The 72089-nt window shown below is 39.0% G+C and overlaps 1 long non-coding RNA gene across 1 annotated transcript; it reads right to left on the bottom strand.

Moving 5' to 3' along the window:
- Window positions 1-15545: 15545 nt before the first annotated feature.
- On the bottom strand, window positions 15546-69445 carry LOC144455166 (uncharacterized). Its single transcript, XR_013483876.1, has 3 exons — window positions 69370-69445; window positions 24614-24876; window positions 15546-23447 (listed from the first exon to the last, which is right to left on the bottom strand). It is a non-coding gene; the product is annotated as an uncharacterized LOC144455166 (long non-coding RNA).
- Between the last annotated feature and the right edge of the window lie 2644 nt (window positions 69446-72089).

Here is a 72089-nt window from a genome sequence, read left to right as displayed (position 1 = left end):
TCTCTGAAAACAGCTATACAAACACCCAAAGCTTGGGACAGTACATTCCCCCACATTGGAAGGAGACTTTTACCTTAGCAAAGAGTTTAAAACTCAAGTAGTTGGCTGGGATCATGAGCAAACCTCGCAAAAAGAGTCAGACTATATTATCTTACTTTGGTGACAAAGAAAATCAAAACATACAACCAGAAGAAGACAACAAAGTCAAAGCTCCCACATCCAAAGCCTCCAAGAAAAATATGAATCTATTCCAGGCCTTGGAAGAGCTCTTAAGGGATTTTGAGAAGCAAGTAAGAGAAGTAGATGAAAAACTGGGAAGGGAAATGAAAGTATGCAAGAAAATCATGAAAAACAAGTCAACAGCTTGCTAAAGGAGACCCAAAAAAACTGAAGAAAATAACACCTTAAAAAATAGCCTAACCCAAATGGCAAAAGAGGTCCAAAAAGCCAATGAGGAGAAAAATGCCCTAAAAAGCAAAGTTGGCCAAATGGAAAAGGAAGTCCAAAAGCTTACTGAAGAAAATACTTCCTTAAAAATTAGAATAGAGCAATTGGAAGCTAGTGACTTTATGAGAAATCACGACACAGTAGAACAAATCCAAAAGAATGAAAAATTAGAAAACAATGTGAAATATCTCATTGGAAGAACAACTGACCTGGAAAATAGATCTAGGAGAGAGAATTTAAAAATTATTGGACTATCTGAAAGCCATGATCAAAAAAAGAGCCTAGACATCATCTTTCAAGAAATTATCAAGGAAAACTGCCCTGATATTTTAGAACCAGAGGGCAAAATAGAAATTGAAAGAATCCACTGATCTCCCCCTGAAAGAGATCCCCAAAGGAAAACTCCTAGGAATATTGTAGCCAAATTCCAGAGTTCCCAGGTCAAGGAGAAAATATTGCAAGCAGCCAGAAAGAAACAATTCAAGTATGGTGGAAACACAATCAGGATAACACAAGATTTAGCAGCTTCTACATTAAGGGACCTCAGGGCATGGAATATAATATTCCGGAGGGCAAAGGAGATAGGATTACAACCAAGAATCACCTACCCAGCAAAACTGAGTGTAATCCTTTAGGGGAAAAAAAATTGTCATTCGGTGAAATAGAGGACTTTCAAGCATTCTTGATGAAAAGACCAGAGCTGAATAGAAAATTTGACTTTCAAATACAAGACTCAAGTGGAACATGAAGAGGTAAACAGGAAAGAGAAATCATAAGAGACTTATTAAGGCTGAACTGTTTACATTCCTGCATGGAAAGATGATATTTTTAACTCATGAGACCTTTGTCAGTATTAGGGTAGTGGGAGGGGGGAAAATTATATGTATGTATGTATGTATGTGATAGATAGATAGATAGATAGATAGACAGATAGATAGATAGCATAGGGTGAGTTGAAGATAAAGGGGTGATATCTGGACAATAAAATTAAGGAGTGAGAGAGGATTATACTAGAAGAAGGAGAAAGGAAGAGGTAGAATGGGGTACATTATCTCACACAAAACAGACAAGAAAAGGTTCTTACAGTAGAGGGGAAACCGGGGAAGGTGAGAGGAAATTAGGGAATCTTATTCTTATAGGATTTGGCTTAAGGAGGGAATAACATACACACTCAATTGTGTACGGAAATCTGTCTTACCCTACAGGAAAATAGGGGAGGAAGGGGACAAGAGAGCAGGGGATGATAGAGAGGAGCAGATTGGGAAAAGGGGTAATCAGAAGGAAGTACTTCTGAGGAGGCAGGGTCAAAAGAAAGAATAGAATAAATGGGGGGCAGGATAGGATTAAGGGAAATAGAGTTAGTTTGTCACAACATGTTTACTATGGAAGTGTTTTGCATAACTGCACATGTATGACCTGTATTGACTTGCTTGCTTTTTTAATGAGGGTGGGTGGGGTGGGAGGAAGGGAGAAAATTTGGAACCCAAAGTTTTAAAAACACATGTTTAAAAAAAATGTTTCCACATGCAACTGGGAAATAAGAAATACAGGAAATGAGGTACAGAAATCTATCCTGCCCTACAGGAAAATAGAAGGGGAAGGGGATAAAAGAAGCAGGCGAAGAGATAGAAGGGAGGGCATACTAGAGGAAGGGGTATTCAGAATGCATGCCATCTTGGGGTGGGGGAGGGGCAAGATGGGGTGAAAATTTGGAATTCAAAATCTTGTGGAAGTAAATGTTGAAAACTAAAAATAAATAAATTTATATTTAAAAAAAAGAATACAAGTCATTCCCCAATTGATAAATGGTCAAAGGATATGAACAGGCAGTTTTCAGATGAAGAAATTAAAACTGTCTATAGTCATATGAAAAAAATGCTCTAAATCATTATTGATGAGAGAAATGCAAATCAAAACAACTCTGATGTACCACATCACACCTATCAGATTGGCTAACATGATAAAGCAGGAAAATGATAAATGTTGGAGAAGGTGTGGATAAATTGGAACATTAATGCATTGTTGGTGGAGTTGTGAATTAATCCAACCATTTTGGAGAGTGATTTGGAACTATGCTCAAAGGGCTATAAAAATGTGCATACCCTTTGACCCAGCAATACTACTTCTAGAGCTGTATCCTAAAGAGATCATAAAACTGGGAAAAGGACACACATGTACAAAAATATTTATAGCAGTTCTTTCTGTGGTGGCAAAGAATTGGAAATTGAGGGGATGCCCATCAATTGGGGAATGGCTGCACAAGTTGTGGTATATGAATGTAATGGAAGTATTCCATTGTGCTATAAGAAATGATGAGCAAAGAGACTTCAGAAAACCCTAGAAAGAGTTGTATGAGTTGATGCTAAGTGAAATGAGCAGAACCAGGAGAACATTGTACACAGTAACAGCCATGTTGTGTGATGATTAACTTTGAAAGACAGCTCTTCTCAGCAATGCAAGGATCTAAGATATCTCCAAAAGTCTCATGATGGAAAATGCTATCCACATCCAAATAAAGAATTATGGAGTTTGAATGCAGATCAAAGCATACTATTTGCTCTTTTTTCTTCTGTTTTGTTTCTTCTTTCTTGTGGTTCCTCTTATGGTTCTAATTCTTCTTTACAACATGACTAATGTGAAAATATGTTTAATGGGAATGTATATGTAGAACTTATATCAGATTTCATCTCATCTTGGGGAGAGGTGGGGGGAGAGGAGAAAATTTAAAACTCAAAAGCTTTTGGAAGTGATTGTTGAAAACTAAAAATAAATAAATTAATTTAATAAAAAGAAAAGAAAAGACCATAAAATCTGGAAATTAAGATGGATCATTTGATACCTTTAGAGAGAGCAATTCCAGCTAAATAATGAGGTTGGAAGTCAGACTGCTAAAGGTTAAGAAGAGAGTGAAAATAAAGGAAGTGAAGGGACTAAATGGCCTTAAAGAGTTTAACCACAAAAAAAGAAGAAAGATATGGAATGATAGCTAGCAAAGTTGGATGGATCAAATGAAGGTTATTTGAGATGGAAGGGACAGAACATGCTTGTAGAAGTGAGGAAACAGCGAGCACAGGGAGAGATGGTAGACTACTGAAAGAGTATGGATCATAAAGGGGGAAATCTGCTGGAGAAGATGGAATGTAGTGTGAACATTTATGCATGTAGAGGGGTTTGCATTGATAAGGAGAAGGGCTACCTCTATGTGAAATAGAAGTGAAGGAAGAGATAGTGGGAGAAAGCATATGGGGGGGATGAGATGAGGAGCAGAGAACTCTTGGCAAATGGCCTCCCTTTGCTTGTTTTGAGCCAATGAATTTCTGACCTAAAGAATGAGTAAGAAGGTTCCTTTCCTAATTTTCCATGGAAATCATTGCTAAAACCAACTCTGCCAAGGAGAACCCAATCCTTTTATTTAGACACAACTTCCTTTTGTCTTCTGACTTCATTCATGAGACAAGAATATTGTTTAGTATATCAATAGCAAAATTATGGTTTTTAAGCATTCTTCAAATGATCTGATTCTTACACAAGTAGTAAATTGTGAACTTTTATTCTTCAGGAGCGTTATCTTAAAACCCTACTCCATGCAGGCTAGACTTCTTGAAACTCTCAAGACTTGCTTGGCTCAAGGTGGTAAAGGTTTGATTCATTGATTCGGCTTCCTGGTGCCCAAAGTACAAAAGCCAGAACATGAATAGTCAGTCACCTGGGTCCTTCCTCAGGCTTCTGACTATGGACCATCATAGGCAACACAGAGTCAGGGAAGCTGAGCCAAACTGAATAGATGCTGTATCCTTACTCAATATCTTTTCCATTCTCCAAAAATTCTTCTGCTGTGATTAAGTAAACCTCCTTTTGTTAACTGTCAGATATTACACACATGTCCCATTCCATTCCAGTATCAAAGCTAAATTATCAGACTAGCCTGAGTCAGGCTTATACCATCCAACATCCTTTTTACTATGATATAATAATGAATTGACACTGGGAAGAGGGTGAAAATCTTATGGCCTCTGAATTAACCTTGCGTGACAGACGTACATATGCTGATGAGAAGGGGAAATCCTGCTTCCTCCAGCATCACGCCATGCTAATAGGAAAGTTGATTTGATTTGCTTTGATTGCATCCGAGGCTTTTGAGCTGAAGTTAGAATGGGTCACAAAGTTCGTTTCCTAGTTTGAGAAACACTTTTGGATCTGGCCTCAAACTCATGTTAGATTTTCATCCTCTTGCCAGGTTTCTTTGGTAGGTGATCACAGAACCCAAGCACTAAGCTCAGGGAGCGATTTTGCTTGCAGTGAACTCTGACCCCCGATGGATGACAAAGGCAAACAATTTCAATGGAAAAACACTATTGTTTTCAGCTTCTGGTATAATTCATTGGTGCCTCTAATATGCTTCTTAGACTTTTAAGTATTCATCAATCATCCTTTTACACAGTAACAGCAATATTGTAATGATAACCAACTGTGAAAGATGTAGCTACTCTGATCAATAGAATGATCCAAGACAATTCCAAAGGAATCATGATGGAAAAAAATGCTATCTACCTCCAGAGAGAGAACTAATGAACTCTGAGTCTAAATTAAAGTACAATTTTTTCATATTTTTCTGACTTCTTTTCTGCAACACAGTTAATATGGACATGGGAACAGCTAGGTGGCATAGTAGATAGAGTGCCAGGCCTGGAGTCAGGAAGAGCTGAGTTCAAATTCAGCCTCAGACACTTACTAGCTGTGTAACCCTAAGCAAGTTACCTAACTCTGTTTGCCTCAATTTCCTCGTCTGTAAAATAAGTTGGCGAAGAAAATGGCAGTAGCTTTGCTAGTGTCTTTGGTAAGTATCTTTGCTAAGAAAACCCCAAATAAGGTCATAAAGAGTCAGATATGACTGAAATGATTGAACAACTACAACAACAAAAAATATGGAAATATGTTTTGCATGATTTCACATGTACAATTGATAATATATTGCTTGGGGGGCAGCTAGGTAACACAGTGGATAGAGCACTGGCCCTGGAGTCAGGAGGATGTGAGTTCAAATACAGCCTCAGACACATAATACTCACTAGCTGTGTGACTCTGGGCAAGTCACTTTACCCCAATTGCCTCACCAAAAATAATAATAATGATAATAATAATGATAATATGTCACTTGCCTTCTCAATAGATGGGGGAGAAACTAAAGGGAAAGAGAATTTGAAACTCAATTTTTTAAAATGTTAAAAATACATTTGAAAAGAAAAAGAAAAACAATTACTCACCATGTATTATAGATCTTTAGCACCAGAAAGGATTTGGGATGTCCTAAAGAGATTCAAAGCCAAAATGTTGTGACTCTATGTACGTATTTGTATGTGTGGAAGAACAGAGCTTCTTACTGATAATATGAATTTACATTTGCAAATTGCTAGCTAGAATCAAAGCCAAACCAATGAATTGGTGCTGCTAATTAGTTGTATGACTTTGGCTAAGTCATCCAATCTTTCTCATAGGGATACCTTACAGATGTAGTCTTATCTCATTTTAGAGACACTAAGACCCAAAGACGTGAAATTTTTTTCATCTGCAAAATGGAGTTAGCTTTTGTAGTGGCAACAAACTACTGTCTAAGGGAGTGTCCACCAACTGGGAAATGGCTGAACAAAAGACGGTACTGAAAGGCAAAGGAAAACTACAGTGCCTTAGAAATCAAATCTGGGGGCAGCTAGGTGGCGCAGTGGATAGAGCACCGGCCCTGAAGTCAGGAGGACCTGAGTTCAAATCCAGCCTCAGACCAAACACTTGACACGTACTAGCTGTGTGACCCTGGGCAAGTCACTTAACCCCAATTGCCTAAAAGCAAAAAAAAAAAAAAGAAAGAAATCAAATCTGGCAAAACTTATGTGACTTGATGCATAATGAAGTGAGTAGAAACAGGAGAACAATGTATAACAGTAGCCACAGTGTAAAGACAAACTTTAAAAGTACTTGAAAATCTGATCGTTATAATGGCCAACCCTGATTCCAGGAGAATAGTGAATGAATCATGTTACCTACCTTCTGACCCAGAGGTGATGGACTCAAGATACAAAATGAGATACACATTTTTGGATATGGCCAACATTGGGTTTTGTTTTGCTTGGTTGTGCATGTTTGTTATAAGGGTTTCCTTTTTCTTGCCTTTTTGTTTGTTTGTTTGTTTTTTAATGGGTCTGGGAGAAAGAGAAACTAAATGTCTGTTCATTTAAAAATTAAAGTGAAAGGGTAAGACTAGGATCAGGGGTGGAGAACCTGCAGCTTCAAGGCCACATAGAGCCTTCTAGGTCCTTGGGTGTGGCCTCTTTAAGGAGTCCAAGTTTTACAGAACAAATCCTTTTATTAAGGGAATTTGTTCAGTGAAGTTTGGATTCTGTCCAAGGCCACACTTGATGATGTAGAGGGCCACATGTGGCCTCAAGGCCACCGGTTCCCCACCCGTGGACTAGGTAATATTCCAGATCTGAAATGCTTTGCCTCTGTAATGGTCATTGGCCACCTTCACTCATAGCTCCAGGTCAACTGGGCTCTAAGTGATCTCAGAAGCCCAATAGGCTGTGACAGTTGTTCTTTTGGCCTTGTTAGAAATTGAATAATTCAGGTTGTTCGTTCCCTGCTCCTGCACTTAAAGTTAATTAAGTGGATAGTGGGTTCCATGGATTTTAGCTTCCTACTTAATTTCTTGAGTTTGAGCCAGATAAGATCAGATCAGTTTTTGCTTAATCAATCTGTGTCTAGAAAGGCAGCATATTAAAATACACCAGACAAAATAGGCTTGGTAATCCTATGGGAACTTAAGGACAGTCTGGGACTCCTCTGAGGACTTTCTTCCCCTATATAAGGCAAAAGATGCACAATAGAGTAGAAACCATAATTACAGTGCCCATCTTTTCTGATCCCCAAATTGGGGCACATGGATAAAAGGCTTTCTTTCCAATTGGTACCCCCCAAATCAGAATTCACTGCCTCAGTTTTTTTTCTATTGTGCATAGATTTTATGATTATTTAAGACAAACATTTATTAAGCACTTGCTATGTGCAAAGCCTTGTGTTAGGAGTGTTGTATATACAGCAATGGTAACATTGTGCAATGACCAACTTTGATAAACTTAGCTCTTCTCAGCAAAGCAAGGATATAAGACAATTCCAAAAGACTCATGATAGAAAATGCTATACACATTCAGAGAAAGAACTATGAAGTCTGAATGCAGATTGAAACATACTATTTGCTCTCTTTTTTTCTTTCTTGTGGTTTCCCCCTTTTGTTCTGATTCTTTTTTCACAACATGACTAATATGGAAATATGTTTAATATAATTGTACACTGTATGGTCTATATCAGATTGCATGTCATCTTGGGGAGGAGGGAGGGAGAAATTTAGAACTCAAAATCTTATAAAAGTGAATGTGGAAAACTAAAAATCAATAAATAAATAACATTCATTATAAAAGCTGGTTGTGAGCACTCATACCATACCACAATGTGCCATCCGTCTGTAGGGTGCACCTATGCCCCATGCTTCAAGCATATGCTCCATATCAAATATATGCATATTTTCATGAGTATCTCAATGTTAAGATTGTAATGTTTTTCCATCTTTTTAGACTATGATGTTTTTGTGATACATACAGTTTTATTATGATACTGAATGAATAATGAATCCAATCATCATTTGTTGAAATATTGGATTTTAGGGGATATATTTGATAATGGGGGGTGCAATAGAATAAAATTGAAGTTAGAATTATCCTATTAAATCTGGTACATATGACTGCTATAACCATATGATTAAACATCTTTGCTTAATGTAATTTGAAGTTGGTTTCTTATTAAAACTGGTTTTACAGTTGATCAGACTTTGACTGTTCTACGTAATTGCAGGCAAAAGTTCCCACTCAGTGATGCTGGTAGATGTTGGTGAATTTTGTTTTACTAGGTGCCTTCTATAATGACCCAGCTAGGCCATAGCAGGAGACAAAAGGGATATTCTTTCAGAAGTAGTGTTAGCAGATTAACACCCTGCCCCTTTAATGACTTTTTTCTTTTGTCTATCCCAAAGGTAAATTTCTCACAGCTTGTATGGCATTAGAGAGGACATACCACAACTAAATGGGCATTTTTTAGCTCAGTATGTTCAGCAGCCTCCATGCAGGAACTCTTCATATCGGTCTGAATGGCAGACAATACTAATTAAGCTATCTCAATTACAGTATATTAGCTGGGAAGGTCATCCACATAAGCAAAACAGGATTCTGAAATCTTTCAGATCATTTTACAATGACTCAATACATGGACATTATTTTTACTTGCCCCGTGATCATTTCTGCATTATTACCTTAAATTTAAAAAGAAGAAAAGAAAGATTACAAAGCAGTCAAGGATGCAGCTTCAAATTCTATTCCTTCCTGCATCTTCAAAGTCATTCCTGCTTTGCATGCTTGCAGACAGAAGGAAGTTCAACACGAAACTTCTTACAGTAGGGGGAGTAGGCTGCCCAAAGATGTATCGGTGTCGTTATCCATGCTATCCATACCTGGTAGGAGTTTGGTTCACCTTTCTTTATCAAGGCACAAGATTTTTTTTCTTTTGATTGAATTAATGTCATTAGGAACCAGAAGTCCTACCACATAAGGAGGAAAACTAAATGTCATTAAAGTTTTAAGTGATAGAAATGCCCTATTCTGTAGCTACACATTGCACTGTTGAAATCCACCCCCTCCTCTCTTCTTCCAACCCTGGAAACCACAAAATAAAATCCTTATGTTTCCATACATTTTTGCTGAGTCATTTTAAAAGAAGGAAGTATATTGCTGTCTTCTGATTATGCTAGCCTATATGTGCCTGGGGTAGGTAGTTAGATGAGTGAATAGAGTACCTGGAGTCATGAAGACTCATCTTTCAAAGTTCAAATCTAGCCACAGACACTTACTTAGCTAAGTGACCCTGAGCAAGTCACTTAACCCTGTTTGCCTCATTTTCCTCAACTGTGGAATGAGCTGGAGAAGGAAATGACAGAATCCTCCAGTATCTCTGCCAAGAAAACCCCAAATGGGGTCATAACAAGTTGAACAAGACTGAAAACAACTGAACAATACCATGTGTGCCTGATATACACAGTGTCTCTAACTCAGGATTTAGGGGAGTCTTGTGCTGTGGCTTAACCTGGTTGGGACTAACTCATCATCTCATACAACCTGAAAGGCAATAGTTTACTTTTTCACATGAATATAATTGTAAGTCACTTAACCTTTTTCAGCCACACTTGCCCCATGGAAATCATGATAGTTGCCCTACTTGCCTTGTGGGTTTGTTGTGAGGATTAAATGGAAAAAAAATATATATATATATATATGAGAGCCCTTTGTAAACCCGGGGCAGCTAGGTGGTGAAGTGGATAGAACATTGGCCTTGCAGTCAGGAAGACTCATCTTTCTGAATTCAAATCTGGCCTCAGACACTTATTAGCTATGTAACCCTGGACATGTCACTTCACCCTGTTTGCCTCAGTTTCCTCATCTATAAAATGAACTGGAGAAGGAAATGGCAAACCACTCCAAGAAAACCAAGAAAACCCCAGATGGAGTCACGAAGAGGGCATAACTGAAATGACTAACCAATCAGTTTTGTAAACTGTGCACAAATATGAGGGCTCTTTTTTCCTTCCTAAAATATTTTGGCAGGGAAAATCAGTTAAAAAACCTCCCAGTAATTCTTTAAAAAAAAAAAAAGACTCATTGTTGCTAAGTAATTGTTTATGCCTAAAACTGGAGTAAAACAATCTTGATTGTGCCGTCATTGGAGAATGTGTCCATTTTTCCTAGGTTGCTTGTGTGCAGCTAGATTGCACGGTGAATAGAGCACTGGTCCTGGAGTCAGGAAAACCTGAGTTCAAGTCCAGCCTCAGACACTTATTATCCGTGTGACTCTAGGCAAGTCACTTAGCCTGTCTGCCTCAGTTTCCTCATTTGTAAACTAAGGATAATAACAGCACCTACCTCCCAGGGTTCTTGTGAGGATCCGATGGAATAATGTTTGTAAAATGCTTTCAAGCACACCATATAAAAAGCTAGCTATTATAAGTTAGTCTTTACCTCAGTAAGAGGCATAGATGAAAAAAATCTCATTTTATCCTAGCTGTCATGAGTTTACACCTCCCACTTTTCATAGCATTAGACATTATTTTTCATTCAAAGACAAAAAAGAGCTTTACAAAGAAATATTATCCTGATTAGAATTACAGAATCTAAAAGTCTAAAGGAACTTCAAAGACCACCATCTGGTCAAATTTACATCTGACCAAGAATTTCACTCGTGGCATCACTGAGTCCTGCAGCTTCCTCTTAAGGAACCCAAATGAGGGAGGAAGACAGCACCTCCTGAGCCATCCACCTCCCTCTTTTGAACAGGTTTAGTTGCTGGGAAGGTTGTTTCTTTGAGTCAATCTTAAACGTCTCTGCAGCAATTTGTTCAGTTATTTCCTATCCGATGGACACCCCCTACTTTCCAATTCTTTGCTACCGTCAAAAGAGTTGCTATAAATATTTTGGGAAGGATGGATCATTTTCCTTTTTCATTCATCTCCTTAGGGATTGAGGACTAGTAGTTGTATCACTGGCTTAAACAAAGGGAATCCACAGAATAATACCTTTCGGAGAATGATTCTACATTGCCTTTCAGAATGGCGGCACCAATTGGCAACTCCACCAACACGTGCCTGGTTCCCCAAAGCCACTCCATCACCATCATCATCATTATAACAAAAAAACCAACAGCAATAGTAATTTACATAGCACTTTAAGGTTTCATTTCTTCAACTTCTAAAGTTTGTTCCAATATTTCTTGTGGGCTCTTGGAGTCATTGGGCTCTGTTTGATCCAGTCTAATTTTCGGGGACACTGCTACTTGCATAAAGCTTTCCACTTCTATTTGTTTTCCATACATTTTTTTCTGCAGAGATCTTATTCCAATTCTAGTTTCAAAAATCTTTCTTCTTAATATCTTCTAACCACTCTTGTCGTCCTTGAGGCCAAGCCGTTGTTTTTGTTTTTGCTTGCTTGGTTTCTTACCTCAGAGACTCTACTTTTACTTGTTGTGAAGTTACCCTCTTATTCTGAGTCGTACATCTTTGGCTTCTCTTAACTCATAGCATTTCACCATTATTTGGGGTATTTTATTCTGTTTACTCATATTTTCATCTCAGTCTGTGGAACTTGGAACTTAGGGTCAAGTCTAGGATCTTTCCCCTCTGGAATTCTTGAATGAGTCATGTAGGTCTTATTTGGTCTTATCCCTTCTAGTCTAGATGCCACTGCCATCCTAGATAGGGTGGCTGGCAAGAGGCACCATGGTCTGCATCAATCCCTAGCTTTCATCTCCGTCCCTGGTGGGCCATTCCTGGGGTTGGCTTTGCTCACCTCTGTCTTCTCAAACAATCCCAGCTGGGAGTCCTTTCCATTCCCTGCTGTATCCCTGACAGGTATTATCCATATGTTCAAGATCATGTTGGTCTCAGGCCTCCTGCCTGGGCATAGGCTCCTGGGTGATGAGCTGTGCTTCATCTTATCTTGTAGCTCTCATTGCTCCAAGGAGTAAACACTCAGCACCTATGGTACCCTATGGGGACTGGCTCTGTCCACTCTTCCTGTTCTGCCAGGTCACAACTGGGATCTGGCTTCAGATTCAAAATGCCGGAGATTGTATTTGCCTGTGATTCTCCTCAGGACATCCTTGTTCAGAGAAGCTACCAACTTCAAGCCAGTTTCCTGGAGTTATATTGACTTCCCTGGAATGACCCTTCTCTCATCATACCCAGGCCATTTGCTGGAAGTTTTGCTGGTGTCCCTGACCTCCCTAGCATCTTTCTTCTAGGCTTTCCTTGCTTCAGGCCCATTTCCCAGTCTTGATCTGGCTTCCCCGGCATAGCTGTTGTCCCAGCCTCTGACAGCTTTTGACCATTTGTTTTTGTGCAGTTTTGGACTAGATAGAAGAGCTCACTTCTGTTTTTCTTTGACATCTTTCTATCTGAGGCCTTCTTCAGATATTTTTTGGGTTTTATGGGGTGGAGAGGAGCTGTGCTTCTTTACAGCGTTTCATGGAACCACCTTAACTGGAAGTCTTTAATATTCTATTTTAAAAGGTTTATTTCTCTTTTGTATCATCCTTCAGTTTCTTGCTGTTTTTTCCACGATCTCTAGAGAGTCCTTAGAATTATCTTTCTCATTAAGGATTTTTGGTTCATTTTCCTTCATAGCACAATATTTGCTCCATTGAATATTTGATATGGTTTTTGTTGACTTTCTAAATTTTCCTTTGGTCTTCATGAACGTCCTTATTGGTTTATCTGCTAGGGAGCCAGGTTTTTACCCAGGCTTTCTTTCATAGACTTTTTTATTTTAATCTTTTAGCTTCCCCTCCTACATCCCAGTAGCTTGTTTCTGGCTTCATTTCTCACTTTCCTTACTCTTCCCCCTTCTGCTGACACACAGTACCCTGAAGTTGGGTGTATACAACCTCCCTGAGGCTGGAGAGTATGGGAGTCCAGCTAGCTTCCTGTCCAAAGTAAACTCCCTGGGAAAACATTGACCTCAGATGAGTTTCGCTTCCTCTTTCCTGAAAGCACAGAATCCTCTAGAATATCACTTCTCTAACTAACTCTTCCCTTCCCTTTCTGCTCCTCTTCCATTCTTTCTCTTGGCTAGGGGGAATAATTTATTGTCTTCCACCTCTTGTGGGGTGTGTATGTTGGGTCAGGGGTTTCAAACTGACTCACTACCATGAGGGAACCGGCTAGGGGGCCCCCACACCCAGACCTGGGAACTCAAACTCTGAGAGATTGCTTTTCTAGAGGGTGTTTGGCAAACATGGTGTGGCATGGCATTGTGGGGGAAGTGGGGCTACAAATGTTAGTTAGTTCTAAATATTTTAGTTCTCTTTTAATATTTCATGAGACATTTACCTTATAGTATGTCTTTGCCTTCTAGACTTGTGGATTCAGCTTGAATTCCTCAAGATTTAAGGCAAATTTTTTCTTTTGAGGCTGACGTGCTGGAACACTGAGCAGACTAGTTGGAATGCTAACATCATTGCTCCCTATGCTCATAGTGACTCTATAAAGGACTCCAAAGCATCCTGATTCTCTTGCTTCTTTTAAAGATTTTTTTTTGAGGTTAACTTCAAGAATAACTTCAAGATCAGTGAGGAGATACGCTCTTTCTGTTTTTTGACTCATAAGAAAAACTGTGCTGATACTGGTCTCTATGCCTCCAGATCCTCCCTTCTCCAATCCACCCTTCACATAGCTGTCAAAAATGATTTTCTCAAGGCACAGGACTGATCTACCTCTCAAAAAATAAAACCTTCATAACCTCATTCCTAAGGCTAAAACTTGGTCTTGCCTTCAAAAGTTTCCACAATTAGGCTCCAAATGACCTTTTCAGACTGAGTTTCTTTCCTCATTCACCTTCAAGAACTCTGCGTCTCAGCCAGACTGGTATACTACCTGAATGAAGGTTTGGTTTTTTGAGAAGAAGATCAATCCTGTGCCTTGAGAAAATCATTTTTGACAGCTCTGTCAAAGGAAGAATCTAGGTAACCTAGTGTAAGGGAAAGAACTCTGGCTCTGGCATTTGAGAACCTGGGTTCAAACTCCACTTTGATGTTTACCACTTGTGGGACAATATAACAACAACAATGACGATAATAATAATAATAACATTCATATGGTGCCTACTGTGTGCCAGGCACTGTGTTAAGCCCTTTACAAATCTTATCTCATTTGATCCTTATGACAACCCTGGGAGATAGGTACCATTATTACCCCTATTTTACAAATGAGAAAACTGAGGCAAACAGCAATTAGGTAACTTGACTAGAACAGGGTCACACAGCTAGTAAGTATTTGAGGCTAGATTTGAACTCAGGTCCTCCTGACTTCAGGTGTATTGCTCTATCTTCCAATTGCAAACTTATTTATTATAATATACTCACCCTTCTAACCTCTGCCTCCTGGTTACCCTACCCATCTTCAAGACTCAGCTGAAGTTCCACGTTCTGCACGGTTCCTTTGCAGAAGGTCCTCCCTTCCCTTTGAGATTACCTTTACTTCCATTGTATGTATTTTACATGCATGAAATTGTTTGCATGCTGTCTTATCCATTAGACTGTGAGCTTCTTGAGGGCAGGGACCATATTTTTTACTTTCTTTGTATCCCCAGTGCTTGGCACCATTCCTTAAGACTGATATGCATTGGCTGTCCCCCATGCCTGGAATGTGCTCATTGCTCATTTCGGCCATCCAGAAGTTACATCCCTTCAGTGCTATGCTCAGATGCCACCTTCCCTGAGCATCCCACTTCTCTCTTCTTTCAATTTCCCCAGAATACTTAGTCCAATTTCTCCCTGGTCCCCTTCATTCTCTACTTTGGATTTGTATTTGTCTATGAACACGCTACATCTTCTCAAAATTATAAGATTCTTAAGTGTAGAGACTTTTACCCTATTATTTCTTCAGCACATAGCACAGTGCTTTGCACATAGTAGGTGCTTAGTAAATATTGAATCATTATTTTGAAATGACTAAAGCTTTAGAAAACTATGGTCATTGGCATATAGCAACATTGTAAATCAGTACAAATATTTTGGAAAGCAATTTGGAATTATACAAACAAAGAGACTAAAGCATCTTGAAGTGGTAGGGAACCTGTGGTCTCGAGGCCATGTGTGGCCCTCTAGGTCCTGAAATGTGGCCTCTTGAATCCAGTCAAAGAGCCACACTTGAGGACCTAGAGGGCCACAAAAGGCTGCACTTCAGGACCTAGGGGCCATGTGAGGCCTTGAGGCAGCAAGTTTCCCACCCTTGGATACCCTTTGACTCAGTGTTTCTACCACTAGGCGTATACCCCATGGAGGTCATTGATAAGAAAGTCCTCATTATACACCAAAGCATTTGTAGCTTAACTTTTGTGGGAGCAAAGAACTGGAAACAAAGTGGACATTGTTTAATTGGGGAAAGGCTAAACAAACTATAGTAGGTGAAATGTAATGAATATTATTGTGCTATATCAAATAATGACTATGATAAATACAGAGAAACATGGAAAGATTTATAGGATCTGATTCAGAGTGAAGTAAGCAGAACCAAGAAAATAATATACACAATGACTACAGCAACGTAAATGAAAAGAACAACCACAAACAATCAAAGGTGAATTTTACAAAATTACAAAAAACAAGTGTGGCTCAAAAGAAAAGAGGTGAGAAGACATGGAATATACCCAAATTATATAGTCAACTCCTTTGCAGAGGTGGGAGGTCAACCCATGTGGAATATATTTGCAGACTTTTTTGATGTATTGATGGGTTTTGCTGATTTTTTCCCCTCTTTCTTTCCTTTAAAGATATTATTTATTATATGGTATGCTTCTCTGTGAGAAGGTAGGAAGAAGAATAATGGAAGAAGTTTGGTGAAGTTGCAAAAAGGACATCAATAAAAATGTATAAAAATAGCAGCAATTTATATTATGATTGACCAGGAAATAAGAGCTTAGGCTTATAATTACATTTTTATGACTGACTCTTTTTTCTTTTTACTTTGGAAAAAATAATTTCATATCTGTGTGCTTCCTGGTTGTTCCTCACACAAGACACTCCATCTCCAGACTCCAGGCATTTTTACTGGCTGTTCCCAGTGCCTGGAATTCTCTGACTTCTCATCTCTGCCTTCAGGCTTCCCCGACTTCCTTCAAGTTTCAGCTAACAGCCCATTTTCTACTAGAAGCCTTTCCTTAACCTCCTTAATGATAGTGCCTTCCTTCTGTGATTATTTTCAATTTGTGCTGTATACATCTTGCTTATACATAATGATGTGCATGTTGTCTGCCTCATTAAATTGTTAGTTCCTTAAGAAGAGGGTCTGTATTTTGTGTTTGCATTCCTAGCACTTAGTACAGTTCCTGGCACATAGTAGACATTTGATAAATGATTGTTGATTGACTAGCTGCTTCCCAGGGATGATTGGAGAACTTACAGGAAAAGTTCTACACCACCCTTTGAAGCCTCTAACAAAAGGCTTTGGGTAAATATGCAGCAATTACTGCTAACATTGTTATTACTGTTTTCTTCTTTGCTATAAAACTTTCTAGTGTCTTCACCATTTAATTACCTTCTCTATAGTACTTAGTTTAGCAACCTGGGAGTCCGTCCATCTGTGTTCTAGTTCTTCATGGCACCTTCAGACAAAGGCTTTGGAGAAACAATGTTAAAAATGAAATAGTAATAATACGCTCACAAAAACCTCCAGCATAATTTTACCTACTCCAGAGCTCCCCTAGTAACAACATGGTGCCAGGGAGATTTTGTGTAACAAATTTGGTTATTAGAACATAACGACGTGGTGACAAACTCTCGGACTTCCAGAGGCATTTCTCCATCAAGCATTCCTTCTGACTAAGAACCAGAAAGAATAGTAATAAGAAGGCATAGCTTCAATCTCTTTAATTGTTTTTATGATTTGTTCTTTGACTCAGTCATTATTTAGGAGTTCACTTTTAAGTCTCCACTTGGGTTTGTGTTTTTTATTTGTAGTTCTGAAACCAATGACTATTTTAATTCATTATGGTCTGTGAATTATATATTAGCAATTTCTGCCCCTTTACATTTGTTTGCAAAATCTCTGTGCCCTAGCACATGGTCAATGTTTCAAGAGTTTCCAAGTTGTGTTGAGAAATATGTATGTTCTTTTGCAGTCCCATTTAGAAGATGCTAGAGGTTTTTAACTCCCATTTCTCTAGCAATTTGTTCAGTTCCACATTTTTCTCTTTTGTTTATCTTTCTGTTAGACTTATCCAATCCTGACAGAAGGATATTGAAGTCACTATTGTGTTACTGTCTATGTCTTCTTGTAGCTAAGTTAATGTTTCCTTTATGAAATTAGAAGCTAAGCCATTTGGAGCATATACATTTACTACTGATATACAGTTCAATTCAATAAACATTTGTTAAGAACCTACTATGTAAATATTATATAATTTAATTAAATATTATAAAATTATAACCATCATGGTCAAAAGGGGAAGCTGGTGTCAACCTACTGTGTTTCAGATTCCTGGGTCAAAGCACAAGCCAAAAATACTTTGATATCCACAAAGTAAACTGGGTCCTCTGTGTCATGGGCACCTCTGACCCATTAGCTTTAAATTTTACTACCCCTTAATCTCTTTGTCAACTAGTAGCTAGCCTATAGACCAATAAATCTACCAGGGAAGCCAACGTTTAAGTCTGCAATTTCTCTAGACTGAAGGAATCATTTTGTATTCCAGATATCTTCTATTCTTAAGATACTTGGTTTGTAACTCTTCCCTGATGAGAATATTCTTGGAAAATATGTATATAAAGCAAAGTCTTACAAATTGTTACATTTCCAATAAACCAGAAGAATTCATTATTTTTGGGGAAAAAAATCTTTTCATAAAGTGTCTATGACTCATTTTTATCAGCTTTATAAATTTTCAGTTGATCGGTGCTATAAATCCATGTTTTCCTACATCTGGTGTCCTTGAAAGGGGATATGCCAATATTACATTGAACTCTTTATGTTCTGCTTATGATCTGAAGTAAACCCAGTCTTTCTGCTTCTAAAAACAAAAAAAAGAACCTACTATGTGCCAGATGCTGTGCTAAGCACTGGAGACACAAATAAGAAAAAGAGAGTTCCTGCCTTCAAGAAGTTTACAATCTAACAGGAAAAGAAAACACACAAAAGAAAGCTGAAAAGCAATGGGAGTGGGGGTGGGAGTGGTACCAGGTGCTACATTCAACAGGGACATGATGGGCTGTAGAATGGAAACCAAGAAGGGCTGTAGATGGAAAATGGAGAGTTGATATTGGTTTGCTGTCTATAGTTCTTTTCAGCATAATGTGATTTTCTTGATAAGCCCTTTTTACCTTTTGGGTATTTGTTTTTACTTTGTCAGATAGCATGATTATAACTCCTGTTATTTCTGGCATTCATTTGATGCATAGTAAATTTTTTTCCATCCCTTAAGTTTTCTTTTGTATATGTCTTTGTTTTCTTTAATGTGTTTCTTATAAGCAACAAATTAAAAGGTTTTGTTTTCTTGTCCAATCTGTCACTTTTTTTCATTTTATTGGTCTGTTTAATCCATTCACATTTAAAGTTATGAGAGTTATGTTTATATTTTTCTCCATTTGTCACTACTATTTTTTTCAAGTTCTGATTTTTACCTGTCTTCTGCTATAGACAAAGTACTATGTTCCTTCAGTTATTTTAGCTTGACCATTTTTTTAAAAAGATTATTCATATTTCCACTGGCTCTCTTTGCCTCATCCCCAATCCCCATCTCTCATCTGTTACCCTTTTCCATTTGGGATTTTGCTTATTAATTCCTTTTTCTCTCCTGATTTTATCTGATTATTTAATTCTTTCCCCAATTTTCCCTCTCAGTTAAGCAGATTTCCCCTTCCTTTCCTTCAACTAATCCTACTCATTAGTTGTTGAAGTTTCACTTTTACATCCCTTTCCAGAGTTTCTCTCACTCTCTTCACTACCTATCCTCTTTTTCTGTCTACTCTACACCATCGATCTCTGTTTCATGATCCCTATAATTATCTGCTTTCTCTGTTTTCTCCATATTCCTCATGGAAATCAAAATTTTTAGGATATCTATTCCAGACTCTCCCCTCTAATTGGATTCTGCCATTGCCTTGTTTAGCTTCCCTCATGGATTCCTCTTTTCCATTATGTCTCACTTCCAAAACAATGTCAATTCCTTTAGATGACAGAGAGGGCACTGGTAGGATCCTACAACCATCATCACATCTCTGATTATGAAATATTCCTGATTATAACTGAACTTGCCTGAGTTGGATGCTGATCTCTTTCTCTTGGGCTTAGTGAAGCAGCACGCAGCCCCTTCCACACACAGGGTGCCCCATCCCAGTGTCCTGTCCTGCTCCCTCTGTTCCTCAGTCCTCTGGCAATTCAGAGATCTGCCACCCTGGTGCTATAGGGTTAATTTCTGGAGTTTGGGTCTTTGAGACTCTGGGAGGAGGGAAGTATGTGGGATTGAATTCTATTTCAAGCTCAGACATGTGTCCTGCCTACTCTCCTGCAGAGGTCTTTTGCAGCACAGAATGCTGCTGCAGCAGCACTAGCTGTCATTCCTGAACAAATTTCCATAAACTGGAACCTGGAAATCCATGGCATTAGGAAGATGGAAGGGGGACCAGGGTGTAGGGTTGGCTTTTGTTGCAAGATCATGTATTGGGTCCTTGAGTCAGCTAGTGCAGCCTTGATAACAGCAGCATGGTAGGCAAAAGCAGGGGGGTTCTAAGTGAGGTCAAGGGTATCAGTATCAGTCCATGATTTCTTTTTTTTTTAGCTTTTTAGCTTTTTTTCTTCTTTTCTTTTTTCCATTTAATACCATTTTCCCCAATTGTATGTAAAAATAGTTTTCAACATTTACTTTTATAAGATTTTGAGTTCCAAATTTGTCTCCCTCTCTCCCTCTCCTCCCCCCTCCCCAAGGCAGCAAGCAATCTGATATAGGTTATATGTGTACAATTATATTAATCATGATTCCTTTCAACCTTATGTGTTCCAGGTATCTTAGACCATTGAGAAAGCTGAAATTGTTTTCTCTTTGGCAGATAATTTCTGTTTTGGAGAGGTTTTAGAAGTCATAGGGATCAGAGAAAATGTCTAATCCTCCATGTTTTGGATCATGTGACCCAGAAGTCCACTTCAACCTCTTTAAAAATCCATTACCTTCAAGCAGCAGCATCATTACAATCTTCAGAAAAAAACCAAGGTTTTAATTCAGTTGACTGATCTTGACTATTCATCTTAGTTGTACCCTTACAATCTTAAATACATTTGTTGATAACAACTGACTTCCCCCTACCTAGTTTCCTCTCTCTTTTTTCTCTTCACTCTCCTTCTCCCTTGTTCTCTCCTCCCTTTTCTTCTCATACCATTCAACCTTTCTCTTCTTTCTCACCAATTGCACTTGGTTCTCCTCCTCTCATCCCAAATCAGGGCCACCCAGTGACCAAAGTCCCTTTGGCTGCTTGGGAGACTAGACAGAAGGGAGTTCAAAACCTGCCTTGAACAAAGTAAATGGAGAAAGAGACAGACAGCCAGACAGAGATGTGCAACTAATATCAATGTGCACTGAATTTTTTCAACTGGACATTGGTTTAGGGAAAGCTTACAGATTAAACTTTCACTACCAATACAGATAAGATTTATTCTACAATTTATAGTCTTAGACAGCTGTTTGGGGCATTAAGAAATTAAGTGACATATCCAGGGTCAAACTGTCTATGTCTGACAAAGGCTGGACTAGAACTCAGTTCTTTTTACCTGAGAATCCAACACTTTATCCACTATGTTAAAATACCTTTCACAGAATACAATACATCAAATCCTAAAATATTAGATCTGGAAGCAACCCAGAGTATCACTTCAGTCCAATTTTATCACTTTATAAATGAGGAAAATCAGGCCCACAAAACTAAGGTTACAGAGCTTCTGTTAAAAATAGCCATCTCTTGATTTGAGGCCAGTGTTTTATTTTGTTGGGTTTTTGTTTTGTTTTTACTACACATAGAGAATAGAATTAACAAAAAGGAATACTACACTAGATCTGAAGGCTGGAATTTTTTTTAAAAAAGTAGAATAAACATGAATGAATTAAAGAGCCAGAAAAACTAGAAGGGTTACATTTTTAAGAGTAATTTTAATTTAGGCAGTATAAACATGGTCTTGATAGTATTAAATTTCTCTGGCAAGTGAGCACTGTATGAATCATTGTTCATTGTCTATTAACTGAAGGAATTTAAGTGGTGAGGGATACAAAAAAGGAGAAATATATGGAAGGTTTGGTTTATGTAGATAAGTTAAGAAAAAACAAATTCTACTTCACTTGGCAATGCAAAGGCAGTTGAGACCACCATTGACCAGGATGTACCTAGCTTGGCTACACTCAGCAGAGTGTGTCTTGAGGTGACAAGAAGGAAAGCAAGGATGGGTCCTGGAAATGTTAGGCTCTAAGTACACAGTGGATGGGAAATTATGGGATCCTTCTACCCCAAGAGTTATTAACCTAGGGTCTGTGACTTTTAAATACATACGTACATACATACATATATAGAAAACTGTATTTCAGGTCAGCTGGGTGTCACAGTGGCTGGAGCACTGGCCCTGGAGTCAGGAGGATCTGAGTTCAAATCTGGCCTCAGACACTTGATGCCTACTAGCTATGTGACCCTGGGCAAGTCACTTAACCCCATTGCCCAGCCAAAAAAAAAAAAACAACTGTATTTCAATATACTTCATTTCCTGTTATGCATTTAAAAACATTATCTTCAGAAGGGGTCCATCGACTTCATCAGTCTTCCAAAGGAATACAGGAAACAAGAAGGATTAAGAATGCTAAGGTTCAGGGGGCAGCTAGGTGGTGAAGTGGATAGAGCACTGGCCTTGGATTCAGGAGGACCTGAGTTCAAAGCCAGCCTCAGACACATAACACTTACTAGCTGTGTGACCCTAGGCAAGTCCATTGCATAGCCAAAAAAAAAGAATGCTAAGTTTCTTCCTTCTTCTTCCTCCCAAAATTGCATGCCATCTTACACAGAGAGATGGAGGGAAGCAAGCCTAGGATTTTTCCATTACAAATAGTAGTACTAATTATGGTAGCCTTTATAATAGGACACAAATGTTACCTCCATTCTATTTCTCTCTGAGGAAGAATAGGGCAGTGAGCAAGATGATAGCACTTCTTCCATTATCTCGCTCCATGTAGACCCTCTTCATCTATTTCTCTCATCATGACACATAGGGCTGTTTGTGATTGATCGGCAAGGGGGTAAGGTGTTGGAGTAGAAAGACATATATGATTTCCGATCTATGAGGATTGAAGGTTGAAGGAGGAACTGAGAACGTAATTGATCTTGAAGAGAGCTGTCTTCAAACACTTAAAGGTGGAAAGAGATTAGCATGTGCTCGGCCCCAGAAAACAGGGAGAGGATTAAAGAGTGGAAATTACAAGGAGTCAGATATTGACTCAACATAAGGGAAACTCCCAACAGATGGAGCTGTCCAAAATTGTAATGAGATGCCTCTGGGGTCTCTCTGTCACTGGAGGACTATGGGAAGAGGCTGAGTAATCACTCCCTAAGTGTATTATAGCCAAGGTCCATGATATGGGTAAAAGTTGGAAGAAATAACTTCTGAGATCCCTTCTAAGCCTTGAGTCAAATGGCATGACATGATGCCTTTCTCCTTCTGGCTCCCATCCAAGGGCATGCAGGAGAGCTAGCTTGAAGTGGCTCATGACAATTGATAGTTAAATTTTCAGTGTGAGTATTTATACCTCAGAAATTGGCAAACACTATGAATCAGGGCCTGAATTATTGTTTTGTTGATTGTTTAGACTCAAGAGTGATGGAGAAAGTTTTAACGATGCAGATTAATCTTAAAAGTATGGCCTGAAAGGGGAAGCTAGGGCTTACAGTGGATAGAGCACCAGCCCTAGAGCCAGCAGGCCTGAGTTCAAATCTGGCCTCAGACACTTAACTAGGTTTGTGACCCTGGGCAAGTCATTTAACTCTCTTTGCCTCATCTGTACAATGAGAAGGAAATGGTGATTGCCTTAATAAAAAAAAGTGTGTGATGAGCACATTTTTTCTTTCCAGAGAGCTGATTGTTAAACATTTACCAGCTCACCTTTGCACCCACCCAGTCATTTGAGTCTTCTTGCCTAACTGCATCATCTTGAAGCATTGTAGAGATAAATGTAATGAATGATCTATGAATATCTGCAAAGAGTCAGGCAGCAGTGAATGAAGGAATCAGTAGATTGAGACCAGTACTTGACCTCTCCTCTTTGGCAAACCATAAGATTTCTTTGTCTTCGTCCTTTCACTTTTACACTGAACTTTATACCCGTGGCAAAAAGTGTTACCTAAATATTTTTGAAGAAAAAGAAAAAATTACAGGTTACTCAATTCACCTGATGATTGCTTAAATTTATTCTCTTCATAGAAAGCAGAAAGCTAAGACACCAGCCACATATTCCCTTTCTTTCTTCTGTCCTATGCAGTGATGAAATTTGAGTTAAAAATTAGAGAAAATTCAATTCAGCTCTATGGCATAATTTCTTACCTTGGGGTTTTAAAATGTAAGCAACTATAAGCTGGGATTAATTTTCATAAATTTAGTCTAAATTTTAAATTCATTTTTAACAATTAAAAATTAATTTAGTATAGATTTTATTAGACTAAATTCCACATAGGGGGAAGATTTGCATAGCTGCAGATCTGTGACTAGAAATGCCAGTGCTGGAGACACCTCAAGATCCCAGGTTCTATAGGGGATAGAAGGGAACAAAAGGATGTCCCCATGGGCAAATGCCCTGAAGCACTGTTTCTGGGGGAGTTGCCAGAGGAGGGAGAAAAGTGAGGTCAACAAGTATTCATTAGGTTCCTACTATGTGCCAAGCCAGGGAAAATTTCCCCAAGATGCAGGAATGCCTCCATATCCTACCTGGGACATCATACCTCATTATCAACAATAATGCAAGATTTTCCCTGTGAAAGGTATGGTCCAAGTCCCCAGGCCCAGTATTATGATACAGAATGCAGAGAATAGTCTACACTAATCAGGTGCCAGGAATCCACCCCCCAGTCCACACTTCCACGGCATGCCTGAAGGTTAAGGAGGAGAGAAAATCAGTGGGGAAAGGTAATCTCTAGGAGATAAGGATCGCAGCAATGTGATGCTTGGGGTGGTGGGCCAGGATAGGGCAAGGGAGAAGGGCAGTCATGTAGCGCGGAGTCAGTGAAAGAATGGGAATCAAGTGACAGCAGCTTGGAGGACCACTATATGCAACCTATTTTTCCCTCACCCCTCGCTATGTCAGCACCCTAGGGCAATGCTCCAGGCTCCCCATCCTAGTTATGACTGTGCCTAGCAAAAAGGTGGGTTATCCAAGGAGCCATTCACCTCAGCTATGAACAAACATAGATTAGGTTCACTGCCTCAGAGCCATTCAAAGGGAAAAATTTCACATCACTTATGTTTTTTACAACCATAACTTGTGGAAGGTTATGTCAACAAGAGGGAAGATACCTGATCTTCTTTTTCCTGGAAATACATCTAGATTTTTTTTTCTGTTGTTTTCCAGTCATCACTGTCCAACAGCCGAGGCAATGAGATAGACCGCTTCTTTACTTCAGTAGCTGGGGTGTATGGAGTGTTCAAAGAAGACTAGCACTTCTGGAGCGGGGGCTTGCGGAGTCCTTTTCAGGACTGCCCGTCCACCTTTGGTGTCTACCTGGCACTCAACTCTCACTGCGGCTCCAAGAAGCTGTAGCATGCACAGCAGTCACACCCTGGTTAAAAAAAAAAAACCAACAGGGTGGCAGACACACTAAAGTAGGTTGAGTGTAAACAATGGGCCTCACCCACTGAGGAGTTAGGGGGACGTCTACCCCAAGCATGTGAAGATTTCCCCCAGCAGAACAGGCAGATGAGAACATTTTGTTCCAATGAAGGTAGCCAAAGCAGGCACTGTGAAGCTTGAGCTTGGTCAGACATCAAAGACACTAAGGTCATCCATTGCATCCCTGGCCACCACTGACCCTCTCAACTTTTGTCTTGCCACTGGACTTCAGTGACTGAGGAAGGGAGAGTGAAGCTGATGATGGTTTTGTGCAACTCTGCCTCACTTAAATCCAATTCACACACAAGTCAAGACCTCGCCCCATGATCATTGGTCCTCTTTGAAAATGAAGGACAAAGAACTTCAGTAGTCACTGAGAGGTTGAGTCCAATTAGGTTAGTTTTAACAATTTCTGTTATTATTAGCCCCGAAGTGGTAAGAAATGGACAAATAAGTATCAGAGGCATTTTTTCAGAATGAATTATAGGGCTTTCTTGGTAACAAGTTAAAGCTTACCAACTTTAAAAATACCCACTGGGGAGGGGAAAAAAATTAAGAAACCTTAATTTCCTCTACTTTGCCATACACAAGTATTGGCTCTTTCTGCTAATCTTTTGTTTTCTCAGATTTCAGGTTTTATAACATTATTATTTAGCTTAGGGCCCATTAAAAAAGATTTAGATTTTTTGATTTGATATATTTATCCATCTATTATTGGTTTCCACAAATTTACATATTGAACTCCAAACAGTCAAAAATGAAAGTCGTTGTTTTTAAATGGTGGAGTTAGAACTCTTAATTTTGGCCCTCACTTGTGATTTTATTGGTAAAAGGAACTCCCAGGGAGGAACCTCCTATCAATGTAGATGAGCAGCTGTTCTTCAAAGGATACTCTGGGAAAGTTGCCTGAGGCAAGGAAAGGCTAAGCTTCTCAATGAGGATCTTACAGCCAGCATGTGTTAGAAGGTGGACTTGAACCCAGGTCTTACTGATTCCAAGTCCAACTTTTTATTTGCTACACCACCAAGGTAAGACATTACCAAAATGAAATTCACACTATATATATGTTATGTTTAAAAAAAAAACCCTCCTGAAAATTGAAGGTGACTCTGATTTATATTCCTGATATTTTAGCACTTGAATTTTCTCCACCTCTGCTAACAGTTACTAAGTTTCAAATAAACCTGGGAGGCCAGAAGAATGGTGGTGTCTTTGACAGAAATGGGGAAGTTTGGAAGAAGGGAGGATTTTGGTGGAAACATAATGAGTTTTGTTTCAGACGTGTTGGGGTTGATATTCAATTTGAAATGTCCAAAAGGCAGCTGGTGACGCCGGACAAACTCAGAGGAGATACTGGAGCTGGATTTGGAGATCAATGAGGCGTTGGTATTGGGGATGGGGAATCAAACCTATCAGAGCAGATGAGGTCAGCAAGACAGACTATAGAGGCAATCCAGGAGAAAGTCTTAGGGTACACCCACGATTGTTGTTTGATCATTTCAGGCATGTCTGACTCTCTGTTACCTATTTGGGGTTTTCTTGGAAAAAAATACTGGAGTGGTCTGCCATTTCCTTCTCCAGCTCATTTATAGATAAGGAAACTGAGGCAAACAGGATTAAATGACTGGTTCACAGTCACATAACTAGTAAGTGTTGGAAGTCAGATTTTAACTTGGGAAGATGAGTCTTCTTGACTTCTAGATCCAGCACTCTATCCATTGCAGCACCTAGCTAACCACACTTATGAGGTATAATATGGATGATGAATTGCAGAGAGACTGAGGAGTGGTTAAACAGGTAGGAAGAGAACCATGAGAGCAAGTGGCTATGACTGAACCAAATTCACCGAGGTGGAAAGGAAAAGGTTGCAATGATGGGCAATATTCAGGGCTCCAAGCCATGCCTTTGAATCATCCTGTTAATCACGTCTGGTTGAGGGGCTGGTTATGGTTCCTATAGCCAGGCAGAGTTGAATGGAGATGGCCTAGAAGGAAGTCTAGGGAGCAGGCAGTGAACATCATCCTTTAAAGATCCAAATTGTGCTAATTAACTATCTGCGCGACCTTGGGCAAACCATCACTTAACATCTCTGGTCTTCAATTCATCATGTGTATGATGAGGGTGTTGGACCAGATGGCTCCCAAGGGCCTTTCCTGCTCTAAAATTCTGATTTTTCTGTCCTAATTTTTCTGTCTTTATGACGCCAAACAACAACTCACTTCTTGCTAGATATTTTGGTTTTATATACATATAGCCACAAAAAAATTCATTTTTACAAAATTTGGTTTTTATTTTATATTTATTATAAATATAATATAAACACATATTATAATGCCATGATATGTTATATAAGATGAAATTATATAATATAGCATTGTATAGTATATAGTATAATCACATAATTAATACATGATGTATAATTATATACTATATAATGTATATACTACATAATATATAACAAAACAATATAAATATATTAAATGTGGCATAAATATTATATTTATTAATTCTTTTAATGAATTAATACATTAGTAAAATACTATAAAATATATTTATATTTATTTTACAAAGTGTGTTTTCAATTTAAGAGAAAGGCAGTATATTGTAGTGGATAGAGAACTGCCCTTGGGGTCAGAAAGGTCCAAATTCAGGGGCTGCCTCTGCCACGTAACAGCTCTGTTCCTCCACATACTCTCCAATCCAGTGGCACTGGCCTCCTTGCTGTGCCTTGGGCACAAAGCTCCATCTCTCAACTGTGCGGATTTTCCCCGACTGTCCCCCATGCCCGGAATCCTCTCCCTCTTCACTGTCCCCTCTCTGGCTTCCCTGGATTCCTTCCAGTCTTATCTAAAATCTGACCTTCTACAGGAAGCCTTCCTGCTCCTTCCATGTCAGTGCCCTCCCTTTGTTAATTGTCTCTAATATCTCCTGTCACTAGCAGGCTTGTCCATAGTCATTTCCACGTTGTCTTTCCCATGTGAGCTCCTTGAGAGAAGGGGCAGCCTTTTACCTTTCTTTGAACTTCCAGTGCTTAGGACAGTGCCTGGCACATAGTAGGGGCTTAATAAATGCTTGTTGAGAACTTTGTGATTCTGGACAAGTCTAAGGATACGAGGTACAGAGCAGGTGCTGTTCTGCACTGGGGGAGGGAGTTTTGTTAAGGGGAGCTCTCCTATTTCAATGAAATCACCAGACCAGTCTCTATCCCTATTATCTTACACAGGAAAGAAAACACATAAGCTTGTCGGGATTAGTTCATTAGCTTAAGCATCTAAAACTAATTAGCTTAATTAGTTATAGTGCCATTTTTGTCCTTTAGCCTAGAGGTGTACCTTGAGGAAAGGGGACCCAGATGAGGGACATTTTGACGGACAGTGGGTCCTGAACTTGGCCACAAGCCTCTGAATGGAAGACTAGTCGGAGGCCTTGAATTATTCTCTGTATATTTGTAGTCTGCTTCCCTTTGTTTTTCCTGTACTCACTTACTGTTTATGCAGACAGTGAAATTCCTGCCCAGGCTCTCAGAATAAACAGTCCCTCTTTTCCACCTCCTCGTGTGTGGTTTGGCAGCCTTGCCCGACTGATCTCCAATTGGCACTTTCTTGCCCTGGCTGGTCCTTTTAGTTTCTATTTTGTCTTCCTGTCTGGTAGGTGGGAGTGGTGGGAAAATGAAACAGGGAAAGCAAAGAAAAATAAGAGTGTAAAAATGGATTTGACTGTGGATAAAGGGGAGAAAGCTACTATTTAATTTAAAAGGATTAAACACTTGATCTGTTAGGATGGAGATAATAAAGACAAAAGAGAGAGATTACCCTCCGGGCCCCTCCTGGCAGGTTTACCTCTTGGTGAAAGTTCTGCCTTCCACAATAAATCAAGCAATGACCAAGTATTGATTAATTACTTACTGTGCCAGGTACTAGGGAGATGAGTACAAAGAAGCAAATAATTTGTTCTCACAATGAGTTTACATTGTAATGGGGAAAACAAGTACATATGTAAATATACAAAACATAAATATAAGGTGAATAAATATAAGGTATCCTCAGAGACTTAGTACAATTGAAGGCTTTGGGGACATCCTGTACAAATATATGCAGTCATTCAATACAAGGTAGTTGGGAAGGATGCAGACTTGGGGAGATTAAGAAAGGCTTCAGGCTAAAGATGGTGTTTGAACTACATCTTTTTTTATTTTTAATTTATGGAATAAATCAAGCATTTCCATAATGTAATATAATCAAAAAGATGATTGCACACAAAACTTCAAATCTATGATGTTCAACTATTTTCCTTTAAACATGGAATGAAGTTATCATGCAAATTTTTTCCCTTTTTTTTTCTTCCCACCCCTGGTGGAATTGTGAACTGATCCGACCATTTTTGCAGAGCAATCTGGAATTACAAACTACATCTTAAAGGAAGAGAAGTATGCTCTAAGATGGAGGTAAGGAGAGAGTGCACTCCAGGCATGTGGGACAGACAGTGGGGTGGGAAGGGAAATAGGTAATAGATAGTTCTGTGTGAGACACAGAGAGATGTCCACTTTTACTGGACCTCAGAACTCAGGGAAGGATTGATGTCCAATGAGATTTGAAAGATAGGGTAGAACCAAGTTGTGGAGGGGTTTTAAAACTAAACAGAGTTTATATCCTATGCTAGAGACCATAGAAAGCCATAGATTTGAATGAGTTGGAGAAGTCACATGGTCATTTCTAAGCTTAAGGAAAAATTATTTTGGTGGCAGGGTTTAGTGTGGACTGGAATAGGGAGAGATTTGAAATAGGGAGACCTGGTTAGGAGATTGTTGCAATAATCAAGGTGAAAGATGAGGGCCTCAATTAAGATGGTAGCTGCATAAGTATATGATGAAGGAGGACAGTTATCAATCATTTCAAGAAGCTATCACTGCACCTAATTCACTGATACAGAAAGGAAAAAGTGAAATTGTTGACTATATGAGAGCAATATTCAGGTCTCCAAGACTTCCTCCCCCTTTCTCACCTTGCCAATTTCATGTAGGTTTTTTTTTCCTGTACCTGTCTTATGAATTGACCACTGATTATTTTATAAGGTTATTTATTGGATGAATTTTTTTATCACATCAACTATTGAAGACTGAATACTAAGTTGAAGGATTTGAATCCTAAAGAGTATTCACAATGACAAAAATCACAAATTGCTATACTACTGAGTATGCTATGTGTGATTATGTCATATCCCATTATTAAGATGTAAATTCCATGAGAAGTGAGGGTTATATCTGTCTAAGTTTAGTATCTGCAGCAAGGTGGCACAGTGGATAGAGTGCTGCTGCCTGGAGTGAGGAAGATTCTTCCTGAGTTCAAATCTGGCCTCAGACACTTACTAGCTGAGTGACCCTAGGCAAGTCACTTAACCCTCTTTGCCTCAGTTCCTCATCTGTAAAATGAGCTGAAGAAGGAAATGGCAAACCGCTTCAGTATCGGCCAAGAAAACCCCAAAGGGGGTTTATGAAGAGTGACTGGACAACAAACAAAAGAGCTTAGTATCTCACTCAGCTTTAGGACTCTACACGAAGTAGACACTAGTTAATCAACAAAGCATTGAGTATACAAATTCTGGGCAGCTAGGTGGTGCAACAGATAGAATGCTGGGCTTGGAGTCAGGAAGACCTGAATTCAAATCCAGCCCCAGGCACTTACTGTGTGACCCTAAGTCATTTCACCCTGCTTGCCTCAGTTTCCTCACTGGTAAAATGAGCTGGAGAAGGAAATGGCAAACCACTCTATGTCTTTGCCAAGAAAACCCCAAAATGGGGCCATAAAGAGTCAGACACGATCAAAACAACTCAACAACAACAAATACAAATTACACATTGGTACAATAGGTAGCCTAGAGCAAGGTCATTAAGGGTTTTAAATGTCAAGAAGAGAAGTTTGTGTTTGATCCTAGAGGCAGAAAAGACACAATTCATCAAGCAGGGGAATGGCATGGTCAGACAGGTATATCACTTTGGTAAATGTGTGAAGGTTGGATTGGAGAAAGAAGGGACTAGAAGCAGAGAGGCCAACCAGAAAGCTATTTCAGTAGTCCAAGCAAAAGGGAATGGAAGTCATCATGTGATTGAAGAAAAGGGGATGAAGAGAAGCGCTGCTGTGGAGGCAGAATGGGTAAGAGGGAAGATGGGTGCCCACACAACCAGTCAATATAGTAGGAATCAGATCTCAAACTAACAGTCTGATTTTATTAAGTAGGCAGGGGAATTTCCCTGGTACAAGGAATAAAGCCAAATCATCGAAGAGACCGGTCAGTTAAATTGAATTCATTCAAGTTAGAAGATAAAACAGGAAGAGAGGGATGCACATGACAGCAGGAGGGATACAGGAACCCAGATTCACAGGATGGAATTCAGAAAGGAAAGAAAAACTCAGAATGTCAAGGATCTGGTCTGAAAAAAATCACTCAAACTGAGTTTCCTCCTCCCCCTCTACTATCTTTCCCGCTACTCGGGAACATACGTATGCACATTCCCAACACACGCATCAGTGACTCTGTATGGGAGCTAAGTCCAGGGAGAGATCAGGGAGATGAGTGAGCATTCCAGTGGCTCCCTTCTTTTTGTTAACAAAGGAGTTAAGCCAAATTCCAGGAAGAGAGATTCCTGTCATACTGGCTGCTTTTATAGGCACCCACCTTCCTTCTTAATGTTCTCAATTCAACGCAGTTACATTCTGAGTGAAGAGAATTGTGCTGGATTGGGGAGGAAGGAGATGCAGAGATAAATGTGACAGAGTCCTCAACCTTCTGGACTTACAGTATAATCACATCTCCCCAGACGTGCCTCACGGCCCTGGAGTCAGTCACTCAAGACCTCCTCATTGCAGCGCTGTTCCTGGTCCTCCAGTGTTTGCTCTCCGTCCCTTCTACCCTCTCCCTCTACCATTGGCTGTGGCTGTTCCAGGGATGCCCCTCCTCCTTGTGCTTTCTCCTGTGCTGACCTGCTCTCCGTGGCTCTCAGGGGTCTTTAGTTACATGCCGGCTCACCACCCCACCCCCATTCTTTAGTAGGGAAGGAGTGAGCTAGCCAATTTAAAAGACAAAGCAACTCTGCAGAGGATTAAGGAAGAAAACACTGGGGATTACTCCCCTTTAGTGGCAGTCATGCCATCATCCTGTTATAGGCAGCTAGTTAGCATAATGGTTAGAACCCTGGACCTGGAGTCAGGAAAATCTGAGTTCAAATCTTGCCTCAGACAATAGTGGTCTGCTTTTATTTCCTCTACTGTAAAATGGGGATAATATTGGCACCTATCTCCCAGGGTAGTTGTGAAGATCAAATGAGATAATTATTTGCAAAGCTCTTTCCCAACACTATATAAATGCTAGCTATGATTATTAACTTCAGTCACTATCTATTCCTTGCCTCTCATTTCAGAGGAAATATTCCACCTTCTTTACAAATCTAATCACTTTTTTGTTCACTATGTTATTTTTAAATAATATCTTATTTTTCCTAATTATATGTAAATGCAATTTTAACATTCTTTTAAAAAAAATTTGATGTTCCTAATTTTCTCCCTCCCCCCTCCCTGAGACAGTAAGCAATCTGATATAGATTATACAAGTGCAATCATGCAAAGTCTATTTCCACATTAGTCATGTTGTGAAAGAAGACACAAACCAAATCTAATCACTCTTGATTCCATCCCTTCTCACTCCCTTTAGAACTTTATTCCATCAATTATCTCCTATCTCTTACATCTTTAATTTCTCTCTCTTCATTAGATCTTTCCCAGGATACACACATACTTAGGTCTCCCTATCCTAAAACAAACAAACAAACAAAACCTTCCCTTGATCCTGCTATAGCTTAGAGCTGCCATCCTATCTCTCCTCCTGTCATTGAAAAACTTCTGAAAAGTTTCTCTAACATCAACTTCTCACCACTCATTCACTCAACCTCTTGGGATCTGATTTCTGCATTTACTCAGTGAACAAGAATTATTTATTAGGCCACACGCTCTGCTAAGCACCAAAGATACAGAGGAAATCTAAAACATAGTCCCTGCCTTCAAAAAGCTTACCTTCTGGTAGGAGAGACAATATATAAAGAAACTGGCACATCCAGAATAGATGGAAGTTATCCATTGCTTTAATGAAACTGTTCTCTTGAAGGTCCATAATGAACTCCTAAATGGAAAATAATATTGTTTTTCCAGTCTTTACGTTCCTCATGCTCTTTACCATATTTGAAAGTGAGGACCACCTCATTCCATTGAAACTTTCTCCTCTACAGTTTTCTGTCATTGTACTTTTAGAACCCTTATCTCTTTGAATGTTCTTTCAATAGCCTTCACTTCTTCTCTCCTTCGATGTGACCCCTTAAAGTTCTGTATTCAATCCTTTCCTCTTCTTTCTTGTTATCTCATTGATTCCATGGGTTCAAGCATCAACTCTCTGCTGATGACTTCTGCTTCTAAATTTTTAGCTCTGAATGCATATCTAATCCTCTCCTTACTTTTTAAATGCCTGCTAGATATATTGGCATGCTTCTTTCACCAGCGGCTCAAACTCAAAATGTCCTAAACCAAATTTACCGTCTTTCCTTGCAAACCAGTTTTGCCTCTTTTCCCCCTATTTCTGTTATTGATACCACCATCTTCTCAGGCTCAAATTCTCCAAATATCCTAATTCTTCTTTGATGTCTCTCTTTCCACCACTCCATGAAATCCAGTCCACATTGCAAGTCCTCTTGAACCTACCTTCATGGGTCTCTTACATCCTTCCTTTTATTTCAATTCCACTATCATTCTAGTTCAGCCTTTCATCACACCTTGAATACACGATTTTAAGAGGCTCCTAACTATTCTTGCCAATACAATTCATCCTACATATTGAAGCCAGAGTTACATGTTCAAATCACAGCTTTGGTTTCATTGTTCCTCTGTCCAAATTCCTTCTATGATTTCCAATTATTGACAATAAAGTCCAAATTGCTTATGATGGTTTCCGTGGTCCTCTATAATATGGCATCAATCTACCATCACACATTTCTCTTCCACTGCTTCCCTTTATTAATGTGATGGTGGCTTTCCTGTATGTACCCAGATCACCTTGCTTTTAGGAGATGGCATTCTACATTTGCATATCATGTGGGTTGCAGTAACCTCTTTCAATTGGTTGTGTAATCAGAACAAGTTGCATCGTTAAAACTGTTAGAGTGGGACAATCTTCCTCTCTCCAGAGAGGGCGAAGTTCATTTTCACCTACAGTATAGGCTCACTGAAATGACTGAGTGGAAGAGGACTACGTAACCTCCTCTCAGTCTGAGACACTAGCTGTGTGACACTGAACAAGTTATTTAATTGTTATCTGCCTCAGTTTTCTCAACTCAAAAATGGGGATGATAATAGCACCTACCTCTCAGGATTGTTATAAGGAACAAATGAGATAAGTTTCTAAGGCACTTAGCCCAGTGCTTGGCACATAGCAGGTATTTAATAAATACCTACTTGTTCCCTTTCCCCTTTCCCCCAAAAAAACTTCATTTTGTTCATCTCTGCATCCTTCATAATGCCTTGTACACAGAGTGGGTATTCAATAAATGCTTGCTGAATTTGATTAAATTTTATCAGTGGTTGAAATTGAGGACTTTGGGGAATACCAAAGGAATTAATCTCTGGGTTTCTTTTGGGGGAGCGTTAAGAAGATGGGGCTTAGAAATATCTCAGTACTAAAGGGGGAGGGTAATGGAAATTTTTTTTCTGCCTATAGCATTAGCACTGTTCTTAATCAGCAGGTTTTCAACAGAATCATAATGGCATGCTGTGTGATTTTTCTCCTCTACTTGTTCTTATTATAAGTGGTAGCAAAGAGATGGAAAGAATAGCAATTTCAAGATGAAAAAAACTCAGTCCATTGACTTTTATAGGAGAAGCCACACTTCAATTTGATTCTGAAATGTGCAATTAACTTCCTAGTCTCATCTAAAAACAATCACCTTTTCAGCAGAGTGATCACGGGGTCCCTTGTTGAGATCATTCTGCTGTGTGTGGAGTTCCCATTTATAACTCTTTTCTCATGATGACTTTTAAAAATGGCATATGCCAAAGTTATTTTGAATTGACATTTTCAAAAAACTGTTGATATTACATAGGTTAACTTAAAGACACAGAATGTTAAAATGCACTCTTTGTGTTAGCACAAATTGTGTGTGTGTGTCTCTGTCTGTTTAATCTCCGCCTAGTGATTGCCTTCCAAGTAAAAAATGTTCCCATCAACCTTGTCCTATTGACCAGTCCCTTACTGGGTAGCTTCTGTATTGAAATCAGCTCTACCTATACTCTTTTTTTTGTTTAATTTAATAGTATTTTATTTTTTCCAATTACATGTAAAGACAATTTTCAACATTCATTTTTTGAAAGATTTTGAGCTCCGACTCTTTCACCCTCTCTCCCTCCACTGCCTCCTCCCCAAGATGGCAAGCAATCTGATATAGTCTACCTATACTCTTAAAAAAATTATGGTTTTTTTTCAATCAACAATAATTCACCTCTCCCTCTCCCTAAACTCCTCTCCCCCACTGGAAACAAAGGAAAAGCAAATCCTTTGTTACAAACATGTAGAGCCAAACAAAACAAATTTCTGCATTGGTTGTGTTCAAAAAATATGAGCTGTCATTCTGCATTGAGTCTTCCTGTCTGTCAGGGGGTAGGTCGCATATTTCACTCTTGGTCCTCTGGAATCATTACACCTACACTCTTAACATGTGAGCAAAATAGCTTTGGTTCTGAGCAAGGGCTGCCAAATGCCAGCCCACTGAAGACTTTATAAACCAAGAAAATGGTCTTTCAAGTCAACAATACTTTGGGCTATCCATCAGGGAAATATAGCACCAGCAATTGGTTTTGAAGTGTCTGGTTGACCCATTCTTTTGGAAGGTGTAATTTGACTTTGCTTTTATTTCAAAGCATCAGAGGGTCAGGGTGAAGTCCTAAATATAAGGTAACTCTCCTCACTTATCCTGAATGTTCAGGAATTCTTTATCTCCTTTGCATATTTCTTCAATTCAATACAGATTTATTAAGTGTCGACTGCATTTAGGACATGCTGGGTGCTGGGAATGGAATGTTGTTTAGCTTAGCTAAGTTACGCTCTGCCTGCCCTCGAGGAGCTGTTAGATTGGTACAGGGATAAGACACACAGACATGTCATTGTTTTAAAAAATATGTTCTTATTGACGTCTTTTTGGTTTTTTTTTAATATCACCGTAATTTCCTCCATTATCCTTCTCCCTTCCCACACCCAAGGGTATAGATAACACATTTGTCTTATGTTCCATGTAACAAATAGTATCTTTTTTTTTGATGAGGCAATTGGGGTTAAGTGACTTGCCTAGGGTCACATAGCTAGTAAGTGTCAATGAATTTGAACTCAGGCCCTCCTGACTCCAAGGCCAGTGCTCTATCCACTGTGCCACCTAGCTGCTCCAATAGCATCTTTTCAAAGAAGAAAAAGAGAGAGAGAGAAGGAGGGGGAAAATCAGCATAACTGAACAATACACCAAAAAAGCCTGAAAATATGTGCAATGTACAACATTTACGGAGTTCTTGGATGTTTTCTCATGTATCTTCTCTTTGGTCATGCTTTTTCTTTGAATTTTACAAGATTTGCTTTTAATTTTTGTATACGGTCATTCTTTCCATTTACATCATTGCAGTTCTGTTTACATTGTTTTCTTGGGTCTGCTTTTCATTCAGCATCAGGTAGATCATCTTTCCATTTTTCTCTGTATTCATCATGCTCATAATTTCTTATGACATTGTAATATTCCATTGCATTCATGTCCCATGACTTGTTTAGCTACTCCGAAGTTGATGGGCATCTCCGTGGTCTGCAAATCTTCATTAACACAAAGGTGTGGCATGTCAGTATATAAATAGATATCAATAGAGATGTTTCCTTCATATAATATCCTCCTCTAGATATACGACAGCAATAGAATCTCCGGCTTAAATGGAATGGATATTTTAGTGGATATTTATTTGCATAATTCCAAATAACTTCCCAAAATGTTTGTACTGATTCATAGCTCCACCAATAATGCAATAGTGCAACTATCTTCCCTCAACCCCTCCAGCATTGATGATTGCCACCTTTTTCCTCTTTGTCAGTTTGCAGGGTGTGAGGTGAAACTTGAGCATTGTTTCCACTTGCATTTCTCTTATTATTAGTGACTTTGAGCCTTCCTCCATGTGGCTGACAGTTTAAAATTCTTCTTTTGAGAATTATTTGTTCATATCCTTTGACCACTTATCTGTTGAGGAATGGCTTTTGATCATATAGAGCTGTTATTTGCATATTAACATATATGAGTATATGTATGTATTTGTGTGTATAGACACATAAACATGTATATTACATGCATATATGTACATATATACTCCTTATCAGGGAAATTTGCTACAAAGATTTTTTTTTCCAATGCAGCTGCTTCCCTTCTCATCTAGATTTACTAATTTGTTCATGCAGAAGCTTCTCAGTTTCCTGTAATCAATGATACCTGTTTTATCTTTTGTAATTGCCTCTATTCCTTATTTGGCAAAAAAAAAATTCTCCTACACATAGCTGGGAGAAGTACTAGATCTGCTTCTCTACTAATTCTTTTGTAGTATGATCTTTAATATTAACATCATGTTTCCATTTAGAGGGTAGTGAGCTGGCACAATGAATAGAGTGCTGGGCCTGACATCAGAAAGACTCTTCTTCCTTAGTTCCAATCTGGCCTGTGAGCTCTGCGACCCTGGGCAATCACTTCACTCTGTTTGCCTCAGTTTCCTCATCTATAAAATGAGCTGGAGAAGCAAATGGCAAACCACTGCAGTGTCTTTGCCAAGAAAATCTCAAATGGATCATGGAGAGTCAGACACGATGAAAGCAACTCAACAGTAATTACAAGATATATCTAACCCCAGTGGCATGCTGGTAAATGTTAGCAACCAGCTCTTCAAAAATGAAAAACACATTTTGGAATTTAATCTGCATTAGTATAATTTCCTTCTACACTATATTAAGTCTAGACAATCAACAAAACAATAAACCAAGTCCTGCTCTCTTGTGCTGATTTCTGAGGTATAAATGGTCACTGAAAATTTAATAGTTGGCTCTCCAGAGTTAGTAGGAGCTGGCTTCAGTCAACTCCTTCCTAACTTCCTTTCAGAACAAATAAGAACATATATTTCTAAGACCATGTAGAATGTGAACCAAGGTACAATGCAAGCTCTTTGATGATGGCATCTGTTTCCTTGAAAAAAAAATAACCCCAGTGTCATGCATATAGTAGGTGCTTAATAAATGTTTATAATTGAATTAAAGGACAGCATAAAATTGTGCAGTGCTTAGATCAATTTTACCATCCTAATAAGAAAAAAAACATTTCCTTATATTTCTAACATCCACCATTCTCATAAACTTCTAACCAATATAGAACTTTTTCTGTTAATACTTCCATTTTTAAAAATATGCTGCAATCAGTCATTAAGTTTGTTTTAATTTGCAAGAAGAGTAGCAACAAATGTCTAAGAAAAACTAAAGCAAACACTGACTTCCATCACCTACTAAATGTATCTGTCACAACAACCAGCATCCATTTCCCTGGGGCATTTTCTTCTTTGATGCATAAACCAGATAACACTGAAAATATTTTAGGTGGTTAAGTAAATGGGCTTGCCTTTCTCTTCACATTTTATGGATCTATTTGCTTCTGTGAATTGTCAAGGATAGTGATTTAAGGTTTTACTACAGGGACAGAATGTTTTTCAACCCAACACACTGAAAACGCTGGAAAAAGTCTACAGAATTCTTCTGCCTAGGAAGTGAAATACTGTCGTTAACATATTGGGATCAGTTATTCGAGGGCAGAACGATTGGTTGCCTTCTGTCTGGTCAATTGAATTTCACAAACATTCTCTCAGTGCCTATTGTATACAAGGCTTTTATGATCCCTAAGGATACAAGAGAGATAAACAACATAGACTTCAATGTTAAAGATATTACACTTTAATTGGAAGGGGTACACTGGAACCAGCTCAAATAAACTAATGATGACTGATCATTAAAATTTTCAGAGGGAACATTTACACCTTGGAAATTACCAAAGGTTCTAAATTAGAATTTGATTATTTTTTTTTGATTGTCTAGACTTGAAGTGATGAGAAAATGTTAATAATGCAAATTAAGCTTAAAAGTATGTTTTAGATAATTTTTTTTGGATATCTCATTGTTAAACATTTTAAAAGTACACCTTAGGATATACACAAATAAGTGTATATCCAGTTGTCATTCAGTCATGTTGGACTCTTTGGGACTCTGTGGACTGCATAGTCCAAGAGGTTTTCTTGATAAATATACCAGTGATTTATCATTTTCTTTGCCAATGGCTTAAGGCAAACAGGGTTAAGTGATTTGACCAGGTCACACAGCTAATAAGTGTCTGAGGCTGGATTTTAACTCAGGTCTTCCTGACTCGAGTCAGGCCCAGCACTCTATCCACTGAGCAACCTAGCTGCCTTATATATCCAGTCCATATACACAAACAAGTATGCTAAAAGATAAAATAAGATAGAGGCAGAGGACAAATTCAGATCACGTGTTCTAGTAGGATTTGAGGAAAGAGAATACTTTTCATTAGAGAGGATCAGGAAAGACTTTATGAAAGATTTGAACTAGACTTTGAAAGAAGACAAGGGTTTCAGCAGGTAAAAATGAGAAGGGAGTGCATTCCAGAAATAGGCATCAGTCTTCACAAGGCAGGAGATAACTTGTCAAGTGCAGGAAACAGCTAGTAGTCTATTTTGGCTAGGACAGAGAGAATGTCAAAAGGGATTAGTGTGAAATAAGACTAGAAAATGTGTTGGGAGTGGATAGTGAAGGACCTTAAACTCTGGGCTAAGTTAGTATTTCATTTATAGACAATTGGGAGCCAATGAAAATTTTTGATCTGGGGAATAGCATGGTCAGCTCTATGAATTGAAATTACTTTAGTAGTTATATGAAAGAAGTACTGAAAAAAAAAAAGAGAAGTGGAGGAAGGAGACCTCATCAGCCTCCCTAATCCTTAAACAAAGGGACCCAAATCCCCTTACCAGCTCTGCTGGGAGTCTGAATATCAACTAACTACCAATTTCCCCTTTCTTCCCATCCCTTCCCAATCAATAGCAGAGGTGTGCCTTGCTGGCTGAGAAGAGCTGATTGTTAAATTTTCAGCGCGAGCATTTACAACTCAGAAATCTGCAAAAGTTACAAATCAGGGCTTAATTTTTTTGTTTTGTTGATTGTCTGCTAAAAGTGATGGAGAAAATATTAATAATTCAGATTAAACTTAAAAGTGTGTTATCTGCACTTTTTCTTCAAAAACATTTTTTCTGCATGTTTTTCTTAAACATTTACCAGCATATCACTGTCACTATCATGAGGCAGCACCAGTGCCCAGTTCAGGTTCCTCACCCCCTCCCCCCAATGCCCTCCAATGCTCCACCCAGATAACCCTACAAAAACCCATCTGACTTTGCTGGTTTGCAGCATCCAAATCTAACCTGACCTCTTTCCACTATTCTCCTTGACTACCCTCCATATTGTAAGTAAGTTTCTTTCCCTCAAGAAATCTGGCTTGCTTTATTGCTCGTTTGGTGTTCTATCTCCTTGTCATGGAATTTGATTTTTTTTTTTGGCTAGGCAATGGGGTTAAGTGACTTGCCCAGAGTCACACAGCTAGTAAGTGTTATGTGTCTGGGGTCACATTTGAACTCAGGTCCTCCTGAATCCAGGGCCTGTGCTCTATCCACTGCACCACCTAGCTGCCCCTGGAATTTGATATTTTGAATCTTCCTAAATCTGTATCAAGATAGGTGCTCTTATTTGATGTTTTACTATTTATTATATTATTTGTTTGTCATTTCAGTCATATTTGACTCTTTGTGACTGCATTTTTATGTTTTCTTGGCAAAGATACCAGAGTAGCTTGCCATTTCCTTCTCTAACTCATTCTACAGATGAGAAAACTGCAGAAAACTTGGTTCTTAAGTGACTTGCCCAGGGTCACTCAGCTTCTAAGTGTCTGAGGCCAGATTTGAACTCGAGGAAGATGAGTCTTCCTGATTCTAAGCCCAATGTTCTATCCACCAGCATCACCTAGCTGCTCTAGATGCTATTAGAATAGTCGAGGAAAGATGTGATAAGGGCCTGAGGTGATGTCAAAGTATATGAAGTACGTGAAGAGATGTTGGGAAGATATAATTAACAAAACTTGGCAACTAGTTGGGTGGCAAAAAGAAAAGGCCATATACAACTGAGATTCTGAGCCAAGGCAACTGGAAATATGGTGATGACCCTCACAGAAGGAGAAAAGTTGACAAGAGGGGCAGGTTAAGGAAGAAGATTGTTCATTTTGCCTCAGTACGGTAGAGAGGAAACATGGGAAAATGGAGAAACTGATAGAATCAGAGTGAAGCAAATGTGGATTTGAACTTTGCCCATGACATGTAGGAGCTGTGTAACCACGGACAAGTCACTTAACCTGAGGATAATTATTAAAATGGAGCATCTATATCACCAATTTCATTCCCAAATTTGGCATAGCTGATGAATTTTCACTGTTCCTTAAAGAAAGCAGGTCAGGTCAATTTATTACTGAGCTGGCCAGCTAGGTCATTCTTAGGTCTTCTGCTCTCATCTCTTTGGGCTCAGCTGCCAGCAAACTCTGATATGGACTCTAATTCCTGGACTTCAGTGGCTCTCCTGACCATTTGAAGTGTTCAAGGTTGCAGCCAAATACAAAAGAAAGGCACCATGTTTTTTCATACCTCTCCCCTCACCAGGAGTTCTTGCCTCCACAGGCCCAAGAAAGAGAGACTGATGTGGCTGGTTGACATATTGTGATATAGACTCAAAGGAGATAATGGATGTCAACCACTTTTCAAACATTTAAGTGCTCTGTAAAAATAAACTGTTGTAATTATGTTGGGTTGAAGTGCTGGGAAGATGTACAGTACTTGACAGCCAATGGAAGTCAAAGGTATTCAGGAGGTAGTCAGAGAAGTAGAACCCAGGGAAACACTCTAGCTGGATATATAAATTTGGGCACCATTGAAGCAAAGGTACCAATCGGAAGGCATGGGAGCAGATAAGAAAAACAAAAACAAAGGAAGGGGGAGAGAGGAATAAGGAGAAGGAGGAGGAGGGAAGAAGAAGAGGAAGAAGAAGAGGTAGAGAAGGAGGAGGGGGAGAAGGAGAAGGAGGATTTGGTCCTGGGGACATGTGTGCTTGGTGATCCTGCTTCTAGCTATGCCTGATGCCATTAAATTCAGAACACTTCAGAACAAGACAGGTTGTCCTGTAATTGTTTCCGGTCTGTTCACAGCATGGTGAAGAAAAATCCTTTTGGTTCAATAAATTCAATTCACTAGACATTTATTAAGTGCCTACTGTGTACCAAGCACTGTGCTAAGCTGCTGACCCAACACTGAGTGCACACAAAAGTCATCAACTAGCCAAGTCAGTCTCTCTCTCCCAGTGACGTCAGCCTCTCCTCCCCAGCCAGGCTCACACGTGGCTATGAAAGAAAGCATGGCGCCTTTCTTCTTTTGTGTTTGGCTGCAACCTTGAGCACTTCAAATGGTCAGGAGAGCCTTTAGGGCTCAGGAGTTAGAGTCCATACCAGAGTCTGCTGGCAGCTGAGCCAAGACTGATGAGAGCAGAAGACCTAAGAGTGACCTAGTTGACCAGCTCAGTAACAAATTGACCAGACAGCTAGGAGATGCTTTCTTTAAGGAAGAGAGAAAGTTCATCCATCAGCTATGCCAAATTTGGGGATGAAACTGGAGAAGTGAACACTTTGTAGGAACTGCTTTAAATGGGAGCCTACTCTTCCCAGAGACCAAAGTGATATAGGGGAGAATGTAGCCCAAGTTTGGGGGGATGTGTTTGTATAGTCATTCTTGCTATATCTTTGCAGTAAATATCTCTTTGTAAAAGCATTACTCAAATGATACTGGGATGCCAAACATGGGGTCAATGAATGACATAAAAGAGATACTAATTGGAATAGGGCAGCTAGGTGGCATAGTAGAAAGCACTGGACTAGAAATCAGGAAAACGCATCTTCTTGAGTTCAAATCTGGCCTCAGACACTCACTAGCTTGTGTGACCCTGGGCAAGTCACTTAACTCTGTTTGCCTCAGTTCTTCATCTGTAAAATGAGCTGGAGAAGGAAATGGCAAACCACTCCAGTATCTTTGCCAAGAAAGCCCCAAATGAATTGGACATGACTGAAATGACTAAAACAAACAAACAAAAAAACCTGGAACCAGTGATTGATATTGGGGAGAACAAACCAGAATGCAGGCTCAAGCCAGTAGAATTCTAGAGATGCCCTAACCTCTCAGGGTTACTCTGGAACACAGAGGGACAGATGTAGCTAGCCTTGCTTTGGGAGTCATGAGTCATTTGTGAGGATAAGGACCCCGAGAATCTAAAATGGCTTACAGAAGGCAAATGTATTTTGGGATTTGGGAGTGATATGAAAATTATAAATACATGAAAATTATCCTTTTCTATTTTGGAGTTGACAGGATGAGCATGTTTTTTATAGGTACGCTATGTTGTTTGGGGACCATATTGGCCCCATGTTCTCTCCTGTTATATCTACATTAGACCATGCTTTTCCTCACTTTGAGCCTTTTATGTCCTTATCCTTTCAAGTACCATTTTCTCAGACTGACACCCAGGCTGAGACCAGTGAGGAAAGGAAAAATAATTGCTAGGCTACACTGGAGTATAGTTTATTTGTGAAGGAGGATGGGGAAAAGAAACATGCTTTGTTTGTTTTTGAATTTTTTCCTTCCCAAGACTGGAAGACCTCAGTTGAACATAGGAATAATCACCTGGTGAGCTTTGTTGTTGTTTTTTTTTTTCAATCCTCTGTGTGACTTGCAGAAATTCTTTTTCTTTTTTTCACTTTTGATAGTATTTTTTTCCAATTACATGTAGACAATTTTCAATATTCCTTTTTTTTTTGGCAATGAGGGTTAAGTGACTTGCCTAGGGTCACACAGCTAGTAAGTGTTATGTGTCTGAGGCCAGATTTGAACTCAGGTCCTCCTGAATCCAGGGCTGGTGCTCTATCCACTGCGCCACGTAGCTGACCCTCAATATTCCTTTTATGAAAGATTTTTTGAGTTCCAAATTTTTTCCCTCATTCCTTTCCCTACCCCTTCCCCAAGGTGGTAAGCAATCTGATATAAGTTGTACATGTGCAATCATGTTAAACATATTGTCGCATTAGTCATATTGTGAAAGAGGAAACAGAAAAATAGAGAAAAACCATGAAAAAAAAACACAAAAAAGTGAAAATAGCATGCTTTGATCTACATTCAGACACCGTCAATTCTTTCTTTGGATGTGGATAGCATTTTCCATCATATGTCTTTTGCAATTGTCTTGAATCATTGAATTGCTGCAGAAATTATTAAAATTTTTGAAAAATAATTCAGTCCAACTCATTCTGGAAACATGTTTGTAAACAGATACTCCCAAGTATGATAAAATGCTTATTTATCCTACTGAGTTAAGCCAGCAATACAGCTAAGTAGCAAAGCCAACCTTTCTGAGGCTGGTTCTGTGCTGGTTCACCTGGTTGAATGATCCTCATTTCTTTCATTAGAAAGAGTGAGGTGTCCCCTCATATTGAAATCCTGCCAGTGCCCAGAGGCAAGTGTGACTGTTCTAGATCAACCCAAATTTGCTAATTTCCCAGGCAGACTTTATCAGTGTTGTGCAAACTTTGACCTCTGAGGAGCTGTCTGAGAGCAGCATTTGATACCTCTGCATCATCCAATTCTTCAAGACAGACTTGGAAAAACTCCTTTTCTTCCTCATGTGTTCGAGCATCCAACAAGTTTGGAATAGTCATACCCAGGGAATGCCTCGTGTTGTTATGCTATTTTAAAAGTCTTCATCCACAAGATTTGATCACCATTCAATAAAGGAAATTAAGGAGGGGTCTTAAATTGTGTCTCCTGGAGGGCCGAAAGTTGTTGTGATGAGCAAAGGTGCCTAATTAAAGTGATGTAATTTCCTGTACCGGGTCCCCCGTACCTACAGAACAAAACTTCACAATGTATATTAGCTAATAATTAGCGATGCATAATTATACCCACATACTTAGCACTTGTCATCACGGCATCTCATGATCGTGACATGTGTGTATGTACAGCTGAAGAAACTGAAGAGTGTGCATTTCAGCAATTTCTCTGTGTGTCAGCACTGATGTAATCAGCTCTTACTCATTCACAAGCTACTGTTCCACTGCCTGAATGATTCACGGCCGTTGGGTTTTGGTGCCTTGTTTTGTTTCGTTTTCTTTCATCTTCTGTCCATTTCCACTTGGCTAGCATAAGAAAGGACTGCCAAAAGGAAAATTAGCTAAAACTCAATTAGATGAAACTAAGCGAGACTCCAGTAATAAGCATATAATGAGACAGATTAGGAGAGACAAATATTTCTGTGTTGAAGTACCGACCAATCGGCAATCTTCGTCTAAGGATGGACAAGTGGAAGGAAACCAGGCAAAACTCCAACCGCACCATTTGCTCCTTCTCAGTAGCTCTGGTCTATGTGGGAGGTTGAGAAAGTGCTTTAAGATCCCCCTTGTTTTAATATACTCAGCGTTCTCCCTGTTCTTCTTTAGTGGAAAGTTTCAAACAACACCCCAGTGTTTTTGATAACCCTGCCCTCATCCTATGCCTGATCACTGGATAATGCAACCTCTGATAATATTTTCTTTAATGTTGTTCCAAATGAGAATGTTGGAAATTGAAAGCGTCTGGTTCACCCTCAAAGGGATATTTACAAGTTAATGCAGGCAGCGGCACAAAGCCAAACGCCCACACGCTCTCAGTATTTTGATAATGACAAAGTCCCACTGAGTCAGCCTCTTCCTTTGTTGAAATAGTCAGTGGGAAAACTGGCCCATTTAAATATTCAGTATTTCCATAGCTTTAAAGATTCAGAGCCCAAAACGACTCTGAATTAGCCCAACCCTCTCAGCTTTCATAACAGGAAACTAGCCCGGGTGAAGTAACTTCATAGCAGCTAGATGGTACAGTGGACTTGGAATCAGGAAGACTCGCCTTTGTGAATTCAAATCCACCTTCAGACACTTATTGGCTGTGTAACCCTGGGCAAGTCACTTCACCCTGTTTGCCTCAGTTTCCTCTTCTTTAAAATGAACAGGAGAACGAAATGGAAGACCACTCCAGTATCTTTGCCAAAAAACAAACAAATGGAGTCACGAAGAGTGGGAACCTGACTGAAAATGAATAACAACAAAACTTCATAACATCATAGATCTAGGGCTAGAAGGGATCTCAGAAGTCCATCCCCCTAATCTTAGAGATAAGGAAACAAAGGCCTGGGGGTGTTTACCGACTTGCCCAAGGTCACAGAGGTAGTAAGCACAAAAGGCAAGACTTGAACCCAGGTTCTCTGACTCCAGAGTTTGTGCTTCTGGGGTCCCATGTATAGTATAATGGCAGAGCCAGGATTCAAGTTCAGGTCCTCTGACTTGGGCATTTTCTCTACTGTAATATGTTTTTTTGCTGGCGTTCTAATTTCCAGGCACATCAGTTTCTTCATTTGTAGAATGGAGAGGGGGAGGGGGTTGGAGTAGATGACCTTTGAGGGGTCTTCTAGCTTTAGATTCAAGATCCAAGATCATACTGAGAAGGAGGAGGAGGAGAACATGATGGTGATGAGGAGGAGGAGGAGGAGGAGGATAATAATGATGACATCTTATGTGAAATAGTTATCCGTGGCCATTTTCTGCCTAAGAAGACACCCCCTACCAAAAAAAAATTTTTTTCCTTAAAAAAAAATAGTATTACCAAACACTTGACACTTACTAGCTGTGTGACCCTGGGCAATTGCTTAAAAAAAAATGGTATTACATAGTACTCTACATTGACTTTGGTTCAATCTTAGTTTCTCTCTTTCTAGAAATTGTATAGAAATAAAGGCAGATGTGGAATAGGAGTTGTAAGCTAACCTTAGAGCCAAGAAGACCTGGGTTCAAGTCCTGCCTCAGGCATTCTGGCTGTGTGACCCTGGTCAAGGCACTACTTATATAAGTCACCTCCCCCCCCCACACACACTCAAGTGCTCACTCTCTTGCACATGCACTCATGATTTTACTGGTTCTACTCCTTTGGGTTTCTAGGGCTGCTAACTAATTTCTGAGTTTACTGACAGGGAGTGGTAAGAGTTCCTTCCCCATGGGACTGATTGCCCCACGAGCTCCCTTCCCCACTGTCCCAGCCATCATTCCATACCACATTCCAAAGCCTTGAGCAAACTCCACTCCTGGGATTGGCTACTCTCAAAGTCTCCAGGAACATGGTCTGTTGGATAAGCAGCTAAACTAGATTTAAATAGCACCATGTTTCTTGAAGAAGCTTTATGTCAGCTAACAATAATGCTTTGGATTTCAATACCACTTATTTGGATACCTCTTTTCATTTGAAGATTATAGGACAGTAGACAGTATTTCCTCATAAATTACCTGAGTGCTCTGCAAATGAAATACCTTCCAACAAATAAGTAGCCAACTTACTGATGTTTCTATAATAAAATTGCCAAAAAGAAACGGAAGCCAAGTTTGACTAAGGACCTTCAGCTTTACATCTATAGTTCCATTGGCCCAGTACTTTATCACTTGGAGACACTAACCTCTCCCAGAGAGAATAACTTGCATGCTTTCATTTTTTTTTGAACTCATGCTAAATCATTAAATATTTAAGAGCTTTTTGGCATTTAGAGCCCTTTAGAACCTGGATCTGATCCCCGCTAAGATTGATGTATGTTACTCTCCGTCACACCCTTTGCAGTCCCAACAACTTGGACTTCTCGCTGTTCCATCTCTCATCACTGTTCTTTCGCATAGCTGGTGCCCCACTGCATGCCCACAATGCTCTCATGAGTCACTTTAGTTTCTTAGAATCCCTAGTTCCCTTTGTTGTTATTGTCAAGTCATTTCAATTGTATCTGACTCTTCATAACCCCATTTGGGGTTTTCTTGGCAAAGACATGAGTCATTCCTTCTCTAGCTCATTTTATAGATGAGGAAACTGAGTTAAGTGACTTGCCCAGGGTCACACAGCTAGTGCCTGAGGCTGTATTTGAACTCAGAAATAGGAGTCTTCCTGACTCCAGTTCCAGTGCTCTATCCACTGTGCTAGCTCCCTGGTTTCCCTCATGGCTTATCTTAAATACTATTTCTTATCTTTCCTGATCTCCCCAGCTGCTAATCCTTTCCTCTTGATCTCTATGTTCCAACGACAGTTATTCAGGGCCTGGGACATGCCACACATATATAAATGCCTATTGACTGATCGTTGATTAATCATTCCCAAAGAATGATAATCATCATCCTATTGATAAGTAATTAAAGGATATCACCTGTAGACATGCAGTCTCTATTGCAGTGGTTCTCAAAGTGTGCTCCCCTCACTATTAACTACTAGTGATTGAGAGCCCAATTCCACTTAACCAATGAACATCAATTAGCTTTTACACAGGGATATTTACTTTGAGGATGTATCAACATCCTCACATGTTGGGAGGCCTATTCTGTCACTGAATGTCTGAACAGAGTCAACATGGGGCTTCCTCCCCCACTGTTCCCAGCCTTTGCCTCCATCCTACCTCCAACACCTTGGCTGGCTTAAGGCCTTGCAAGTAAAGCCAGGAATGTGTCTGAGAGTGATTTGGCAAACCAGAAAGGCATTTGCTGCCCTGAGAGTTATGCCTAGAAGGTGATGCAGGATTTGTGTGGCTGTTTTTATGTTTGATTCTAGCTGAAGGTGTCTATGTCTCACATGTTGTATGCATTCAACAAAATGATTGGTGAATTGCATGAAAGTGGGGTGCATGATGGGGAGGCAGGGTGAAATGCCATGGATTTGGAATCACAACCTTGTTTTAAATAATCTGGCCCTGCAGTTTATTATACATGTGACCTTGGGTAAGTCTTTTTCCATTCTGGGTGTCAGTTTCTTTATCTATAAAATAAGCAAGCTTGACTACATGACCTCTAAGGTCCCTTTCAGCTCTCATTTCTATGAACCCACCATTTGTCTAAAGTTCCTAGCACAAGATAGAAGAAATGACGAGTAGGATGTTTTCAGAAAAACCTGGAAAGACTTATAAGAACTGATACAAAGTGAAGTAAGTAGAACCAGGAGAACATTGTATACAGTAACATCAATATTGTGTGAGTGACTTAACTATTCTCGGCAATACAATGATCCAAGACAACTCCAAAGGACACATGATAAAAACTGCCATCCACACCCAGAGAAAGAACTGGTGGAGTCTGAATGCAAGTTGAAGCAGACTATTTTTCATTTTCTCTATTTGATGGTGTTTTTCTTCTTTTGGTCTGTGTCTTTTTTCACATGACTAATATGCTATTATATTTTATATGATTTAATATGCAGAACCTATATCAAATTGCTTACCATCTCAGGGAGAGGGAAGATAAGGGAGAAAAGGAGAAAATTTGGAATTCAATTTTTTTAAATGAATGTTTAAAATTGTCTTTCATGTAATTGGAAGAAAACATTTTTTTAAAAAAGATCCACACAAGAAAGAAGTGAAACCTAAACCCAGTCAGTCTATCAGCCACTGAATGAGCACTCTCAATGGATCCAAGTACTCTGCTAGCCACAGTGTAGGAATACACAAGGAATCTTTACCCTGGAGAACTTCTTATCCCCTAACCTGGCCTGGAATACAGCTAGGAGTTCTGATTAGTACAAATAATGAATTCCTTAAGGGGTTATGTGCATTTGAATTGGCACTATTTAAAGTTATAACTGTATATAATTTGGTAATTGGTTCCAGCCCTTTGAAAATATATGGTGTGAATAATTTAAATAATGTGACCACTTGGGGAGAGGGCAATGGATTCATTATTCACATTAATAAGGCCTAGCTATAAATTTTAAAAGTGCATGTCCATACCCAATACCCAATATCCAATGTTTTGGAAAGAACCATATTGGAAAGCCATGCATTTCAAGTGAAATCAAGAAATAGTCATGCCTTAGCCAACAAACTGTGCTGTGTTAGGGATGCAAATACAAGCAAAAAGAGTCCCTGCCCTTGAGGAGGTTACAATCTAATGAGGGAAGGCAATACAGAAAAGAAAACTGAAAAGGAAGGGTAGGTGGTACTCAGCACTGATGCATGATGGGAAAAGAATCTAAAGAATCAAGAATGGCTGGCCCTTCCTTAAAGTGGGAACTTCCAGAGGAAAGGCTGTATATTCTGTTTTGTAGAATAGCTTTGAACACTGCAGACACCAATGAATAAGGATGCTGCTGCAAGTTCCATGCAGGGCGAGAATCATCACGCTTTTTATTTTTTAGTGAAATCAAGGAAAAATTACCTATCATGGAGATGTCCCCCCCCAAAAATGGAGTTTTTGTATAAGCAACAGACCACAAAGACTGATTTGCCCTGAAAACTTGTTTTTCTACCCATGATCTCACCTTTACCTTTCAATAGTCGACCCTGACCTCCCTCCTACTCGAGCAGAATTTACCCTTAAATACTGCTTTTGTAAATAAATCTCTTCCATTCAAATTGACTTTTCTCAATACAAGTGTCCACTGGGATCTGACTTCTTTTTCTCCAAGGTCACATCAAGAAGGAAAAGAAATGGTGGATTATATTTTTTTTCAAGTTAAGTAACAATAATTCTTGGTTTATATAATTGTGAGAGTTTCTATGAAATCAGCTCAGTTTTTTTTTTACTTAGGACATATTGCAGATATCGGGGAATCTGTGTTATTTTTGTTTTGTTTTTGTTTTTTAGGCAATTGGGGTTAAGTGACTTGCCCAGGGTCACACAGCTAGTAAGTGTCAAGTATTTGGTCTGAGGCCAGATTTGAACTCAGGTCCTCCTGACTTCAGGGCTGGTGCTTTATCCACTGTGCCACCTAGCTGCCCCAAATCTGTGTTATTTTGTCAGAAATGGTTCACAGGGCTTGATACAGTACAGCCTTTTCACATAAGGAACAATTCAACAAGTAGATGTTGAATGTAATTTAAGAGAGTAAGCAAAGAATGAAACAAAGCTAGGTGACCGAAGAGGATGATAGAAAACATGCTTCCTTCCCTCTTTGCAGAGATGGGGCACTGTGGGTGTAAAATATTGCATATATTGTCAGTCTTGGTTAATGTGTGGATTAGTTTTGTAGAACCGTTTTTTCCTCCACCTTCTTCTTTATTTTCTTATTATGTGGAATGGCATGTACAGTAGAGGGAGGAGAGAGATATATGTAGAAATGGAGGTGATATAAAAACAAAAAATCGCAATGAAAATGAAAAATAATATATACGTAGCTGTGTGACTCTGGGCAAGTCATTTAACTCTGTTTACCTCAGTTTCCTCATCTGTAAAATGAGCGGGAGAAGGAAATGACAAAATGCTCTAGTATCTTTGCTAACAAAACCCCAAATGGAGTCATGGAGAATCAGACATGACTGAAATGACTGAATGAAAATGTGTGTGTGTGTGTGTATGTGTGTGTGTGTATGTGTATAAATACATACATATGCTGAATGAATGCACTTATCCATGGGTACCAGTCCTATGCGGTTCCCTCCCATAAGTTCACCGCCTGGGGCCATCCAATGTGCCATTGGCTTTCTTCAAATATTTTTGACATAATGAGGGTACCCGTGGAACACATAGGCTATCCAACAGTTTCTCTCGCTCTTGTGACCAGCCCATCTATAATACTTCTATCAGATGATATCTTTTATTCTCTATTATTTTCTTAGTTCCCTCTCCGTGGACAAGTGATATTTGTTTTTAATTCTTCAGGGATTGTAATATCCCATAACTTGTAGCCATGTAACACCAGTAGACTATGGATACTGACAAACATTGTTAGCACTTCTATTAAGAAAAATCAGAAAGAAACAATAAGAAATATTTGCAAATGTCAGCATAATGACAAATGCAAAAAAAATCTGTTAATCATCACACAAGATTTTAGAATATCAATCCAACTACAAATCATTCTTTATACAAATAAAGGAAGTCAAATAATTGGAGAGATCCTGCTCATAATTGAATTGAATCAATATCATGACTTAGATTTATATTATTCATTTAGTGCTATCCTTTTTAGAAACAGAGAAGAATGACAAAATGCATTTGGGAGAATAAAAACTCCTAAACTCTCATGGAAAATAATGAGAAAAATGTGAATGAATGATCAAGACATAGCAGTAGAAAACTTAAAACTATTATAAATTAAATTGTATTATGATATTAAAACTATATTATAAAGCAGGACTTACAAAAACTATTTGTTACTTGTTTAAAAAACAAAAACACAAAAGTAGTTCAGTGTGTAGTGCCTAAGTGTGTACAGCCTCAACACTAACTCTCGTGTTGACTTGCTCACTACTCCTGCCCTTACAACAGCAGGTCTGGTTTTTCCCAGAAAGGCCTACATCCCTTGGCTGCAACTCAAACTCTCTCTGGGTCCTAGGAGTAACCCTGTTGGGGATGGAACAGGGTGGGGTGAGAAATACACTCTTACTGCTCACCACTGTAGCTTCTGAGTCCTAACCGATGTACTTCCCGTTAACACAAACTCAGTCACCATGAGTCCATTTACTCAAACTCAATTACTTAACAATCAGGTAAAAGCAAAAATAATTATAACATTAGTTATTCAACAGAAGGCAAGTAAATGGATAAATAATCAGTATAGCAGTCTATCCTTAAGTATGAGTCAGTCTCCCACCAATTCCCCAATATGGGGGATAGTTGCCCAGGGGCACATGAATGGGAAATCCCTGTTCCCAGAACAACTCAGAACTACAGACTACAGGCTTTCATTTCCTTGATTCCTTTAGGGTCAGTCTGTGCAACGTGAAGCTGCCTCTCCGCTAGCTGTCCCGCTCACCAGGCTCCTGTTGTACCAATCTGATCCTTTTCTGCTCTCGATCTGATGATGCTTCCCGTGAGGCTGCCTCTTGCTCCCTTCTTAATACAGCTCCCTCACTGCTTCCAGCACCTCAAATCAGAATCAGTGATTCATCTTTCCTTCATGAAATAAATCTTAAATCCACTTTTCTCTCAGTCCTTATGTTATCTTCTGAGTCTCCAAGCAGTTATTTAATTTACAATTCTGTCAGTTATACCTTTTCAAGCTCTAAAAACAGTCATGCAAATGAGCTGACAGACATACCTCAGTCATCCTGATGCCCTCAAAGAGATCTTCTTAGGCTGTTCAGCTGACATGCAGTTCTTTATCTAGTCCTCCTAACAATGTGGGGCAACTTCACATTTTATCTCTGTTTCTTCATAAGTGAATTTTCTCTCTCTTTTTTATATACAAAAAACATTTTTCTGCCCATTCAAGCAACCAAATTATCCACATGTGAAAGGGCTTGTTCCTTATAGGTTCATCAGAATGGATTAGCAAGATGTAGCAGAAGAAATAGAAAACATTGGTCCAGTGTTTGATAAATCCAAGAATGTAAATTATTGGAGGAAAGACTCCTTTGTTAACAACAGCCAGCAAAGTTAAAAAGTCATTTTATAGAAATTAGGTTTAGGTCAGGATTTTATACTACAATAAGTTCAAAATGGGCAAGCAATCTGAATAAAAAGCACACTACATTTAAAAAAATAGAAAAAAGTATTATTCGCAATTATGGCTAAGAGTGAGACTCTAACTGAACAAGGGATTAAGAAGATCAAAAAATATCAAAATATAATTTGACCATATAAAAATAAATGGGCAGCTAGGTGGCACTGTGGATAGGGTGTCAGGCCTGGACTCAGGAAGATGCATTTTCCTGAGTTCAAAGCCGGCCCCAGACACATATTAGCTGTATGACCCTGGGCAAGTCACCTAACCCTGTTTGTTTCAGTTCCTCATCTATAGAAGGAGCTAGAGAAATAAATGTCAAACCACTCTAGTATCTTTACCAAGAAAACCCCAAATGGGGTTGTGAAGAGTTGGACATGACTGAACAAAAACACCAACAAACATAAAAATAAATTTCAAGAATGAATTTAACAATTAAAAATAAAAATTAGTGGAGAAAACATTTGCACAAATTATCACTGATAAGAGTCTGCTACACTAAATGATCTGGTAATTGAAACAAAGATGTAACACCAGAGCGATTTCCCAATTGGATAACAGCTAAGGACAGCTTCCCTGTCAATATTGAGTTCTTCCAAATGTTCCTATTTGTGAATAGCATCTTACTGCTTGTATCAAGCCCCTGAACATTGCAGAGACTCCTAGATGAGATCCATAACCACTCAGAAGAGTTTGGCTTAACCTTTCATACATGTAAAACCAACTGGATAAAGGTGTCTTTTGGCTCAGCCTAAACAACTGGAGAAAAGAGAAAGAAAACATTCCTCAGCCACTGTGCTCTGAAAGCTGGTGGAGGGGAAATTAATCCACTCTTGCTTAGACCCTTCCTCCAATCAAACTGCTGCAATCCTGCCTGCCTGCTGTGGACAATAATTCTGGCTGTTCCACATGGACCCTGCTTGTTTTCCACTCCATTAAAGAGTCTCTGCGCCACATCCCTATCTCTGTAGCCACGCTGCTTTCTGGCCAAGCTCATCCTCTACTCTTCTGGTGCCCCAAAGTGGGTATTGCCATGAAATCTTATCCCATTTGCACTCAAACCCTGAGAACCTACTATAGATAGCCTCAGGAAGCTATTCCGTTGGTTCATTGAAGTGTATAGGAAGAGCTACATTATTAATAAAACACCCATAAATTTACTATGTGATATAAAATGTGATTCTTTTCTTTTCAAAGCAGGAGTTCTTAACTTAGAGTCTGTGAACTTTTAAACACACACACACACACACATATACACACACAAACATACACATACATATAAATTTTGATAACTATATAATTGGGTTCCTTTGTAATCACACACATTTCATTTTGTGTTCTAAAATCTGATTTTGAGAAGGGGTTCCTGGAGTTCATCAGACTTCAAAAGGGGTCCACCAAACAAAAATAGTTAAGAACCCTCATGTTAGAGTGACTGTAAGTGAGGATACCATACTGGGAAATTAAAAATTGTCTGGTCCAACCTTCCTGTCTTTCTCACAGAGGTACAGGACCATGAGTGGAACAGTAAATATCTGACCCAAATTTCCTGCAATGCTCTTCCCTTCTTCGTTTTTTTATTTTTTCAAAATTAGGGATGGCTTCCTTAGTTAAGAAGAATATAATGGAAAATCCAGGTGACATAAAAACAAAACCTATCACTAAACACAAAAAGAAGACACTTAGCCTTTTCCTTAAGATTTCCTGTGTTATGAGAGTAAGTATGTTAATATTCTTTTTAATATTATACAAGCAGGCTTTGTAAATACCTACCCCCCACTCTCAGTCTTGTGTCCTTTCCAAAAAGTCACCTTCAATGATAATGATGAAGGTGAATCCTTGCTTGTGAGGCAATTGAGGAAGAAACATACAACTGAATGTGCGAGATCAAGAAGCATAATTTACCAAAGAGCAGATTATTTATGCTTTGAAAGATGGGATTACATGGTTGGCTACAGCAGCTACAATGCACAGCGTTGATAAATGTTCACGTCAGTCTGATCTTCAAAAGAGACAGAAGTACTAATATTAAAAATTAGCTCCACTTTTAGATGGAAAGCAGTTGTTCATTCTCCCCGAGTCTGACTAATTATACTTTTTGCATCTCATACTCCCACATAAATTGTGACCGTCAGGCGGCTGATGATACTGTAGCTGTCTGCACATTTTTAGAGAGAAATGATGTTCAAAATAGAATTAGTTTGCAAAACAACGTAATGAAACAAGTAGACAATGGGAAATTATTTCCCATTGCACTCTCCTTAATGTTCCCAATTTCCGCTATTTGGCCAACAGGAAAAAAGAAATCTTTGTGATGAGTTGGTGGATAGAGAGCTGAAGCCTGAAGAACTAAATTTAAATTCAGCCTAGATACTTACTAACTTTGTGACCATGGGCAAGGCACTTAATCTCAATCCACCTCAGTTTCCTCATGTACAAAATATTTGAAAAAGTAATTGTGCTTACCTTCCAGGGCTGTTGTGAGAATCAAGTAAGATTGAATATGTATATCACTTTGCAAATCTAAAAGTACTTACGAAAGCTTTTATTATCATTATCATCAGTCAGCCTTTAACCTCCCATAAATATATATATATATATATATATATATGTATGTATACATGTATCTATGTATGCATATGTATGCGTATACACACACGTCAGAAGTCTTTGTGAGGCTAGTTTTTTGGGGTTTTTTGTTGTTGTTTTTTTTGGCTAGGCAATGGGGTTAAGTGACTTGCCCAGGGTCACCCAGCTAGTAAGTGTTATGTGTCTGAGGTCAGATTTGAACTCAGGTCCTGCTGAATCCAGAGCCAGTGCTCTATACACTGCACCACCTAGCTGCCCCCTGTGAGGCTAGTTTTTAGCCATTTCTGAACGGCTCTCAATTATAGTTTGATCCTAACAATAACTTGCATTTATATAGCATATTTAGGTTTGAAAAGAGCTTTATAAATATTATTAGCATACAAATATTCATATTATTCTCACAACACCTCTGGGAAGTATGTGCTATTATTGTCCCCATTTTACAGATGAGGAAACTGAGGCAGACAGAGGTTATATGCCTTGACAAAGGCCACACAGGTGAGGTTAGATTCAAATTCAGATCTTCCTCACTCCAGGCCCAATGCTCTATTCACTGCACTAACCAGCTGTTTCTTTTCTCTTAAGACCCCCCTGGCCTATTAAATAAAGTATAAATTACTAATCCTGGTATTCAAAGTCCTCCACAATTTTATTCCAACCCATCTTTGCGATCTTCTCTTATGTGTCCTATGTTACAACCAATCTGAACACTTCTTTGCCCCCCCCCCAACATTCTACATCCTCTCTTCCATGTCTTTGCTCAACAACATGTCTCCCATGCCTGGAATGGACTTTCCCCTCCTTCCAATTGCCACCTGTTGAAGTCTTTCACTTCTTTCAAAGTCCAAGTCAAGGGAAACGTCTCTCCCAAAGCCATCATTGATGTTCTCCCTAATTCAAAATGAGCTCTCCCTCCTCAAGTTGTTCATAGTAAATATTCTCTTTTGTACTTACCACACGCTCCTCAAATCACATGTATTTGCATGTGTCTGCCATCCCCATATTTCATTATCACTTCTTTAGGAATAGGGACTATGTCAAAACCTGCTTCTGTATTTCCAGCATCTAGCATAGAGTTTTGCACGTAATAAGTATTTAATAAATGTTTGTTGAATTCAATTAAATTGATCAAAATTGCATCCCCATAATAGTCAAAATACTCTTAATAAGTAATGAACATGTTTATGTTTGTTTTTTATTTGCTTATTTGAGTAAACAGTTCCTAAAACATATTAGCAAATTGTCCAGAAATAATTTAGAAATTTATATTTAATTTAGAATTTAAAATTCTAAATACAGAATCTCCTAAACATAGAATTAAATTTAGAAAATAATCTAAAAATAATTTATATTAAGAAAACAGCAAAAAAAAATTTTCATTATATTACATTACTGTGCATTGCTTAGAAGCCAAACAGGTAAGACATTTCAGTAGGCTGGTGTCATTTAAGTATTTATCTACAAGGCTGAAATAAAGTCATATTTAGAAGAGAAACAATGATCTCTTGATCTCTCCAAATGATAAAGGAAAGACAAGATGCCCGGGAGTGGGGAAGGTAGAGAAATGTCCATGAGGGCATGTCCCCCAGCAGGGATGAAGCTTTCACTTCCTCTGTTCACAAGATGAAAGTTAAAACGGTTCCATCAAGACCTCTCCTTCTTTCTCTCTGTCTTTTCAAGCTTCTCAGTAGCCTCTTTATTTTATCTAAAAACAGCCTCGTAAGTTTTTCTAAAAGTATCACCATCAAATCTCTTTTCAGTTTCTCAAAAACTTCTACCAACTGCCAAGTCCTAAATGTTGCATTTAGCTCTTAAAGCAGAGTAATAGTAATTATAGCATCTTTAGGAGAGGCTTCTTAAACAGGTATTGCATCTATTAAGTTAATTTCCACAAAAGCAGCCTGATGCAATTTGTATGATGGCACACCCCTCTCAATTAAAAAAAAAAGTGGCAGCATGTTTTAAAAGCCAGAAAATATTATATAAAATAGTTTCTCATGAAACCCAGATCAAATGAGTACCTAAATTTGAATTCACCCCAACTTTGTTCAGAGACTTTTCTTGTCTTGTTATTTGATAGTCTAGTAACCACTCCCATAAATTCCAGAGTTACTGCTTTGGAGGATTGTAGTCATAATAATAATTAAACACCTAAAATTGCATAGTACAAAACACACAATGTGGATAATACTTTCATGAACCTTCCCCAAGCCTTTCTATGAGAGGCATCATGATGGAATAAATAGAGGGCTAGGCTTGGAGTCAGGAAAAGTTGAGTTCAGTTCTTGCCTCTTACATATGTAACTGGTGTGCACAAAATGGCTATTGGGGTGGTAGGGATGCTCGAGACGTAAGTACAGAAGAAGAGAATGACTCTAAAATATCTACAAGCAAAAGCATCAGAGAAAAACACAGCTTGGGCAGAAATCCAACTAGAATTCTTGGAAGAAATGAAGCAAGAATTTAAAGAAGAGTTTTAAATGTTTTTATAAACAGAATGAACATGCTTAAGGAAAAGAAGAAAGAATTGGAAAGGGAATTAACAACTTGACATGAGGTACAAAACCTTGCCCAAGCAACAAACTCCCTGAAAATTAGAATAAACCAAATAGAAGCCAAAGATGTTATGAAGCAACAAGAAATACTAAAACAAAGTCATAAGGCTAAAAAAAAAAAAAGAAGCAAAGGCAAGATATCTCACAGCAAAAACAACTGACCTGGAAAATAGATTATGGAGAAAAAAATGAATAAGCATTGGACTATATGAATACCATGACCAAAAAAGAGAGCTTAGACTTGATATTTCAAGAAACCTAAAAAGAAAACTGTCCAGATCTCTTAGAGTCATAGGACAAAGTGGAAATAGAAAGAATCCACCAGTTAGCTGCTGAAAGAAACCTCAAAATGAAAATTCCCAGGAGCATCATAGCCAAGATACTGGGCTTCCAGGTCAAAGAAAAATTACTGAAAGCAGCCAGAAACAAAGAATTCAAGTATCAAAGAGCCACAGAAAAGACTGAACAACAACAACCACAATACTATGTGAGCTTGGAATATGATGTTCCAGAAAGCAAAGGATATGGGCTTATGGCCAAAAATAATTTACCAAGCAAAGCTGAGTATAATGCTACAGGGGGAAAAAATGGGAGTTTAATGAAATGGAGGACTTCCAAGCAACCCTGATGAAAGGACCAGAGTTCAGAGAAACTTTGAAGTTCATATACAGTAGTAAAGAACAACACAAAAACATTAACACAAATGAACAATGATAAAAGACTAAACAAGGATAAACTTTAAACATTAAAACATGTGGAAACGATACGCATGTCCCATCTGAACCCTATCATGATGAGGATTCAGTACAAGTCCACTCCAAGGCCTGGGAGTGATTTGTAATGTCTTGATGATCTTAAGGAAAGAATTGAAAGACAGGGGAAGAAGAATGGGGAAAGGAAAGGAAGGTTAGGGAAAGTTATCTCACATAATCAGGGTGCCGAAGTTGATATATATACAAACAAGGAGGAGAGAGTGGGTGAAAACACTTGACATTTGAACCATACTCTCATATGAACTGGTCAGAAGAAGTAAAAATAAATACACACTCACACACAGTTGGGTACAGAAATACATATCACTTAACAGGGAAATAGTACAGAAAGGGGAGAAGGGAAGAAGAGGAATTAGAGGAGGGGCAGATTAAAAGAGGGATAAGTCCTAAGCAAAACAAATTATAAGGATTAACAAAAATATTTATAGCTCTTTTTGAAATGGCAAAGAATGAGAATCTCAAGAGATGCCCTTAAGTTGGAGAATGGATGAACAAGCTATAGTATATAAATGTAAGAGAATACTATTATGCTGAACACATTATACTCATCTACATAATGACCCACCAGGATTCCAGAGGACTAATGATGAAACATGCTACCCATCTCCTGATAGAGAAGTAAAAGGCTCAATGCAGAATGAGACAAATTTTTTTAGGACATGACCAATGTGGAAATTTCTTATCGACAAAACATGCTTATAATGGGTCTTGTTTTTCTTGTGCTCTCAGTTGGGGTGGGGGGTGGATTTGAGATGGGAGAATCAGAAGGCAGATCACAGATGATTAAAACAAATAACTTTTGAAAAAAGAAACACAACAAAGATTATGTGTGTAGCAGAGTTTGGGTCTCACACTCACCTATAGCCTGCATGGGGTGGTCACTCAGTCTTGTCCTCCAGACCGTATTCATTATCATCATCATTATCATCATTGCCATAGCAGCAAACTTTATATATAGCATTTACCATGTGCCAGGCACTATTATTATCTCATTTGCTCCTCCCAACAACCCCGGGAGGTAAGTCCTATTATTATCCTCATTTTACAGATGAGGAAACTGAGACAGACAGAGGGGAAGTGACTTACCCAGGGTCACACAACTAGTTAGTTTCTGAGGCTCGATTTAAACTCAGATCTTTCTGACTCTAGACCCGGCTTTCCATGTACCGCGTTGCCTAGATACTTTGTCATCACCCCAACTTGGATAGAGAATCTGGCATGAAGTAGGTGCTTAATAAAATGCGTGTTCCCTTCCCCCTTCCCCTGCATATGCAAATCAAAATACATAGCAATACTTAAATAATGTGTAAACATGAACAATTAGCCTATTTGCAGGTAGCATGTATCTAATTGTATTGTGAACTACTACTGATCTTTCTACATCTATACCTAAAGTTGTTTGATGTTTTAGGTTCACTACCAAAATTTCTACACTGTATGGTTTGCCTTTTTATCCTGGGTAATCCTAGGTTAACCCTGTGGTTGGAGGCTCCAGGCAAGAAAGATACTGCCTCAGAGTTTAGCCCTCTCCCTTCCTACACACCACCTTCAAATGAATTGGAGTTCTCCTTACTCCTACGTGAAATTATAGAATTTCTATATTTAGGATCTGTTGCATTTCAAATAACATCTTTTTTTTTCAGGAGTTCTCTTTGTTAAACCAGAAAAATTCTTAAATTCCTGTTTCAATATAAAGGCTATGGAGAATCCCTTCATAGTTCTGTTCTATTAAGGTGACCTTTTGTTTCAGTATCGAAACAAAATGGTACTGTTCCTATGTAAAGCATGCATAGGAAAATACTATAACAAGGAAGTGCCCTACTCTGGGCTCACTTTCCCAACTTCCAGACTCAGAGATCTGGGTTCATGATCAAATGGAAGGGCAGCTGTGAGTCTGGAACCTCTGCAAGGCATTAGGCCATTAACAAATGTAAACCTTGTTTCACTGAGTCAATTGTATTTGATTCAATTGTACTCTGATGACTGGCAGTGATATAAATCAACTGATGAAAGAATGTAAGAAGTGATATAAGCCAAGGAGCAAGGCAGTGACCCAAAGGGACTCATATTCCATTGACTGGAAGGCATCTTACTGTTGAGATGATGGCAGCAGCCAGAGTTGTGCAACAGATTCTTGTTCTGAACATATATGGTACTATGAAGAAGTGTTACTAGTCAAGATATATAACCCTACAGCCATAAGGGCATTATGTGATGGTTTTGGACATTTGGGTCAAGAGAGAACTCTATAGCTAATAAGAAACCATTCTTAGTAGAGTAAGGGGGCAGCAGATATCACTAAGAAATGCACAACCTGTGCCCAATGAGACCAAATAAATACTATGGACTCATTATGGATATGTAGAAAGCAAAGTGCCAGCAATATAAGAGAGGCAATAGATAAAGAAATGCACTAAGAGTCAGGAATGCCTGAGTTCAAATCCTGTCTCTGACATATACTGGCTGTCTGACTCTGGACAAACCACTTAATTTCTCAGTGCCTAGGAAAGTTTCTAAGGGCAGAGATGATATAGATCTATGTTAGCAGAGGAAATGATTCACTAGAAGCAGTGAAATCACAGGTTTGGTTTTTTTTAAAAATATATCATAAAACCACAGGAACCGTATCCATTAACTTCTTATATCTAGAAGCAAATAATAAGCCCATGAGGCATGTCTTCGTAGGTGACTGGTCATTTTACTATGTATACATAGATATAATCAACCAGGAGCCAGAAAGTCTCCACAGACGCTAAATTGTTACAGCAGAAATATATATTCCCTGCCAGGACTCATTCTGACCCAGGTAGGCTTTGATAAGCGAGGAAATGTTGCCTTTGGCAGGAATGTGTCTACAATTATACCTTATAATTCTTAAAGAGACCCATAGCCTGAGTGTTTTAATCACATGCTGGTGTACATCCTAGGAGCTCTGAAGCCTCAGCAGAAATTCCAGCAAGTTCAACATGTAGCGTTTGTAGTGCGGGAGTATCATTCACCCAGGCATGCTGCTCCAGGCTTTACATCACACTTGCTAATGTTTAGGTGGGAATCACAACTAATTAATGGCTTCTGAATCTGGATTCTTAGAAGGTGGAGGGAAGATACACACTCACACCTGGTAAGGCTCTCAGCAGAGAGGTTGACTGAAAGAGAACCCCACCAAATAACCGGGACTAGCTCAGAACACCGACCCAAAAAACATGTTACAGTGCTCAGTCTGAATTCATTGTCAGGAATATAAGCAAGTTTATAGTCTTGCTAAATAATCTTGGCATTCAGGGAGGATACAAGACAGCAGATCACTGACACAAGGTGACCAAGAGAATGGGCAACTTTCCTGTTAATGTGACAGGCTCCAGGAATGGTGGGAGCCATAGAAAAAGATGCATTCCAACCACCCATTGGCTACAGAGCAGTTAGACAGCTTCTCTGTCGAGCAGGAGGGAAGAAATGGTGGCCAGTCAGTGACGTGGACTCTGAATAGAAGACACTTTTTGCTGCTGTTGCTCAGTTGTGTCTGACTCTTTGTGACCCCATTTGGGGTCTTCTTGGCAAAGGCACTGGAGCAGTTTGTCATTTCCTTCTCCAGCTCGTTTTACAGATGAGGATACAGAGGCAAACAAAATAAAGTGACTTGTCCAGGGTAGCACGGCTAGTATCTGAGGCTATATTTGAACCCAAATCTTCTCAACCTCAGGCCCTGTGCTCTATCCACTGCCCACCAGTTTTAAAGAAACTCTCTGAAATCAGATAATAGCTCAGAAGTTGAGGTTAAAAAAAAAAGAAAAGGTCACTGTATACTGTAACCTCCTAACTCTGCTTCAGGCTGAGGAGGATCTCATTTCAAATGGGGTTAGGGAGGGAGAGCCTGAATCCAGTGCCTTTCCTGCCTACTCACTCTTCTGTGGGGAACTCTAGGACACAGAGATAATCCATGAGAGGTGAGCCAGAACTCACTCACAGAACCTATACAATGAGCCATTGATAGAGCCATGAATATTGATGGGAAAAGGACAGCAAATGACAAAATAACAGAACTGTCCAAACTGTGACCAGACTAACTTGTGAAATTATGGGTGAAGGAAAGAAGGAGGGAAGGAGGGAAGGGATTAAGGAAGTAAGGAAAAGATGGTTGGAGAAAGGAAGAAAGAGAAGGAGGGAGAAAAGAAGGAGGAAAGGGAGGGAAGGAAGAAGAGAGGGAGGGAAGAAGGAAGAGAAGGAGGGAGGAAAGAAAGACAGAAGACAGGGAGAAAGAAAGAAGGAAGGAAGGAAAAGATGGAGAAAGGAAGCAAAATATGGAAGAAGGAAGGAAAAGAAGGTGAGAAAAGGAAAGAAGACAGGGAGGGAGGAAGAAAGGAAAGAAGGAAGAGGAGGAGGGGAGGAGGGAGGAAGATAGATGAGGAATTCCTATTGCCCAGATTTCAACATGCATTTTGATAGCCAATTTATAGAGCTAGTGTATCTAGAATAAACAGTACAGATGGACAATGGGTTGGGCCCAGAGTCAAACAACAGAAGGAGAGCAGGCTAAATTGCCCACAACAAACTGCAGAGCTCTTTTAGTACCCAAGCTTCATATGAAAGCAAAGACTTTTTTTTTTAAATAGCAGCATATTATTGGTGCTGCTACATGGCAGTGAGTCGTGAAATATAACTGCTCCCACAATATGAAAAAAAGTGATATCCCACAGGAAACCGGAGAGGACCACTGCGAGGTATAACCCAATGAGAACCTCCAAAGAAAGAGCTCATCAAGGAATGATGGGACTAGAAGATAGGGTGGTGACATGGCAAGAGGAAGGAATGATAAGTGGCTGGCAAGAGTGCTTCCCTGGTGCCCTTACTAAGGCTGGAGGAAGCAAGGAAGCTCCAGCACCCTAGTGTACCTTCTCATTCAAATTAATGGGAGGATGTGGGCAATAGTTACGCAGGAAGAATAAGCTTGGATGGGTTGTGATCATAATAGAAAAGAACTTTTTGGTTTTGTGGGATACAGGAAATTTACAGAAGAATTTCTACAGAAAGACAGGGTCTTTCTATGTTCCAGATGTAAAAATAATGGCTGTTTTAATTCAGCCAGAACTCTTTATATATGCATACTACACTCAGCCGGTTAGTTCCCAACATAACTTCCTTATCTGTAATAACTACTCACATTCTCTCAGCTGCATCACTGAGAATGGTCCAAAGTGAATGGCCCGATTAGTTGTCTTGAAGTCTCTAGTCTAGTCAAATTGAGCCAGTGATCCTTGAAAGGATTTTTGTTTCAGGTGTATGCCTAGTGAATGAGATCACCCTTTCAAAGGGCATACAAAATTTAGTCACTTCTCTCCCATCATTCCAAGATGAAATATAGAACATTTGGACCATTTCGTGACCCTACCAAGAGTGCATCAGTGTGCTTGTCTTTCTGGAGCTCCTTCCAACAGGAACTGTTTCCACCTTTTATCACTCTTGACAACATTTGTGTGGTGGGGAGAAGTGAAACCTCAGCACTGTTCTGTTTTGTATTTTTCTTGTTTAGGTCCTGTTTTATTGTGATGGTTTATAATTTGCAGCTTTTCTTTTGAAAATTATTTCTTCATGTCCTTCACAATCTTTATTGGAAAATAGCTCTCAGTGTTATACATTTGTGTTAATGAACTTAAAATAGTAGATATAAGACTTTTTATCAGGATCTTGGATGCAAATATTTTCTTTCTGTTTGACAATTTCTCCCTTCATTGATTTCATTTGTATGAAAGCTTTTTAAATTTCATGTAGTAAAAAATGGTGTATTCTTAGTTTTTAAAATCTCTTCTATCACTTGTTTGGTTAACTTTTCCCTATACAAATCTGTAAGAAGTTCCTTATCTTGTTCTCTTCTAATTTTTTATCTTCAATTTGTACATTCAGGTAATCATCTCTGTCATTTTTATGCAATGAAAGCTTCCAGTTCAGTGGCAGGTACTGCAGAGTATTATTTATGATAACCTTTCAGTATTTCACAAAAAGTGAAAATTCTGACTTGGCTCATGGTAGCCACTTAATCAATGTTTGTTGAATGAATGGATGAATGATGGATGTAGGGTTCATTTATCAGAACACATGTTATCCATGATTGTCTGCTTAAACAAACCAATTAGAAAATGGCATTGGATTCACTACAAATAAACACAAAAATATGCTCGTGCATGCATGCATGAATGAATGAATGAATGAATGTTTATTTTGGAAACAAATAGTTGCTGCTGGTTATTGCCTATGGTTGTGCCCATGATATGACAGCTGATGCTTTCTGATTGCTTATTACCAGATTACCATTCATAAATACCTGTTATAATTTTACTTTTTTTTAAAAAAAGTCATATTTTGTGCTCTCAAGGAAAAGAATAGAAACATCTTTTACTAAAAGCAAAGCTCTAGATCATAAGTATTACCCTAAATAAGGTTTTCCTTGAGATGCCTGGTGTTGCCCCTTTTTTTCAGAACATGGCTAACATAGAAACTTATTTTGCATGACAATATTTGAAACAGGTTTTGTATTTGTTGCTTTTTCAGTTGGTGGAGAAGGAGTAAAGAAGGAAGAGAATTTGGAACTGAGAATAAAATAAAATTGAATTTAAACAATTTTAAAATAAACGTGTCTGTTTGAAATTGCCCCTGGTTCTGTCCTCTAGGGCCACATAGAATAAGTGAAGCTTTCCTCAATATAGTGGCCCTTCAGATAATTAAAGATAACGGTCATACGTTTCCCCAATCCCTCTAGACTTCTCTCCCAAGGCTAAACATGTCTGATCCTCATATGACATGGACCCAAGGCCTTTTGATATTGTGATTGCCCTCCTCTGGATATTTTGTAACTTAGTATTCTACTTAGACTGCAGCACATAGAACTGGACACGTTATTCTAGATGGGGTCTGACCAAGGAAGAATACAGAGCTTCTATCATCTCCCTATTCCCAAAAAATTTGCTTCTATTAATGTAGGCCAAAATGGCATTAACTTTTTTTGACTGCCCTGTCACAGTGTTGACTTATATTCAGTTTGCTATTCACTAACTGAGACCTGGGAAAGACCTTAACTTACAAAGGTCAAGGTCTCTCACTGCATCCGGGGCCATCTCTAGTTGTCCTGATGTATCCACTAGACTTAGACGGCTTCAGAGAAGTGAGGCTGGTGGCTTTGCGTAGTCCTCCTTTGCTTAAATCCGACTCTCTTGCAAGTTAAGACAGCACCTTGCTGATGTCATGGTACTCTTCAAGAATGAAAGGCAAACAACAACAATATCCCCCAGATTTTTTTCAGACAAATGGCCATCTAATTGTGCTGCCTCCATCCTACATTTGTGGGGCTGCTTTTTTTTTAACCTAAGTGTAAGGTGCTGCATTGTTTTTATTGGATTTAATCTCATTAGATTATATCCAATGGTCTACTCTGTCATCCATGGTGTTAGATATCCCTTTCAGTTTTATTTTATCCTCATATATGAAGAGTACACCATCTACTCCTTTATCCAAGTCATTACTAAAATTGTTAAACAGTATGACCAACCACAGGTCCCTGAGGTGCTTCACTGGAGACTTCCTATCATGCTGACATTGGACCATTACCACCTACTATGTTCTTAGAATCTGTCCAGCTAGGGTTCTGGATCTATCTCACTATATTATTGTCTTGTCCATATCCCTCCATTTTCTTTACAAGGATGGCATGAAGCACTTTATCAAATGCTTTGCTAAAATCTAGGCAGATGATATCTACAGCATTTTGTTTGTATACCACTCAACCAGGGGTGTGCTAGAGCCAGCTCAGACCATCTCAAGAGAGCCATTTGTCAGATTTTCAGTGTAAGCATTTATGCAGCAGAAACTGGAAAAAATCAGGGCTTGGTTTGTTGTTTTGTTGGTTGTCTAGACTTCATAAAGTGATGGAGAAAATACTAATAATAGCTATTAAACTTGAAAGTGTGTTGCATACTTTTTTTAAAAAAAAGAGTTAGCTATTAAATATTCATGAGCTCACCCTTGTGTTACAGTCCTCCTGTTTTTTTTTTTTAAAGGAATTAAAGTTATACTGGCCTGAAGCATTCTTGATGAAGCAGTACTGACTCTTTGTAATCATTATTTCCCTTTAAATATGTTTGCCAGGCATCTCTTTTATGTTCTAGAATTGTCCAAGAAATTAGAGTCAAATTCACTGACCTATTGGTTGGCAGGCTTGTTTTTTTTCTATTTTTTTTAATGGAAATTGAAGTAGTGCCACTTCATTGAGGAATGGTTGAACAAGTTTTTGTTTAATGATTTTGATGGAATACTATTGTATTGTAAGTAATGGTGAGGGGAATGGCTTTAGAAAAACCTAGGAGGACATATGAACTGAGAAGAACATTGTACGTGGTAATAGCAATATTGTAATGGTAATCATCTATGAAAGACTCTGCTGTGATCAATACAATGATCCTACTTCCAAAGGACTCATGATGAAAAATGTGAATGACCTCTAGAAAGAGAACTGATGAATGCTGAGTACAGATTGAAACATTTTTTCACTTTTTTTTTTTGCAATATGGCCAATATGGAAATATGTTTTATATTATTTCATATTACAATGGTTTCATATTGCTTTCCTCCTCAATGGGTGGGGAAGGGGCTAGAGGGAGGGAGAGAATTTGAAATTCAAATCTTTTAAAATAAAATGTTAAAAATAAACAATTTTTTAAAAAAAGAATCCCAGACTTATTGGGCTAGGGAAAAGCATGTGGAGCTTAGGAGAACCACATTGGAATCTGCAAAGAAAAAATGACAGCTCATAGTTCACCATTTATAAATTTATGTAGCACCCTTGCCTGACTTCAGGAAATTAATTGAGGTACAATTAGTACATTTGTCCATATCCCCAATTTCAGAAATGTCTCTGGTTTCCTGGGAAGAAACGAACATTGTTCTTCCAAGTATTTTCTTTAATAGCTTGAATCAAAAATATCACAATAAAGTCCATGTGGCACAATTCTAGTTGGCCTCTCAAATGCCAATTATTTAAAAATTGCAAACAATTCCTTCAGCACAGTTATCAGACAATCCCAAAGTTCTAGGGATCTTCCTTGGTCTATATCTTGTCATCACTGGGGTCCCTGATGCCAACCTCCAACTAGCTGGCTATGCCTATAGAGTTATAGAACTGAGGACTGCTTGTTCAATTACACTGCCATTTACACACACACACACACACACACACACACACACACACACACACACACACACACATACACGTAGTTGAAAACCATATACTTTCCTCCTTTTAGCAGTTGATTTCTTCTTTTAACACTACCCATCTCCCATTTCAATGAGATCATTCAGTTCCAATCCTGTATAACTAAGCCAATTGATCTGGACTGAGCCTGAGATAGGACAGGCCTCTGTTAGTTCATGTTCAATACTGGGACAAAATGAGGCATTTAGAGATTATTCAATGGTTAAGAAAAGGAGATTTACTTCACCATAGCAGGAATATTCAATAAGGAAAGGCATTAAGGACACTGTATCCCAGCAGAGGGCAGAAGAGCTCTGGTCCAAGTTGCGACAGAGTGGCAGTTGTTCTGCCCTGGCCAGGGTGGGTAGTAGTTGGCCATGGCAGTGAGGGCATCAGGAATAGATATAGACCTCAATGACCCTAGACAGAAGGCAGCAGTCACAGATGTGGGCCCCAGAATTAGCAGAGAGCAGCAGGCAATGGAGGCCCCAGAAGCAGGAGATGTCAGAGTTAGTCCCTTTGGCAGTGGCAGAAGAACAGACCCTGTCACATGCGTTGGCAAAAGGCAAGCCAATTACTTACTGTCCTGTAAACTGATCATCTCCTCCATATTGTTGCAAGTGTAGCACTCAGCAATCTTTGTACAACTCCCTCCCCTGGGGAAGGCTTAGAGAACTAAGGGGTGGTGCTTGGGAGGGGACTTGCTTTCTGTCAACAAAGATGGGGTGAAGCTATCCAATCAATCCCCAGAGAAGAAGGGAGAAAACCTCACAGGCCTCTCACTGGGAAAATTTTGTATTCCCCTCTTACCCTCCACCATCAGGATCCCAGGGAGAGGGAGGTCCTGAATAATCATCCAGGGAGTACTAAGTGAGTGATCCCACACCCCTCCATCCCAACCTGTGCTGAGGATCTGGGACTCTAGTGAGTGCTATCGTCTTGCTTGGTGTTTCTGGGATTATTCCCGCTTCTGGCCACATTTTTACATTGACACCCACTTCATGGACCTGACCTGCTACTTCATTTTTCCTGGGACTCTCCCAGATTTAGTCACTCCTTCACAGAACTCTTACGCTGTTTTGTTTTCTATATTTGTTTTCATTTTCTTCTTTCTCCATTAGTGCTACCTATATCAAGCTTCTTGAATGACAAAGGTAAGAATTGATTAATAAAGCTCTAAAGTCATTTAAGTGGTAAAAAGTCTTCCAGAAAATCTTAAGGAATTTTTCAGAGATGAAAATAAATGTATCTTCCTATTGCCTTGAGGGAATGTGGAGGCAGAATAAGAGCTATACTTTGTTCAGGCTCTGATTGCTACAAATTATGTAATTTCCATTGATAAACACATTAGATTAGGAGAGCTGAAGCCCACCCAAAAAAAAAAAAAAGGACATTCTTATGAAAAGTAAAGTTGATTTGGTTTGGCTGCTTAGGATCTATATTTACTGTCTTCTTGTGGTAGGAACAATTTCCAAACCTTTCCCCCCATGCAAGTTAGGTTAGTTTCTCCTTAAAAGCTATTGACACTTGGTTGGCTCAGGATACTGAAGGCTCAGGAAGTTCAGAGAAGAGAGGTTCATTCACATGAATCAAGCCAAGGTGTCCTCAACACCTGTCCTTATTGAATACCTTTCTCTGACTATGACTAAGTAAATATCCTTTTGCTAACTGTTGGATAATCTTCAAGTATCACTTTTTATTCAAAAACCAAATCTAAATCAGCAGAAAGCTGGCCCAAGTTAGGCCCAGCCCAGAATAATATCCTTTAGAAAAAATGGAAGTAATATAACACCCTTGCTGAGGTGGGGGTTGGGTGGTTCTCTGAATGATAGTTTTGTGAACCTGATAAGGAGACCTGTAAGGAGATCTCTGAGAGAAAAGAGTCCATGGATGAAAAAAATGAGTGAGAAGAAATAAGGCATGTACTTTAAATAGGAAAGGAAGACCTCTAAGGAGCTGTAAAAGCTCATATATATGTGTGTGTGTGTATGTGTGTGTGTATATATGTATGTATGTATGTATACACACATGTGTGTATGTATATATATATATATGTATGTACCTATGTGTGTGTGTATTTGTATGTATTGTACACATGTATGTTGATTTCCGGAGCCTGTACTGTCCCATGTACTGTTCCCTACCCCAGACAGCTAAGAGCAGACTTCTTGGGTAAGATCATTCTCTCCTTGACTGAACTGAGATTTTATCTCATTGCTGATTCACAAAGCTCCTTGACTCTTTTATGTCTTGTTGGGTAATCTAATCTGTATAACTTCCCTGATTACTGCTTCCCAAAATATGTTTACTTCATTATTGACTTTGCATACTAAGTGTTTGTTGGGAGAGGAATACACTTGGCCAAGCTGAAGCCTTGCCTGGTCTGGTACAAGACAACTTTCCACCTGGAACAACCAGGTAAAGTGTCCTTTATCCTGAACTCCAAAAAAAATTGTAACAGGCAGGTATAATTCTAGCCCCATTACCCTTCTTGGAAATAGGAGAGTGAATAAATGAGGGCCCAGTTTCAACCCTCTTCCAAATCCTCAAAAGGTAGAAATACACTCTCCCCAGATGTTAGACAGAGCAGCCCAGATTACATCTACCTAAATAATCTGTATCATATCTATCTAAAAATCCCCTACAACCCACACAAATCATTGGTATTTCTATAGACTACTAACAAAGCTCAACAGCAGGGGATAGAAAGAGAAATTCCATTTAAAGTCACTGTAGACATTATAAAATATTTAGCAGTCTACCTGCCGAAAAAAATCCAGGAACTATATGAACACAATTACAAAACACTTTTTTTTGGGAGGGGGGGGCTAGGCAATGGGGTTAAGTGACTTGCCCAGGGTCACACAGCTAGTAAGTGTGCAAAACACTTTTTACACAAATAAAGTCAGATCTAAATCACTGGAAAAATATCAGTTGCTCATGGGTAGGCCAAGCCAATATAATAAAAATGACAATTCTACCTAAGCTAATTTACTTATTCAGTGCCACACCAATCAAATTATCAACAATTATTTTATGGAGTTAGAAAAAACAATAACAAAATTCATCTGGAAAAATGAAAGGTACATAGTATCAAGGGAACTAATGAAAAGAAATACAAGGGAAGGTGACCCAGCTGTACCAGATCTTAAATTGTATTATAAAGCAGCAATTATCAAAACTACAACTATCGAACACTACAGAGTGGTGGACCAGTGGAATAGGGTAGGTATACAAGACACAACAGTTAATGGCTATAGTAATCTACTATTTGATAAATTCCAAGGCTCTAGCTTCTAGGA

This window comes from Phascolarctos cinereus, unplaced genomic scaffold (assembly GCF_003287225.1).
Source record: "Phascolarctos cinereus isolate Bilbo 61053 unplaced genomic scaffold, phaCin_HiC Scaffold_9;HRSCAF=440, whole genome shotgun sequence".
NCBI lineage: Eukaryota > Metazoa > Chordata > Mammalia > Diprotodontia > Phascolarctidae > Phascolarctos > Phascolarctos cinereus.
Note: the sequence above shows the minus strand (reverse complement) of the source record. Positions and strands in the feature narration are given on the sequence as shown.